A 63,073-nucleotide genomic window follows, 5' to 3' on the forward strand; every position below is an offset into this window, starting at 1 on the left:
TTAGATGGATGGGATAATCTCCCAATGCACAGTTCAGATAATGCAGCAGCAAAGATAAAAGCATAGGCCATTCTTCAAATGTGCTCGTCTTCAAACACTGCGAGGGGCAAGAGTTGAAAGAACAGATTAAAAGTCTCAAATAATTAAGATGTGTGCCATGGAATTATCAGGTTTCGGTCCCGTATTAGGGGTGGACCCCTGCCACTGTGTAAAACCCTAACAAGTTCTGGGGCAGCGTGCAGATTAAATGTCCCTCTACAACTGATGAGAGATTAGGGTATAATTTCTTGCAACACTCAGAGAATAGAGAAAGCATAATTCCTAAATTGAGGAAGGAACATGTTAAAGAACAAAAGATGATGCTAGTGTAATAAAAGCACTTAAGTACAGTGTGAAAAACCAAAGAATTATTATATATATATATATATATATAAAATTTTTTATGTAGTGTCAATATTATAGAGATACACCAATTAATTAATTAATTAATGCATATACTTTTTCTGCTAATGAAGTGTCTTCAGGAGAGTTTTAAAATCAGTAAGCTGCAGGTGGCTATTCCAGGAGCAGGCTGCTCATTTTCTTAGGGAAATCAACAAAAGCTGTACCAGTAGGGAATCACATATTCAAGAAAATTCTTAACATAACCAGAAAAACAATAGGCAAATATACTTCATTTTCTCTAATGGGCTCATTAAGCAGGATTTATTCTATTAAGATAGAATTTCCTTACAAAGAATATGGTAAATTACCTACAGAGCTAAGATTGTTATCAAAGGAATATGCAAGTATTTCAGGACTCAGGATCAGACCTGAATTTCTGGAGCAAACTGGGTAAAACCAAAATGCCCAATCTACCCGTGTGACAGAATTTGATTAAGTTTTACTAGCTTTTTACTACAATTTCCAATTTGATTGGCCCTACTGAAGCTAAAATTGAACTTCATATACAAAGCTTATGTGGTTATGTTTGTTATTAGCATTGTCTTCCCTGGAGATATTTTGATTTTGTTTAACTGAAGAATAAACAAGTTAAATGCCGAATTGCCTGGCTAAGACAGTTATATGATGTGGTCTTTTCCTTTCATTATAAAGATTGTGAGTTTTGGGATTCATGTTTAGGAGTTTGTGGTTACTTTACTTTAAATCTAATATCATGGACATATAATGGTTTTGTTCAATGTTCTGCTTTTTTCATATAAAGTTCTGTGTCCTGGCCAATTTATGGCCAGACTTATCCAATAAACAACTTTGTAGGAATGCATTTATAGATGGTTAGAAATATGTGTGGTGCCTGCATTTTTCTCAGCAATAATGTAATGATTTATTTTGACTGTTAATTTTAAGCTATATTATAACAAAAAAAGGAAAATATTTTACATACCTCAGAAGTTATTTTCCTAAAATTAGGAAAAAATAGGAAGGTGCAGAGGTCAAGATTTAAAAAATATTTAGCAAGTATGGATGAATTCTTCTGCCCTTGACATTTAAACCTCCTTGATTTTCAAAGGTTAGACAATTAGCACTTGCTGAAAATCAGATCCCTTGCAGTGTCCCACCTGAAGCCTTTCTGAAAGTATTTTTGGTAAATCAAAGAGCAAGCAAACAATTCAAACAGGAAAGCCTTTTATTTACCAAAGCATATATGAGAGAGGTATAATTTAGTACATTATAAAATAGGAGAGGGATAATTGTGCTATGGAAGTTCCCAGGAATCCTAGGATCTAATTTGCTCGCCATGGGTCATTTAAGCATAAAACAGAGACAGCACCAAGCTGCATAGAACTTATATGCAGGGAAAGAAACAAAAAGCATCCATAAAGAAGACATTAGTAAGACAATACCACTTAATTATCAATGTGCCAAATATTGCTATTTTTCACTGGTCTTCTCAGTGTACTGTGATGTTAGAACTCCTGTGAAAATGAAAGGAGCTTGTGATGATTTGAAGAACAAGTTGCTAAAACAGGCAGCTAACAATGAGAGCAACTAAGTTTTCATTGTACTTTAGGTTAATAGGTTTAAGATTAGCACCTATCTCTCTTAAAATGAAGATGATTAAAAGAATGTTTAAAACTACTATTCTTCATAAAGAATTTAAGTCACTGACAATCATAAAATATATTACACTATTTTTTCTGATTTTCTGGCATGAAAGAACCGATCTAGTATTGATAAATGTATATCACTTAATAAAATAATACAGATCTAACAAAAAAATATATTTTGCCCTAAAACAACAGTCTTAGACTTCACTACATGCTATTTGTATTTTCTAGTGACTCCCTTTATTCTCAACAGGACTCAAATAATGTGCTGCTTCTGGTGGAAAATCAGTCTTTTCTATTGCATTTTATTCTGGTTTACTTTGCCTAAACCCCTAAAGTTTTATTCCAAATTCTTCTCTTTCCTCACGCCTCATCTGCATTTTACCTTTTCTCATTTCACCTTTGTCGTTGGCCTTGCTTTTCATTGGTTCATTATGGGTCAGTTTGCAACTAGAACGTGGAGAGTACCCCAAAAATGTGCAATGAAACCCCAACACACATTGCTCCAAAATGCCAGTTCCCAAGTGTGTTTTTAAAACTCAAGACATGTTAATTTTATCTAAGCACCTCTCTGTAGCCAAAGAGGCTTGAAATGATTTTGAATACTCTCATTTGAAGTCATTGGAGTGATTACAGTAGAAGTTCTGCTTTTTGTCCTACTTCTAAATGCATTTAATGGAATAAATTCATTTTGAGAAAGGGAATATTTTGGACATCCTTCTAATATAATTAATTCAAGCTCTGTTTCAGACATTTATTAGTATGACATGCCATGAGAAAATAATTTTGCCTGGGAGTTTTGCACATGACAGCACTGTAATTTCAGATCTTAAATTATCTAAACTTGAAGCAGTAAAAATTGTAGCAAAGGGCACTCAGTAGCTGTAATGTGTTCAAAAATTCTGAACACTTGCAAATTTTCACATTCTTTGAAAAGTTATTTGAAAATCACATATGAAAAGACTAGCAGAGTTTATACCATTAAACATGAACACAAAGTAACTGTTCATTGTCCTGCAAGATATATATTTGCTTTCAAGGGGAGCCCTAATATTTGTCATCTTTAACTGAATGAAATCACAGATACTTTTACATGTGGATTTTATTATAAGAATTGGGTTATAAGCCTGCTATTTAACATGATTCTATGAATTACGAACTGTGATTTTATTTCTTTTATAATCTCTGTAGAGCTTGCCATTACTTTTACATGTCTGTGTCTGGCATTATGCACCTTTGAAATTGTGCCAGAAATATTTATTGTCCTATTTCTGGCATTCTGGGACTCTTGGTTCCGTTTGGTTTCCAACCAGAACAAGGCTTATTAGCAGATCCAGTTCTTCATACTTTACTGAAAACAATTTCATATGTAAATTTAATACTTCATTAAAGTAAGCTCTTGCAACAATCAGGAGTATGTATGAAATGCATTCAATGTAGGTAATGTTCTATCTACCATTTGAGCAGTTATCAAAAGCAAAATATATGTACTAATTAGAACTTTCCTTCTCATTGCCTGTCTCCTCCAGCTTGACTAATAAGAAAGCATTAAAATGCAGTCAGGTTGAGCAGAAATGGGACACCCTCTCTGCACTTGCCTGTGCTCTGCACACACAGGCAGTGCCCTGGAAGGAAGGCTTGCTGCAGTAACTACAGCACGTTCTCATTCACCCCTTGGATCACATTTACTTGGTTCCAAATTCCATTATTCTTAATCAAGTAAAAATCCTGTTAAGGTCAACAGAAGTTTCACTCAAATTACTTCATAATTTGGCCCTCATTTTGTTGGGGTAGTCTCAACTTTGCCCAGTAGGCAAAACCATATTAAAAAGGCTTTTGGAAAGCATTCTTTATTCCATTTAGCTTCAAGGAAATAGCTGTCAATAAAATTTAAGGATGTACTTACATGTTTATTAAATAGGAAGAACCTTGTTCGATCAGAACTCTAATCTGTTGAAAGAGCAAACTTCTCCAGGAAGCAAAAATGTAACTCACTCAGGTATTATACAGCTCAAATACTTTTATTGAGAATGATCATACTTTTATTTGGAGACTAGGTAAAATTGATTTAGTTTTTTTTTTTTTTTTTACAGAACATTGAGTTATTGTTTATATAGTCATTCTTATAACTATAAATATAAATTAATCACTATAGCCATTAAGGGTCAGAAGCTTGAAGCCATGCCTATCACAGAAGGGGTTAGTTATATATATATGTATATATAACAACTGCTTCTAAAATGTCATACATGATCTGAAGCATGACTTGTCTCAAACAGAGGCAAAACCATCTTTCTGCTTCTCATGTGACAATTTCACACTAGGCTTCTTATTTTTGTTTGTGAGATCTTAATGGCAGAACATATTCACTTCAGTATTTTATGAGAAATCACTTGCCATTTTATGAGAATTCATTGTGCCACAAAAATAATCCAAAGTTTAACCATATTCCTAAACACATTGTCAGAGATGTGTAGTCCTCAAATTAAGAAGAGCTTCTCGTTTCTACTTTATGCTTGGTTGCCTTCCAAGTATATAACAGGGTATCAACCAAGAGGTTTAAGACACAAAATATATTTCATTAATTAAAAGCTTTTAAATGTTTACATTTGTGACAGAGAAATATTCAGTAAAATAACCACAGAAAAAAATAACAGTAACAATTGTAATAATAACTAAATACATAGTTATTAAATGTTATGTAACAATACCAACAGTAACAGCAACAGTAACAATTGCCATGACAATAACAAAAGTAAGTAGTAGTAGTAATAGCAATTTTATTAACCAAAAGCCGAGACCTTAATCACAACAAGAATACTTTATGGAGTGGAAAAGTTGATCTTGGCTTTTTCTGATGACTGTATGCAACTGCTAAGAGATTTTTATATGAGCCTTTCACTTGATATTACACCTTTTGACCTGATGGATTATATACTCCTTTTCGAGGTAATAATTTTCTGGCAAGTCACAAGCAAAGGACTTAATGAAAGTGATGGAGCATCCAAATGCCTTATGTGATGAAATACCAAAAGGCTCAGGGAACTGTAAGAATACATCTGAGTACTCCAATTGCTACAGTTGGATCAGAACATCAAAAGAAGCATATACTATTACATATGAGAAATTAAATCAAAACTAGGATATCTTTGCCAGTGCTGTTGTTGTAGAAATTTTTTTAAAGCACATCTTGTCAAAATATGTCACTGAAGTCACTCCACCTTAGGAGTGCCACCTTTTTTGTATGCTCTGTAATTATTTGAATGTCAAAAATGAAGCACAATATATTCGGTTAATCCAATTTTAAGCTTTCTTGCAGCTACCAATTTATATTGGCCTTCAGGCCTCAACTCCTTCCAGCTCAGCAATTCCTTCTACTAGGGCTCCATCTGTTCTTTGTAATATAAGCAATTTTCTCTTGCCCTTTTCCCAGTCCCATTCCTAACTGGAATGTGCAACAAAACAAGACAAGAAAATAGTTTGGAATCATCATAATCAGTCACATCAGTTAAGAGCTAAGTAGAGGCTTTTTTTACTACAGATATGCCCACACGAAATTAATGAATTGCATACATATTTCCTTGTATTTCTAAAAAAGAATTTCTTCCTATATTTCTTTTCCAAATATAAGTAAAATATACATAAACATAATTACATTTTTCCCAAAGCTGAATTACATAGGACGTTCAAAACCGTATGTCAGTTACTATGTGTGTGTCATTTATGAAATACCAGCAAGTATCCCTTCTGCTCAAGATGCAGAGCAAACAGGTTCCAGGCCTCAAGACACGTAGTCCCTTGTTGACCAGATTAGATTTTGGTGCCCACTAACACCAGTGGCTGTGGTACCTCCCACTGGGAATGGCATGTCAGGATGCTGCAGCCACCAAACCCGGCACCACCTTCATTCCACCAGTGGTGGCAGAGTGGCTTTGCAGGTGGAGAGCAGAGCTGAGGAGAGCTTGGACTGTGTCCCTAACAGCCTGGGATTTTGTCCCTAACAGCTTGGGCTTACTGAGGTGCCCACAGGGCAGGTGGCACCTCAGGCCTGGAGTGAAGCTGTGCCCTTGAGGAGTCCCTGTGGTGCACAGCAGCGAGCCCAGAATGGCCAAGGCGCTCCAGGTAACTCCAGGTAACCCCAGTTTCAGCCTGAGCAATGCCATGTACAGCAGCACCTAATTCCCAATAATTGGGATGTGAAAGAAGTGGTGAGATGGCACAGAGTACAGCCACAGTGTGGGTAGTGAAGTTTGTGATCTTTAGGCTGTATACATAACTTCATCTGCTGCAATCCACTTGCAGTGTAAACAAAGGTTCTGTTTCCCCGTCTAAAACTCCCCAGCATCCATGTGGCCTCACCAGCCAGAGAAGACCAAAAGGATCTGTTTTAAATAAAAAACCTCAAGTAAACACAATTTGGCAACACTAAATTCCTCTTAACCAGACAGCATTTTCTACATGATGTACAGACCCATATACTTATTTAGAAAAATAAATTGGACTACTATGCTACATATATTGATAAAATACAGGAATGCTACAGATGTTACCATGGAAAAACTCTTCTCTATTGCAATTTTAGGGTGAGAGACCAAAATATTTTAAACTAAGCTCATTGTTTGATTTTTAAAATAAGTTGATTGCTCACTGTTCTGCATATAGAGGGACTGAAAGTGCTAAATGCTGCCTATGATGCTGGGGAAAATTCTGAAGATGTATTCTGCTGCTAAAGTGGTTCTACAAAGTCAGGTTAAACACTAATCCCACTGATAATGAAGGATTTTGAAGGGAGTCTATTTAAGAGTTTTAAATACTCTGTAGGGGGCAGTTTTGAACCAGATTAATGAAAATTTTAAGCTGGCTGATTCAAAATTATGTTTTTATACTCAGTTTTATTATCCTCAGCAGCTATATGGGCATAATTTATTTTTTTAGGTAGATCTTGGTGCTGAAGCAAACAGGGAGCTGCATGCTATTGTATAACATCACCCAGCTGAGAGCCTTATCTGCATGTAAGGTTCAGTAATGGTAGATAACAATGTTTTTTTTAAACTACCACTTACAGAGATCCACAACTGAATAGCAATGATTAGAACTTCATGGCAGAGGGCTGCATAAAAGCCAGCTCTGCAAAAGGCCCCGAGGACAGAAGTAGAGTTTGCGATCTCCTTCACAATTCTGGTTCAGCCCTGAACTAGGAATCAATTTTGTTGTGACTTGAAAGTATTTATGACATTTCTGGAAAAAAGAAAAAAAAAAAAAATGCAGCAGATTCTTGGAGACACTAGTATTCCCTGAAGCATTTCCAAACACGGTATCTTTGTTATTTGCATTTATTTTAAGTGGATATGATGCTAGACCATGGAAAAAGATGTCAGCGCACTTCAATGTGTTAGCTTAAAATGAAGACTTAAATCAGCAACTCTCAAGCGACACACCACTTTGAAGTATCAAAGTCAGAAGTGGACTCTTGATCTGAAACACAAAAGAAAGTTATCCTCTGAGCAAAGTGATTGTCATTGTTACAAGGATTTAAGTAGAAGTGGCTCTAGAGTGCAACCTCAAGAGTAGGAGAGGCTCAGTCACTGAGTCTTTTTCCACTGGAAAGGAAGGGACAGTCCAGGCCTCAATGAGAAACATGAAGTTGTATATGTAGGTGAGCTCTGTAATTGATAGCAGAGTATTTCCAGTAGAGTCAGTGGCTCTCCACTGATCCCCATGATTTTGAGGTGAATGAAGTGTACAGAAGCCAGTTCCAAACCATGACTCACGGCCAAAGTTGTTACTTATGTGATACTGTAACCATGTGAGCAGCCAGATTCATACTGAGCGCCGGTGGGAACTAAAGGGATCACCTTGCCAATTTATTCCAGGCTAGGAATGAATGCTTGCAGATGATCAGACTCACTTAAACCTTGAAGCTGATTGTGTTGCCTGGACAGCTGGTGGAACATCTTTTCTGTCCTTTCCTGGCCTAAAAATTTTTCCTATTCTTTTTGAGTTCATGTGCAGGGTCTGGTTGGGATGAAGCAATTTTCTTCACAGCAGCCCATATTCTGCTGTGTTTTGTATTCTTTGACTAGAACAGCACAGCAATGTTTTGGCCTTTGCTGAACAGGACTTGCACATCACTGAGGCTTTACCTTTTCTCATTCTCTGCTCCCTTAGGGAGTGGGCTGGGGGTAGGCAACAATTTTGGGAGGGGAAACAGCCAGGACAGCACACCCAAACTTGCCAAGAGGATATTCCATACCACATAATATCATTCTCAGCAATAAAACTGGGATTGCAGAATAAGAAGGTGGGAGGGCTGTTTGTCTTCCAGAATCATCAATTGCTGGGCATCAGTCTGCTTGTGGGAGGTGGTTAGTTATTTCCCTTGCACCATATTTTATTTTTCTTTCATTCACTTACTAAACTATCCTTTAACCCAACCCATGAACTCTCTGACTTTTCCTAGTCATCTTCCAGAGGTGGAAGGAGCAGGAAGTTGACCTTGTGACCAGGGTCAAACCTATCACAGCTGGGAAAACCCCAACATTTATAGGCTGTATTATGATGCACTGCTACATACAAGAATTTCAACAATGCAAGGTAAGCTGAAGATATACAGCTTCTGCATAGCAGTTTTTGCTACAAGGCACTTGGAAGGACTTTCTTCCACATTTATGTGCATGCACTTGTGTTACTGTAGTGCTAAAACTTCTGAACACGGCATTTCAGAAACAGTGCAAACCGAGCAAGTATTTATTCTCTGTTCCTGTGTCCTCTCGGCATGAGGCAAGGGATGGGAGCCAGCGACGTCAGAAAGCTGATGGAAGGGAGAGGGCATTGTGATTACAGTAATGGGATTTAAAGACATTCAGCGTTCAGCTTCTCTCCAAAGATATTGAACACATGGCGGCTGGAAGGAAGGGGTCGGTGAGAGCAGCCGTGCGCTGTGACCGTCAGAGGCTCTGCCCGCAGAGCACACCCGCAGCACGGCGGCTCTTTGTCAGCACGGCCTCCTTGGCTGAGCGCCGGGGCCGGGAGGCCTGCAAACCTCCACACGACACTTCGGCCCTCACGTTCTTGCGGTTTTGCCTTAAAACATCTTTATTTTCTGTAACAGAGATCAGCGAGAGCCGCAGGAAGATGGTGAGCGCCTTCCGACATCGCCCGCCTGAACTTGGCTGGGCAGAGCCGCCCGGGACACCGCCCGGGCCGGGCCGCGAAGCGCGGCGGGAGCGGCGCATCGGCATGTCACGGCCCGGTCGGGTACCATCCGGTACGGTCCGGAGCGGCACGGCCGGGTACAACACGGCACTGCACGGCCGGCTCCGCTAGCGTACGGAGCGGAGCGGGCAGCGTAGCGCAGCAGCACCGCCCAGCCCCGGCACAGCCGCCGCCCGCCCGGAGCGCGGCCCGGCCCCGCCCCGCCCCGCTCCAGCGCGCCCCGCGGCAGCGAGGCGCTGATTGGCTGCGGCGGCCGCGCGGGGCCTGGTGGGAGCAGCGCCCGGGCGCCGCGCTCCTCCTGCGGCGGCGTTGGCGGCGGGCGGGATGCGCGGCCCGGCCCGCGGCAGGTACGCGATGGCGGGGGATGCGCGGCCCGGCCCCGAGCGGCTCCGCGGTGGGACGGGGGCGCGGGGGGCGGGTGAGGGGCGCCCGGCGCTCCCCACAGGAGCACTCGGGTACCGGCCCGGGGCGCGAAGCGGAGCAGAGCGGCAGGTGCCTCCTCCCTCTCTCCCTCCGGGCAGCGGGGCGGGGCGGGCCGCGGTGCAGCCTCGGAGGGGGAAGCCCCCGGCTGCGGGAAGGGCGGCGGGCGCCGGGGCGGAAGCGGGGGGCGCTGCGGGTGTGGCGGCCGGGGAGCTGGGGCTCCGCTGACCTCCGGTTGTGCCCTCGAGGAGCCGGGGGCTCCGCTGACCTCTGTTAGCGCCCTCGGGAGCCGGGGGCTCCGCTGACCTCCGGCTGCGCCCTCCCGGCCCGCCGGGCCCGCACCGGCCGCCCCTCGCGCAGCCCGCTGGGGTTGGGTTTCAAAAAAGAGCGCCCGACCCACCCACTTCTCGCTCCGGCGCTGAGCAGTCCGTGTGGGAGCTAATTTGCGTTTTTAATTAAAGCTCTGCAAAGCATAGGACTTTTGGGGGATGTTTGCAGACGGAAACAGCCGAAAGTGAAGTTTGAATGGAAGAAAGTTTAGTGTTTTGTTGTAACTGAGGCGTCCTAGGACAGGCTGGCAGTAGGTGGTGGGTGATGCTCCTGGTTCGGTTTTGCTTGTTTCCTTGTCCGCGGCGCTCAGCTAGAGAAACTTTTTATGGTCACAGTGGAAGTTTCTGAGGTCAGTAAATTTTGAGCAAACTGTGAGCAGAACTAGAGATTCAATTTGAATGGTAGAATTTGTGTTCTTTGTAGTGGTAAATATCTAAAAATACTTACAGAAAGTGGAATGATTAAGTTTGCAAAAAAGGCCTATTTGAAAAGCATTGCCCATTTCTTAAGGGGAGAGGTCTGTATGACTCTATGCAAGGCCTTGATAACAAGTTTCTAACTTCCTTTTTTTTTCTTGTAGTATGTCTTCTCTTGATGTTATTCAGTCTTGAATTTCAGCATGTCAATTATTAAAATTTACTTGGGAGACTGAGATTTTGGGGAACTTTTAACCTGCAAAACATTAACAAGCCTGAAGAAATTTGAGACTGACTTGATAAAAGTGTAATGAGATCATGAAGCTATTTTCTCCACCTGGGTGGATGGGCGTGGATGTCTTAGTGGCTTTTTGCCTCATTCGAAGAAGATGCTTTTTCTGCTCTGGTCTCTTAGTCTGGCACTTCTGCTTTTTAATAAATAACTTAAATATTTTGGGAGTAGAGAAGCTGCTATGAATATTTTTTTGAGAGAGTCAGGTAATAAAATTGATAGTAGTGTTTTCTTAAGCTTGTCTGTTCGGTGTTTTTAGTGCTTATTTTGTCAGTTTTAAGCCTAGGACGTGTTGCAGTTATCTTATTTGTGTATTGCATCAGTGATAATGTGTGTGGAAATAAGTCCAACTGCTCTACTGCTTAGTCAGTGAAATGCACAGCTCAGTGCTAGAGTGCAGTCCTCAGGAGGGAAAAGTCCTGTGCAATAATTTGTTGTTCAGGGCATGGGAAGGAAGTAGCTTGTGGATGATCTCTTGCCGTGAGGAGTAGAATAGATATTAGTGGTAGGTATGTGGAGTGGCAGGTGAGGAGGGAGGAGGAGAGCTTGAAGCAATTGAAGGCAAATTGAAGACAATTTGTGTTGTCATGTCAAGAAGGAGAGAGGGGAAGAAGGAGAATGTCTGAGGCACTCCATAGTAATCATAGAAAATTTTCCACCTCCTCACTGAGGATTCAGTGGCTAAACTGTAAGTGTGGATCTAGTGGCCCTAATCCCTTAATACCTCTTTGGGGAAGGGTTTTGGTAGTATTGCAGACTTGCAGAGCAGCATCTGTGAAGCCTGTCATCATCACAGCTCCTGTAAAATCAGGTGCATAGTGACACTTGTCAAACCCGTTTCTCTTCCAAGTGTTTACCAGATATTTAAAAAAACCTTGTGTAGCAATAGCACTGTGAACGTGTTATTGCTATAAGTCAGAGTCACCAGTAGCTCATGGATAATTTGTTCCCAAAAGATCCTCTAACACTTCCAGCGGAGAGGTTCTCACACTGTGGTTTGAAGGAAAGTGGCACACACAAAGGCCATGTGAGCATCTCTGTGTCTCTGTGTGCACAGCTGAGAGCCACCGTTTCTCCTAAGGGCAGTGGCAATGCTAGGGAAACAAGCCAGATTTGGGAGCCTTGTGCTGGCTTTACAGGCTTCTCAATTGGCTATTTGACACAGTATCTCCATTGCAAAACAATGTAAAGGCTCTGTGTCTGTAGAAATAGCTGGGAAGAAAGTGTAGGCTCAGATCTACTGCAATACCCACCATGCAAAAGCTCACCTGTGTCTGTAGAGTCACAGTTGTGTAAAATTCTTGGTGTTAGATTGTGTGTTTAAAAGAAAAGACTGCAGTTTTACTGAGGTGAGTTGCTGCAGTAGTGATTATTTTGAGAATTTGTTCGAGTCCAAGGGGTAATTGCTTTTTCTGTATCTCAGCCCTTGGTGCTACTCATTTGGCAGCAGTAGAGCTGATTTGCCCATCTGTTCTAGCTTTGTTCTCGTGGCATTTCTGATATGGATTTCCTTATCTTTGAGGGATGGTTTCTGAAGCCAGTGGGGCCTGTAGTTCTGAAGTCCTTGGCTTTCTTAAAAGGCGGGGAGCTTACCAGACTACAGCAGTGTTTGTGCTAGTGAGCAGTGTGTATCCTATACATATGAAGTTGCTCTAGCAGCCTCAGAAAATTTTTTCCATCCAAATCAAATTTGGATTGAAATGTATCTTTCCATTTTTGGCCAAAGGAAACTTAATAAGCAAGATAATGATCACTTATATTTCTGTCTAGCTAGATCACGGCTTTGTTTTAATAAGTGTTAGCGTTTCATTCCAGAATGGAAAAGGTTTGAGTCCTGGCTGGGTTTGAGCATTAGTTTACTGTCAGGGTTGTTTTGAACTGATTACTTTTTTGTTAAATAGGTAAAAAAACTTGTATATTAAATGGATGGAGAGAAAGTCTGCATCCTAAGGTTCAATTGATTCAGCTATCTTCAAATGGGAAGTTGTTACAATTTTCTTTCAGGAGCTTAGACCCAGATCATCAAATTAGTGTTGTTCATGGGTTCCAGGCTTGTGTGGGGTGAGGTGAGCTGCTCTTGCCCCTTTGGAATTGTTTTAGAGTCATTTGATGTGCTGATGACTGACTTGTGAGTTGTGCAGGGAAGACCTGTCAATGTAGTGCTTTTGTACAGCAAATGAAATCTTTGAAACTGGTTCTTTGAACTTAAAACTGAGCACACAGCATATTCTTGTTGGTGAGAGCATGAAAAAGAAATAGATTTATTTGAGAAATTTTCTCATGAACAGGATGAGATGTTAATAGGGTGTTAATGCTGAATGCCTAGAGTTGCAACTAAAAAGGAATACTGAGTTATGCTTAGGGGCAGCAGACGAAATAACAGGAAATCAGTATCTTAAATAATTGTGCCCAATACTAAGTTTTCAAAATTGTTTTTCTGCTGGAGTGTTTTGGTTGCTCTTTTTGCAGTTCATTTGTGCCTGTGTTTTGAGAACTCCCTGCTAGTTTAGTATTTCCAAAATAAAAATAACTTTGGCCACATCTGAGCTGATCAACTGACTTACAGGGTGGCCTGTGAATCAGAAAAATGAATTTAAAGATAGCACATAGGTAGATAGCTAGACAATGGCTTTATACAATATTTTGATTTCTTAAGATGTTGGAATGAATTTGAGAATCTTTGGTCATGTTGTTAGATTACTCCTAAGTGCTTAATGCTTTATTTCTAGCTGTGAATTCTTGTAGAAGATTGATAGCTCTGCCAACATTTGTCCACAATAGAAGATGGGTGGATTAATTTCAAGATGGAGGGTAAGTAACATTGTGTAACAATGTAATAACCTTTAGTCCAGAAGATGGGAGTATCTAGGACATGTTGACTATTAATGCTGGCTGAATGCTAGTGCTGAACTTTTCCTGTGAGTATGTCATTAAAAGTCCAGTAGTGAGAGATATCATGACCAAAAGTATTCTTTGCTAAATCACTAAGCTGTGAAACTCTGCTGTTGTCTTTCATTTCCTTTGCAGTACCAGTCTGGCACTGGCTTGATTAACTTTAAAAAATACAGTTTTAACTCTTTCTGTAAATCTAAATACTTTTGTTGTGCATCATTGGGATAGAAACTGCAGCATCTGTGACTTGACAGGTTGGTGACCTAGATAAAAATGGGTATGTGCAGACACATTTCTGGCTGTTTTAAAAAATGGTTTGGTAGCTACTTAATCCTGTACAAGTCTGTCTTCCACTCTGCTGTATTGGTTGTTGAGTGGTGTACTGAGTTTATGAGGAAGAGGAGGCATGAGGTTTCTGACTACTCTCCTGGCAGGTGTGAGTTCCTTGAGTCTAGGTTTGCCTTTGCTTATTAGCAGTTGACTGCAGAGTCTTCCCTACAAAACTCCCTTAAAGGTGAAACTTCAGCTGGAATGTCAGTTTTGTGTAATAGAAACTCACTTTCAGGGGGATGCAGTGTGAGCTGTGGCTTTTGAATTTGTAGTGTGAAGGGAGGAGAAAGATTGTGGTGTGATAATTCTCAGAAATTAGGAAAGATTTCTAGAAGGTGGATTTCCAGGTGCTCCTATAGGGAATTTTACTGGTGATGGCAGCCCTTATTTGCAGCTGCTTATGATTTATTTACACCATGTGTCCTTATATGGGATGAATAGTAGTAAAAAGCTGGAGTACTCAGATTAGGGCTTCCTCTATATTCTCTGTGTTTTGCCTATTTCTGCCACTCATCAATTCTGTTCTTGTTTTGCTTTCCACCTACACATTCATTATTGCTGTAGAAGCATTATAGATTTTCATTTTTTGTGATGTAGGAGAGGAGCTTTCAGGTTAGAGTAATGCCAGCTGTAAAATAGTGATTCATTACAATCCTTTTTATTTGTCACACCAAAGTAGGAAACTTCTTACCTTTATGTAAAATGGATAATTTATTAATTTATTATGAGTATGTCTTTTGTTGGGAAACTGTTAATGTACAGTAATCTACAAAATACTGAGTTTTTAAAAGTGAGATTAATATCTTTGTTATTTCCCTTGTAAGCAGGCAAAGCCTTCCACTGTAGAAGTATTAGAGAAAATAGATAAGGTATGTGTTTGCTTTTTTGGTGTTTTCTTTGATTTTTTGTTTAGAAAATCCTTTTTGCTGTCATATATTTCTTTCTCATTAGGTAAAATACTCTCATGAAATTTAAAATTATTTTGGTAATTATTCCAGTAGTAGAGATTCTGCACATCAGAGAAATTGTTATAATTTTTCCCCTTACTGTTTAGTCATTTAAAAAATACCAATACTGTATAATAGATAGTGAGAAGCTGCAGGGCAAGTATTTATTTAGAGAGCCTGAAATGGGAATGAATATGAAGCCGCCTTGATTACACAATTCAGTTATAACTAATTGCTAAAGTCCCCTGTAAAGGAAAATGTCACTAATGCAAGTTCCATTCATCAGGTTGATTGGAAAAGCTTCAGTGTATGGTTTTATGTGTACAAGTTGTAACTGTAGTGGTAGTAAGTAAGGTCAGGGGCAGAATAACTGGATAGTAATCAATTGTTCAGTAATCAATTGTGATTTTTCACCAGCATTTGTGACAGATGTCCGTACTCTGTGGGGAAATTAACTGTTTTGAAATACATTGTTGATATTTTTGTTTTCCTTTTAATGAAGCTGTGAGTACTTCTGTTGTCACTTGAAATACAGTCAGAATGGTTAACATAGCTGAGCATTGCTCCATCATTTATTAATATACCATCCTACAGATGTTCATGATTGCACTCTTAATGTGAGACAAGTACTGAAAGGAAAACAAGTAAAATGGTGGAGAGGTTCCAGCAATTTGCCATGTTAGTAGAAAAATGTCAGAGATATTTAACATTCCACAGGTACCTGATGAAAGCTTTAGAATGCTGAGTATGCCTAGTAGTGACTTCTGTGATAGTAAAGACTGCCATGCATAAGATTCTGGTATTTTTCACTTCTCCCAAATATACTAATGCATTACAAATGTGAAAAAGTGCTGATTTTTAACTTTTCTTAGCAATTGCTAATAAGGTGCAAGTGGCCCATATCATAGCCTTATTAGTATGGAGTATTTAGGCTATGAAAATTATCTTTGGGCAAATATTGTCATTTATCAAAGAGCTGCTTGACTTTTCTAATCAAGTATCAGACTGATAGGGCTGATTTTAGCAAACATTTAAAGGCAGCTTAGTAAAACCTCTTACTAATTGCACTAATAAGGCTGAACCCTGTTTATTTGCAGGAAATACAGACATTAGAAGAATTTAGAGAAAAAAATCAGAGGCTACAGAAACTATGGGTTGGAAGGCTTCTTCTCTACTCCTCAGTTCTTTACCTTATTACTTGCTTAATTGTATATTTGTGGTGTCTTCCTGATGAATGGACAGCAAGGCTGACAATGACACTTCCATTTTTTGCATTTCCATTGATGTAAGTAAATATGCCTTTTTTTTATTTTCTAACTGCTGTCTCTTTGATAAAAGGAGATGGAAAATACATCTCAGCAGGGGTTTGAGTTTGCTTTGACAATCCTTGAGATGTCATAACTTGCTGAATTTTTTCTTCTAAAATAGATTCAAGTAGGTAGGCAGACACTTTCTTTGGGGGGAATGTGTCTTGTGGGTCTGGGTTTAGTATAGAGCTAGGTCTTATCATCAAAAGATAATAGCATCCAAAGTTACTTGGCTTATCAAAATTATGCTGGGGCTAGAGAGCTGTGTCTGAACAGCTGTAAGATAATGTAGTATATGTACAAGGGTTTTGTTTTTACTCTATTTCTTGGGTTTTGTTTTAATTGCCATTTGGGAAGTAACATTACTATACAGAAGTAACCAAAGGTATGTCATCTACACGTAAAATATAGTGTATAAACCTGGGAAAAATACAAGAATGAATGGAGAAACTTACTTTATGTGTTGGGTGACTTTTAACACAGAATGGACTTGAAAAGTTGTCACCCTAAGTGTGTTGAAAACTACTTTTACATAAATAGCTGTTTTTCTGGAAAATCACTGACTGTTTTCTTCAACAAGAAAATATACAAACTTTGTTGTATGTGAACTGGAGAAAGTATTGCTACATGTTTGTTCCACTGAGCTGATTGGCTGCTTGTCCTGATGAGTGGCTTTTGTTGTCTAAGAAATCCACTTTTCTAAAAGTAACAAAAAGAGCTCCCACCTCACTGAACAGCTGCTTTGCTGCCTTCCCTTCCTCCAGACCATCAGGGGGGGTGAGAGCAGCCTGCTGAGCATCTTCCCTAATGATGGGGAGCGTGGTGCATTTACTGATTTGCTGAAATGATCATAAGTACTTCCATTTTTACAGCACCTTTGTATGAAGGCATGGTTTGTACATGCCCTAGCTTTAGATGTGAAGGCAAAGTCAAAGTAAATATTTGAGACTTTGCAAGTTTGATGAGTATAGTGTAACACATGGAAAACCCCCAAGGTGAAGATGGTGTTTGTATGTCATTATTTGTAATATACTGATATATTGCAGTTGTGTACTCCTGTGGAGAAAATACATGGGCAGCAGGATCTTGACTGGAAAGGATTAATATAGAAATTAGAGCTCAAATTAATCTTTGGCAGCAATATGAATTAATTTTGTTCTTAAGGACAAGCATTTTAAAGTCTTTGTTGTTAGTGTGTGAGGCTTGTTCGTGCTGATAGGAAAGGCTTGTAAAAGGGGAAGTATTACCAGCCTCCTTTCACATAAGTGTGTTAGAATTAGTATAGAAATGAAAGCTTTTATTATTGAAGGTGATGGCTTCTTGTGCTGTGGTTTGAATTTACATGTTGGACTTTTATTCTCTAGTTTGTCCAGTTCTGCTTATTTTTCTCAAGATGGCTCTCTGTAAAATTCAGATTTAGATGTCAGCTTACTAGCACTTAGAATCAGTCTGTTGTTCTCTTATGACTTGCAACTGTTTATCAGATTTTTTTTTTTCCCTTAAGCTATTCCCCTTCAGCTTTTTTTGGCAGATATGAATGGCAAGCAGCTGCCAGCTTGTCTTTGTTCTCGGTCAAGAGGTGACTCCATGCTGAATGCCTGGTGCCACCCAGTAATAGCTCTAGAGATTTTTCAGACCTAATCAAACTGGAGTATGTCTGCCTTTTCCAGCTTGCAGTCAGTCACCAACTTATTTCTGCCTTAGGTCAGTCCCTCAGGGTCTCAGCAAGTTACGGATGTTGGAAGTGCAAGTTCAGTTTTAGGAATAGAACGTCATTAATTTTAAATGTGTACTGAAATACTTGAAAAGTTGAAGAAATATGTTAGCATTTTAGAAGGGTGCTCTTCTTGAGCTGATTTTTATTTGAAATAGTTTTAATTTGGATGTTCTGATTTTCAAAGAAATATGTTTTCTTTTTTGTAAAATTGGTTGAAATGATCCCCTATTAAACTTCTGTTTCAGATTTCTTACAGAGGAAATGCTTTTTTATTTAATGATGTCTGACTTACTTCATATTTAGAATACAGCTTTAGGTAGAAGACTATTAAGCATACATTTAAAAAGAAATAATGCTTTTGCCTTTGTAACAAGGTATTTAAGGCAATTTAAACCCTCTAAACATTTATATCTTCTGGTACTTTAGAAATACACATTTTGTGTTGTGTTAGTGGATAAATCCACCTGTATTGTTAGATCAGTTATTATAGCACACCTTTGAACATGGTATACTTAAACTTCTTTGTTTCTCTTACCTTGGATAGGCTGCTCTCAGATTCCAGATACCTCATCCAACTTGCCTGACTTGGGCTGTGTTGTTAATACTTGAAGGCATTTCTAACTGGGCAGCCATTGTATAAATACAGAAGATGTTCTTATGAATTAAGTCATTATGAAAGCTCTTAGAGCCTTTTGCCTGCTTTCTTATGCATGCTTTTAATCAGATAACTTTTCTAGCCTTTAAGATTGTTTTTTTTTCTTAAATGATGCATTGCTAGCTTAGGCTCTATTATTTAATTAACATTAGGAGGGTTTTGGATGCTTGGAATGGCTTGGTGGATGAGGTTTGCCACTTGGCTTAGACTGAATAACTTACCAGGAGAAGTGTCAGCTTAATATTAGAAGCAATTCTAAGCTTTTAAACAAATGAAGTCCTGATGATTGCAAAGAGACCTTTCAAATGTAAAAGGGTCATAGATCAGTTTAACTTCATCTTGGTGTAAACTGCTCCAGCTAAGTCAGCTGAAACCCTACAGAAACTGAGCAGACTGAGGCTTCTCTAAAATCACCAGGACTCAGGTCAGTTAATTCTGCTTGGGAGAGCATTTGTACAATAGCTCTATCACATGGTTTTCATTGGTATTAGAATTCTTCCCACAAATCTCTTGGGCCTTAATTTTGGGTCTGAACTGGTAAGTTTCTTTTTTTGGATAAAATGCCTTATTAATCTATCAAATAAGAAGTGATGACTAAGTAATTTTCAGCTGAACATTTTTTAGCAAGTGATGATATTGCTGCTGCTTTAGTATTTCTGCCTTAAGTAACAGTTAATTTCAATTGAAAAGATGCTTTATTTAGAGCAATATTGATAGCTTGTTGACAAGGTGCTAATTTATTTTTTACTTTTTATATGAATAGTGTTTGAAGGTTTTTGTCTGTATTTGTGAAATAAATCTGCTAAATGTTGTTTGCTAAATGACTTCAGAAATGGTTACTGTAATATATTTTAATTAATGTAATTCTTCTTTTTTTTCTAAAGAATCTGGTGTATAAGAACTCTGCTAATTTTTTTCTTTTCCAAACGGACAGAAAGAAATAGTAAGTACTTTTTTCTTGTGTTTTATTTATTTATTTTTAAATATGTAGCTAGTTGAGGATAATGCTTGCTGTGATAATAGAAATGCTTTGGATAATTTGGCTTCCAGGAGGACAAGGGTAGCCTTTTAGTTGATACTGAAATTAGTAGTATTAGCTAAATTTTTTCTACCACATAGTTCATGAAAGAGCAGGAAGGAAACTGCTTAATCTTTCACTTCACTTATAAAATGGTGCTAACTTTCTCCTGTCTTTGCATGTGTCAAATGTGGAATGGAATAAAATATGATGTAAAAGTAGGATCAAGGGGAAAGGAAGTATAAACAGTAGTAGTAGTTCCCTTGATACTTGCATCTCACAAGTATTCCAGCAGTCATCTGTTATCCTTATACAAAAAGGAAGAGATTTATAGCAGATGTGTCTAATTTATTTGTCAGGATATCTTTTCTCTCCCAAGTTCTCCAAAGCATACTTATGTTTTCCTGAGTGGGAAAGGTATAAGTGGGTTTTTCTGCTTTTTTGAGAGCTAAGGAAAATTGGAAGTGTAACAAAACTGAGAAGTAATGGAGGTTTTCAAATATATATAAAAAGTTGTTAAATTTTGCATTAGAATGAATCTGCATGCTATTTAAAAGCAGCATCTGTGGCACTTGTCTGCAGTAGTTAGAATTCATTTGAGACTTTCCTTGAAAGCAGTCCAGCCTGTAACAATATCTCATGGTGATGTGAGCAATAATACAGGCAAACCTCAGTGTTGCACTGTGTTTTATGACTTGCAGAGCAGCATGATGTATTTAATTTGTGACAGCTTACAAGTTAAACATCACTTTTAGAATTTTTCTTAAACTGAATGTTTGCATTTGATATGCAAGCACAGAACATACATTTTTATGTAGAAATAAAATTGTCCATATATTCTGTGGTGCTGTGTGATTCATTTCTAAGATGAAATGAATGATTTGCATTTCATGGCTGAATAAGAAAAAAAGTATATTTTTCTACTTTGCTTAAATGTGTTTATTGCTGTTTTGAGCATACTGGCAGGTCTGGTGCTTTTGTTGAACCTGTGTTTAAAGGGTTTAGTAGATGATAGAACATGCCAAAAGGGATTATTCCTGTGTGCTTCCAGAGACTGGATGAAAATGAAGTGTTTTACCTCAGAGATAAAAGTCCTATATTTGAAAAAGAAAAATCGAATGTAGGATTGAAGCAGTAAAGCAGGAGAAAGCATAGCTGAGAGAGCAAACTATCAACCAAGTTGCTCAAAACCAAATTTTTATTCTGGGATAAGTTAGTGTAACATACTGAGACACTGGAGGTTGTTATTGAATGCAGTAAAGCTCTGTGCTGGATAATCAGTGTACACCAGATTTGGGAAGGATGCTGTGAATGAAGAAAATTTGTGGCTAGACTCCAGGGAAGGTGATGCAGAGAGATGATGGAGTTTCAGTTTTTAGGACTGGTCAGGCAAACAACTGTTAAAGATTTAGGCTGATCTGTCCCAAAGCTGGAGAAAACAAATGAGGTATATTGCAGGTGTTCACTTCTCTAGTATGAATTATTTTTTTTCTGTATGTTTAATGGAGATGAGATATGTTGGTTTCTTGAGAGTACTTCGCAGTAATTGCCATTTGGCCATGCTTAAGGGGCGGGTGTTTCTTGAGGTTGTTCTTGAATACAGGAGGTGAAGTGATCAGAAGGAAACACCCACACTTGAAACTGATGGCATTGCTTTTAGAAGATGTTCTAGGCATTTCTGTACCAAAAGCACTTGCAGTTTCTTGAGCAACCATTGATAGCTGGCTGTATTCTGCTGCTTATTTGGTTTCATGGTACCACACTGCATTGCAATACATTTTAAGCTATTAATCTGTGGGGCAACATGTGAGGTTGTGTTTTAATATAAATGTAGCATTTGGTGAGAAGAGGTACCTTAGTAATTTGCAGATGCACACTTTCTGGAATTATCCATCTTCTGTGGTCCATCCCAGGATTAAATGTTGTCTTTTTCCTTGTCCTATTTACAAATGGGGATGGTTGTAGTTACCCTTTTATTGTATAAATAATATAATTTCAAATATGTGCATGTCAGTTTTAGTGTTTTGCACATTTAACAAAGAGGTGTATTTGATGGAAATGGATTTCTACATTCTGGAAAACTTCAAGTAATTATTTTTTTCCCTATTTTTTAAGTAGCAGTTTTCCTGAAGTAACTTTGAATGGTATGGAATATGTATTTATAAATAGTAAAAATACAAAAAAAAAGTGTGTTTAGTTTGGTTGAGTTTGTGTCTTGTAGTTCTGTGAAGCTTTTTCTGTCTTTAAAAATGGGTAAGAATAGGTATATTTTTACAGGAAGTAAGCTGCCAGTGTTCACTAGAGCTGAGAAAGGGTAAAAAGTTGTACAGTGTATTGTTAAAATCTCTTGCTGTGAACAGAGATAGTAGAAAGCTAATATGTTGAGAGAGCATCTTCTGCATTAGGTGATGGTTTATTACAGTGAGTTTTCTGTGAGTGTCAAGCTCCAAACATTGACTTTCAGGAAAATCCCATATGCATTTGGCCTTTCTTCTTTCTCTTCCTCTTACAGAGGTTAGCTGTTGTGCTAGACTGTTGCAACAGTCTCTTAACATCTAATAGAAAAATGACCTTCTGGTAGCTGTTCTTACAAAACTGGGGGCTTTGCTGTGGTCTGAGAATATGGAAAGGAGGAAATAGATTGAGCTTTGAAGCTTGGAATTGACCTGGCATTTGAAACTAGTATGTGTTAAGAGGTTTATGTGAAATACTGAAGCCAGTAAATCTGGTACTCAGATATGCTAATACTTAGACCTCAAGCTTTTCTCTGTATTTTGAGTCATGAGATTAAATGTATTTGGTCCATTGTTGTACCAGTTTTAATGTAGGTCAAAGCAGGGCACTGGCTAGAATTGGTTTGCTTAATGAGGAAATGGTACATAAAATTTTTTAATAGTTCTAACTGTAAAGTGATAACAGTGGACTATAATTTATAAGCAGTTTCAGCATTTTAAGTGATTTATTTTCACATAAAAACTCTAGTTATTTTATAACAAGTTTACTGATGTTTAGAGTTGGTAGTGGTCAATGCATAATTTTTCCTGATATCTCAAGGTGAAATCAATGTTTGGAGTGTGCTGAAATGAATTTATATTTGAAAACTAATGTATAATGTCCTTCTTTTAGATGATGCGCTGGAAGATTTAAAATCCCAAAAGAAAAAAATAGTAAGTAAAACTTCAAGAAAATATGGTTGCTATGGTTCACTACCACTGGTGTATGCCAGATATTTGCACCAACCTTGATCAACAGTTAATCTCAGTAAGAAAAATTTAGGATGGACAAAATTCCAAGTCTTGGATGACTTGCCCTCTTTGTGGCGTTTGTGGCACTGGAAGCTGTTTCCTCTCTGTTTATTACTCCATAAGGAAGCTTGTTGGGAGAGGAAGCTGTTTTCTTACATGGTTGGCTTCACCTGCCTTGTAAGGCAAAATTTCAAAGCAGCCACAACCCAAACACTCTCTGCCCCCCCAACTCTATCTTGCCAAAGCAGCTCCTCCTCCCTCCAGAAATGCCAAAAATTTTATTGTGAGGCTTTGTTATTAATGAATTTCCCAAAGTGTTCACCTCATACCTTCTGGATTTTGCCATGGTAGCTGAATTAATAAAAAACCTAGAACAAAGGTATCAAAAATGAGTTGGGTAAGAGTCTGGTATTATGTCATGATTTATGACTTATCACTTTTAAAATGTAGATGAAAGAAAGATAACCTGTAACCCAAGTATGTAATTGACCTTTGGTAAAGAGGATTTTGCTGGTATTTAAATGGATGTGTCCTTTGCTCGTAGTGGTGCTACAAAGGTGTTTGAGAGACTTACATTTTCTAGGGAGGAAAGACATGGGCATGACAACAATGTTAAGTTTATTTTATGAAAACTGCTTAACTGAAATCAGTTAATATTTCCAATTAACATAGTCATTTGGTAGCCTTAAAGCAAAAGTTCTTGAAGCAGAAAAGCACAGTGGAGAACGAAAGAGTTTTTGGAATCTTAAATGTAAAGTCTTCATTTCAGTTTAAGTTTAGTTTTTTGTAATCAGGAAGATTTTTTTTAATAGAACAACTAGTAACACTGGATTTTTGTGTGTGAGAAGCAATTAGGACAAAAGCCATCGAATAAAAGATTAGTCATGAAAAACCTAAATGTGTATTTTGCATATGGAAAACATCAAAACAACATACTGTAGAAGAACCAAGATGAAACACTGCACAATACAAAAATGAAACAACTGCATAAATACTTCATAGACAAGAATGAAATTATAGTGTAACTATGGAGAATTTAAGCCTGGAAGTATAAATTGCCATGAGTATATATGCAAGTCAAACTTTAATCATTAAAGACAAACTTATAAATGGGATCAGTGAAACTGAGTTCTGGGAACTCCCATAATGTGTAAGTCAGCTATTTTTTAGAGTCTGTGATTATCACATGATCTTGTGGGTACCTTGCTCCTAGCAAGGAACCAGAACCAGAGGACTTCTGCAACCTCTTGAATCAGTGCAGTGTTAGTATTTTTTACTCAGAAGGTGGACCCAGGAGGTTCATCATAATTTAAGATATTCAATTAAGCATTAAAATCAGATAATTATACACGAAACAGAACGTGTTGAAACAAGCTGGAAGGGGATGCAGGTAACAAGAGAGAATATAATTAGTGTTGTAAATAAAAACACTGAATCAATTGTATTCTATAAAACTTCATTTTGGTAATACTCAGATTTGATTTTGTTTTGTTTGATTAACTTCCTTAAGAGTGCCTTTGACTAATTTTTAGTAAAGCAAAAATCAAGTGAAATAATTGGGAGAGAGAGGATTTTTTTTCTTCTTGAATTCTGATTTGCTGGTGAGTTTGCAAATAGGATTAGTTACTAAGAAATTTACATTGTGGTTCTCAAAGTATTTAGGATAAGTAAATTATGTGTTTCCTGTTTATTTCTAATGCAAATTGTTGTCTAGGCGCTGAGCCTGCTGCAGCATCTGTGCTTTTTCACTTTGCAGCTCAGCTACCTAATTACTGGATAAATGTTACATTGAAGACAATTGTCCCTTTGAAAAATGTTACAGTAGGCTTGTGTTTTACAGTCATGTGGCCCACCTTCTCCCTGCAGACATTGCTTGTGTGCTGAAGGGAGATAAGGTGGTTACAGGGCTTACCTGTAAATGGTGTGAGCTCCTCATCTGCTACAATGCCCTGGTGCATTTGCAGTGACTACTCAGTAGAAATTAATTTCTGTCTAACTTATCTTCTGGCTTTGGTGACACAGTCATATGTATACTCATGTGGGTAAAATACTTGACAAATACAGATGCTTCATCTGGAAATTACCATTAGTTTTGTCTATCCTGTACTTTGACTCAAAGTTTGTATAATACTTCTCACAGAACTGACTATGCTGGTTTTCTCCTAGTGAATACTTTAAAGCTTGTTCAGTTATTAACTGGGGGTAGGGATGAAGTTAATCAGCTGTAATTAAGGCTCTGCTTCAAGATACAACTTTGTTCCCTCCTTGATCATAAGGAGGGATGCTGTGGTTGTGTTCGTGACTGTTTAGCTGTGATTTTGGCCTCAGAGTTTCTCAGTTAATGAGGATGTCAGTCCTTAAGCCTGAGCATGGGTAGATGAGCAAGTTCAGAGGGTTAAGCATATTAAAGCAAGGGCACAGGACATGTATTAAGCTGATGCAACTGGGAATTAGTGGAGAGTTTACCTGGATCCCATCTTAAAGATGGGATAATTCTTAGCCTGAGGACAAAGTTGTGAAGCTAGTATAGTAATTACCATGCTAATTTTAGAATTAAACTTTGCTGAAGCTTACTCAGCTACTCTGAATACTAGGCTAAGTGTAATATTAGACTTTGACAGACTTCCAGGCCATTTCAGGTAAGAGTTTAGAAACTGCATGTGTTAATATAGGAAAAAATACCCAGCTATTCTGATTTCAAGACTGTCTTGGAGGTACATTAGTAATGGGGAAAAAATGCAGAATATGAGTTCTGTTACTCAAATTAATTACTCTTCAATCAACTTTGTCTTCAGCCTTCTAGGTGTAGACAACCATTGATATTTTCATAACTTTAGTATGTGATAAAAGCTCTGCTAGGAGTTGGTTCTTGTATAAGCCAGTTTTGTCTAACTGGTTAGAGTACTGAAAATATGCAACTGGAAACTCAAAGTACAGTTTAAAATCATATTTACTGACAAAAGGTCAGTTACCTTAGTGGTTTTAATGTTGGCATGGATCTGTTCAGAGAATACTTAATTACTGTGACTTAAATGATGTATTTCCGATTTTAATGAAACTTTTGCTACATGTACTGGTATATTTTAAATGGTAAACTGAAATGAGTTTCATAGCTTTGTGTGAATATTAAGAAAGATCTCCTTGTAGCTGGAGGTAATTCCAACTACAATTCATAATTCCCAATTTATGAACTCATGTATGGTGAATAATGAGTGGTTTGCACCATGCCAGTACTTAAGTCTTTGGTTGCTAAATTGCCATTACAAGAAGCTTAAAATACATTACTCATACTATTCAGTTTAAGCAGCTGATGTCATTCCCACAGGAATTCTGTTTGGTTGCCTGTTGGGAAGGAGTTCATCCATACAATTGTTCATAGGAAGAGAATAGGGTAACATGCTTCTTTATTAAGATCTGATTAATTCCATGAAAAAAATAATGCTTAATCTGGTATTACCTGTCTTAGAGAGTTCACTCATGATTTGAGTTGCTCAGCATTATAATTTCATTGATAAGGATAGACTATGAGTTAGCCCTTGGCAGAAAGTAGAAAATTATTTTGTAGGAGAAGTTTTGGATCTCAGAGAAGCCTTTATTATGGAAAAAGAGTAAGATATTGAGCAATTTGCTGTGTTAGTGCTCAGCATCAAGTTAACTTTTCCAAGGTTATGCTTCAGGATGGTCAATGTTCCAGAAGTCGCTGTCTTGGTTTGTGTTCATCAATGAGCTTCCTGTGTTGGCAAAAAGCCAATTTTCTCTGCTATGCAAGCACAGAAATAATATTTAAATTTTACACAAGCTCTTACTTTCCTCTGGTACTTACACTGATTTGCTCATAGTAAGTAAACTTGGTCCTTTTTGATTCTTTATTTGGTATTGTCAGCCAAATTTCAATTTACTTCAGAAAAGTATACTCTATTAGTGAAAGCATGAGAAATGTGGATATGCCTGTAGAAATCCTGACAATTTCTATATATTTTCAATAAATTTGTAAAGAGTCAGTTGTGATACTGAATTCTTGTTCAAATTTAGCTTTACTAGAATTTTAAAGCTATATATGAATTTCAAAATATGAAGAGTAACTTGTTGAATTATCCGAAAACTATGTGATGTGGAGGATAACTTCAACATCTGAATCTCGTAGTGAGAATTGAATTATGTTTCAAAATAATGTTACTGTTTTTGCAAAACTTATGTATCCACAAATAGCTACTATACTATCTAATACTTCTGTGGCAAGAAGTGCTTTAGATAAAGAAAGTGTCAAGTGATGGTGGAGCATTCTGGTTTTTCTCTCCCCTAAAGGTCACTTTGTCCTGCAGAAAGTTATTACTCATTTTTCTTTTTGACCATACAGACAATAGTATACATTTTATGTTCATTGATGTGAAGTGAATTGGGTTTTTGAAATTTTGATTTGGCAGACAAATACTAGCACTGACTGTTAAAGCTTCCCCACTTTGCTGCTTCACCTCACTAGCCTTACCCCTTTGTATAAAAGTCTGTCTTACAGTTTTTACTTCTATAAGCAATAAATACTTTATTTTTCCTATTAGATCATTAATTCTGCTCTTATTGCACTGTGTGGTATTTGTTTTACAAAGCTAGTGGGTTAACTCCAAAGTGATGCTGAAATACAAGTCTAGGAAATTGATTTTTACTTCCTTCTTCACTCCCTTTTGTTTCAACAGTCCTTAATTAACAGCCTGGATAGTATTCCTTGCCTCAAACTTCAAGAAATGTGTGGAGGAGTGAGTGTTAAATGAATACACAGTAGCCATTAAATGGAGTGAATTTTTATTTAGCTTCTGAGGTCTATTTGTAATCCTGAGGTCTGTCTAAATGCAAAACTCCTGCACAGTCTGTGGATGCACAATGGCTGAACCTTTAGTTTCTCACTAGCTAAATAATGGCATAAAATTCATGTTAACCTGCATCATTTGTTATTTTAGCAGTGATAAATGAGTTTGAGAGAATTTAATTTTTTGACCACTGACCTTTTCAGTTTTGCAGTTTATGCCAACAGCAAACTTCAGAACAAACAAAGTCTCCAGTTTTAGCTGAACATGGCCATTAGTCAGCATATCTAGGAAGAAAGGTCTGCTTAAGATACTGTAAAATGTATTATTATTTCTATCCATGTTAGGTATTTGTCATAACTTCAGCTATTTCAGTTTCATAGTTAAGCTGCTTCTGATGTTGGCTGTTAACCACTAAAATGATACTTTACTAGTGATTACTTTTTTTAATTAAGCCCATGTATTAGCTATAAAGCCACTTGAGTGCATTGTAAATAAAACGCTGTAATAATGAAGTGCTTTAATTGCACTCCCTAAAGTATGCATAGTTCTCAGTAAATTTTTTATTTAAATTCTTAACGTGCTTCTTTTTTCTGAAAAGCAGTTTGAATTGCTGTAAAGATGTAGATCCAGCCTTTAAAGTCATTTGAGCAAATTCCATGGCTGTTCTCTAGTTAGTGAGTTTTCACAGCATTTGCAGCAAGCTAATTGCTTCTGCTAATAAATAATCTAAAATCGATGCTGACAGCAGTTAATTGGCACAGGGACTTTATTCTGTAAAGCACTTGGCTAACGACCTTCCTTAAATTAATAGCATTAAGTGCTATGAGGAAATAAATCTAAGGAATTGCCTGTCATTTGCTTGTCATGTCTAATAACTTCCAATAATGATGGCTGATAGATTTTTGCACATTCCATTATTGAAGTTGGTGCTTGTAATTATTCTCCTCATTATATGTAAACAATTAGCAATATTTGGTGTTTCCTTGCAATAAAGCTGTTAAGTACAAGTAGTCCATTAGAGTTTGGAAACTATTTTTGAAAGCAAAATTTATTTTCGATTGAATACAACAAATCCTCAGGTATCTGGAAATGCTACTGGTTCATGAATGGGCTTTGCCTTTTGGTAACGTTGATTAGATGCTTCTAAATGCGAGGCTATGGTGGGGGGAAATACTTTGAAAAATTATCTGTTGATGTGTGGAACCTTTCTGTTTCCAGCTTGAGGAAGTAATGGAAAAGGAAACCTACAAGAATGCTAAACTAATCCTTGAAAGGTTTGATCCAGAATCAAGTGCAAAGGTGAGTCTTGTTATTGATACTGATGTAATATGAAAGGTACTATGGAGCTGAGCATTCAGATAATGTTATTTATCATTAATTGGCAGGACACTGAACTACCATCTGCTGGAACATCTGCAACCCCAAGACCTGGACAAGGTAATAGCCCTGTAAAACTGGTGCTCTTTAGCATAGATACTCATCTTTCACAGCAATTTCTAGTCTAGAAGTCTGTCTATGATAAAATTTGTAGATCAATTGACCTCTATTTAGGGTTAATAGACTGTTCATTAGGCTATGCCCATTACTGTTCTGTATTTTTCAGGCAAGGGATCTATTACTAAAGCCTGATGTTCTAGACAGCAGGATATTTAATGCTGCTTGATGTTAAAGCTGAGAGAAAATGAACTTCTTGTGGCAAACTTGCAACTTTTCTAGAATACTAAGGTGTGTTCAACTCCTGTGTAAGGTTCATTGACTTAGTTTTTCAATTGTGTTTCTATTTATGGCTAGTTAGACCTTTCCTAATGCAGTGCTTAAGCTACATCTATTTGGTGCCCAGAGAGGAATAAGCTGGTGCATAGTTCAACTACTTTGTAGTTGCAAAGAGTGGACAGTTCTTTGCTGGTTTACATTGTTCCATTTAAAGGTGCCATTGAATAAAATAAAATAGAAAAGCTTGAATGTGTTTCAAGGAAGCCTTGTTTCTAGATTGCTCACACAGCTTTCAAAACTCAACAGATCTCACACACAGTAGAATACTTACATTAAAAATGTGGTATTTTTGCAAATATTTATGCAGACAGACAGCTGTTAATTTTTGTTAAGGTTGAGTGTGAAATATGCTGTAGTTAAACTGAAAATGCTCATATGAACACAGTATAAAGGCTGCCTGGTACTCTAATACTGAGGATTGTACTCACACTTTAAGGCCAATCTTTGTCACTAATTTGCTGTTATAACCTGAAAGGGCTGATGCTCAAAATAAACTGCAGATTGTGATATGCATATTTTTTCATGGAATACAGATTGGTTTAGTATTAGAATTGTCAACTTTGTGCTTAACTCTTCTGAGTTACCAAAATTCTATTTTTCCCATTTTTGACTTGAAGTACTTGTTTTGCTCAGTGCAGAGCACCTGGATTTACTAACAAAGGTGTTTATAAGCTGCATCATCAAATCCTCTGTTTTGTTCTTCTTGCTTAGCTTCAAATTGCCATGAAAATACTTTAGAACTATCCTTACTTGTTGACATTGACCATGAAGAGTTGCAGCGCAGTACCTCAGTAGTGAAGCTTTAATCTCTTCTGTTGTCTTAGACACAACAGCTTTTTTTCAAGTTTGCTCCTTACCTGTCTTTCCCATACTCCATTTCTGCAGCATTCATGGTTTTGTTCAGGCTGAAGGGCCATTCTGACACCCTGTTTTTTTCTCTGCCTTGATACAGCTCATGGGTGGTTGCCAAGAATTCTCTGCTATACCTGTAATATGTAGGTAGTCTGGTTTTAGCTCTTTTTAAACTTTGTAGAATTCATCCTTTCTTGAGCTATGTTAGAAGTCACTCCAGTAGTCCAGTAGAAGGGTGACAGATCTCTTAGCAGAATGCAAGTAACATTGACCAGGGGATGAAACTGCCTGGAAATGTGTTTCTATATAGAAATAAATTAAACAGTGATAAGTCTTTAGTCACTCTGGCTTTATGAAGAGAGAGCAGCACCAGTTTTGAAACTCCATAGGAAGTACATGACTGATCTCTTCCCCTCTACCTAGGCTGTGTAAGGAGCAGTGGTGAGAAGTGAGTTGGTCAGTGTCTGTTAATTAGTCTTGTGCATGTTTGGGTTTCCAAAGTGTAGTGCCCCTGCTTTTGATCCAGTCAGACAACAGCAGATCAGCTGGATCCAGCCTGTGCTGTGTTGTGTTGGTGGTGTCTTGACTGTTAATAGAAGGGCTGGGAGGGAGAGATTCTGGGAGAATTAGAGTTGTTTTTGAGAGCCAGTCACTATAGGCTGTGGTCTGTGTTAATAGGTGTGGTATGAACAGATATGTGAAAAACAGTTGTGGCTGAGGAGTTTGCCCACACTATCTGTGCTTAGAACTTTTTATTTAGAGCTAGCTGTAAATTGGTCTCATGAGCTTGGTGGAAGGAATCTTTTAGTACAGTTTCATTTGCAAAAAGTGCTCTCTGAGACTGTCATGGTGTGAACCAGTAACCTCTAAGTGGGGACACAAGTGAGAAAATGTACAATTCTCTTTCAAACAGATTCAACTTTTTGGGGTGCATGGACATTCTTGCTTGATCCTGAATAGAAGTGTAGTTTAACTTTGAAAGGGTTTTGGAAAATAAATTTTGTAAATTGTCATGGCTTATGGTAGGATTTTATGATCTTAAAGGTCTTTTCCAACCTAAGTGATTCTATGAGTCAATGTAAATTTGTTCATATGCAGCACAATTTTATTTTAATTTGTCTGATCTGTTCTCTAACACATTAAATTTGGAATTGGTGCAACTTTTTGTCTCCATTTAAGTAGTTAGTCAGACTATTGTGGTTTGGAGGTGCGTTATAGTTCAAGAGGGACAAGCTGTGCTTGCCTTTGGCTTGTGAAATTATGGGGACCTAATTTCCAAATAAAGTTTACTTACCAAATAATTCTTCCTATATGCAGTAATTATTTCAATTTTTAGCTATCAAAAAACCTACTAGCTTATGGCTGTTCACACTAAATATCTGCCAAAAATGAATATTAGCTTCTGTTCTGTGCAGTATATAACTTACTGTAACTAGATGACACCTTTATGTGGTTGTAGTATAATTTGGTGTATGTAGTATGTGGTAGAATTAGAGTGGTTTGGAATAATAAAATACCTGTTAATAAGTTAACATTAAAGCTTCCCTGATCTTCTCTTTGCTTGCTTTGGGTACAAGCTAGCCAAGCAACAGAGCTCATTTTCTTGCTCTGTAATGGAGTCTTTTTGAAAAGATGATAAACAGTAACTGATACATAATCAAGTTGGACAATGTTGTGTATGAGGCAGCTGATGAAAGGTTAGTTTGTTTGTATGGCTTTTACTTACTGGTTGAAATGAGTAAGCTTGCACATCATACTAATTGGTCCAAAGGTTCAATCAGTATTGCATAATAGTTGATTCTTAGAAAAACATCTGGTAGCAGCCCAATTTTCCTGTGTGTTTAGCACTTCTTGCAGTTTTTGTGATTTTGACATGCACTGCTGAAATAGGTAATGGTATTTTAACAGATTATTTAGGTTGATCTTGTGTTTGGTATAAAAACATCACAAAATCCAGAAGGAAAGGAATTTGAAAATTTAAATGCAATTGTATCTGTTCAGTCATGTTTTTTGAGTACAGTCAATGTATATATATACACTTTAGTACTTTGGCCATAGAGAAAAATAGGGTAAATATATATTTTCAGTGAAATATTCATCAGCAATATCCTGTTGTTGGTACCTGCTCTTTTCATTTTAATATGACTGTTTGCAGGGGTGTATTGTAAATGAGATCACTCTGTGACCTGAATTAAAAATAATGCAATAAAAGATGGTTGCAGGCTGTGGGATGGATATAGGCATGAGGAGGAAGGAAGAAAATGCTTGGTTGGTCTTCGGTACTAAAGCCAACAAGTTATGTAAACTGTATATTGACCTGCAGTGTAGTGTAGCTCTATGAAAATAATATATTATTCTCTACAAAAATCAAGGTGTTTTGAAGGCAGGAAAAAATAAAATAGTTATGCTTGTAAACATGAAACATGTCACTGCCTCACCACTGCAGTAGTGTAATAGTCTTTAAGAGCTCATACTGAATCATGAGTTGAGTAGATACCTCTTAAGTAATGTGTCTGCTTATGTCTGAAGTGTCCAATGCTGGTAACTGCAGAATTTGAACTGTAGTGTGTTTGGAGAATAAAAGTTTTATTTTTAAGATATTCATCTGTCTTCATGCTGTTGACTTTTGGATAGACAAATATCATTACTGAAGAAAATCCTTGGAAAATGTCAAAACTTCATTAAAACTACATCAGTAGTAACTGTAAATTGTGTTAGTGTTGAGGTCAGTGGACATGTTTCTTAGCAAAGCTGTGGAACTTGCAATTATGGAAATCAAGAACTTTGCAAAAGGCTCATTTTTAATACATTGCATGCTAAGGCAATTTGAGAAGTATATAGATAATATTCAGTTACTTCAGAAGAGTATTAAGGCTGTTATTGTGGAAATGGAGACGCAGAGCAGGAATTAGGGGAGTTCATGGGTAAAGGGTCTGTATGTGATACTAAAATGATGAGACAGGGCTGTACTCTCCTTGTCCATTTATGGATCCTGGGGATGGTATCAGTAATGTCAGCATCAGAAATTCAGGTTTGTGTGTTGTCACTGAATAACATCTGCAGCCACTCTATGAAGGACAATACTGGGATGGATGGGCTGTTGGTTGTGCCAAGAAGAGCATTTCTCACTTTCTCATAATGCAGATTCTGGTGACTTCTCTTACTTGGGGAGCAGCAGAGGGTTGGCAAATTCTCTTAAGTATGAATCACAGAATAGAATGAAAGCCAAGTGAACTTCTGAGTGAAGGGGGGGAAAAAGGCATTGTAAATAACCCAATATTTTGTGGAAACTAGCAATGAGTCTTGCATTCTTAACTCTGTAATGAAACTAAAACTACTGAAGCATATCTCTCTAATACTTACTGTAAAGTACTGGTTCAGCATCTTTATAGGAACAAAAATATGGGGAAAGGGTCATTAAAGTAGCAGTATCTTTTTAATTGAAAGTAGTTTAAAGAAGTCTTGCCAAAAATGACCCTTCAAAAGGAACAGGCAAAAGGGGCAAAGCTCTTGCAGGCAGCATGGAAATTGCTTAGAAATAATGTATTATGGGCTCAGAATAAATGTGAACATAGCCATGACCTATTGAAACAGACTCAGTACTCTTAAACAATTAATATGCTTAAACCACATGATCTAGAAAGACAGCCTTCAAAATGTGAAAGTAACATCCATATGTAGAGTTTACAGTAATGGTCTTGAACATTTTTCTATGTGAAACAATAATAAAGAGGGTTTTATAATGAAAAAAGAATGGACTAAGATGTCTTTACAGATGTTTAAAATGATCTTGGAATAAGTGGAATTAGGCTTTATATTTATCACTCATTTTTTGTTCATATGTGGACCTGAGAAGACTTGAGAAATTGCATGCCTTTTAGCTTAATTTTTGAAACTAACACGTGACTGGAAACTATAACGCACACTTGACTATAAATAATAGGTTTTAATCAGTATTTTGTATTTGGAGATGGGCCATGCCTGTTGGTCAGATGGCATAGAGAGAATGCAGTTATCCTAGTGTAGTAAGACTTGAAAAGTTACTGCTTATGGCTCTCACAAAAAAATCTTGAAGAATGTGAATGGGGAGGTTCATCATAAATGAATTCTTACTTCATATAAAACTCTCAATACAGGAGCAATTTTCAAACCAGAAGACAGCCACTAAGGAAGTGCTGATAGAATTTCTGCAACTACCTCATCATTTAATCTCAGTTGCCAGATTCTGAGCAGCTGAAATAGTGAGGGGGGCAAACACACTTGTTAAAATCAAGTTAAAATGCAGAACCTTCAGACTCATTGACTGGTGTAATTTTGCCGATGAAGTTGTGTGAAGTAATGCAGCCATGCACATGATGTAGCAGGGGAAAAGTAGTGATTTGTTCTGCTTTGTAGAAAACTTATCTAGATGGATTTTTAGTAAGACTGTAGTTTTTAAACTTGTAGTTTTAAAAGTAGCACCAAAGAATTTTTGTGGTTGTGTATTAACCCTATTTCTATGTACAGATAAGTAGTCAAGACCATAACCTATGCATGTAGCAACTTTCATGGCCTTGGATTGGCTGTATTCCCACAGAACTGTTACATTTGGCCTGGTGCTTCAGAGATAGCAGCTCTTTCTTAGCTGCTGCCAGCTGACATAGCATGCTCACCTCCTCTACCCACAGCAGGAGCTTAGCATGCTGGAATTGTACTTTTGGGGACAGGGATCATTCCTACAGACTCAGCACACCCATCTTCAGTGGCTGGTGGCCAGTGGACCTGGAAACTTGCCTGCTAAGCATTTAAACTCTTCCAACATGTCACAAAGTCAGCAGATAAAATCTCTCTAATCTTGAGACTCGTGGAAGTGATTTTAAAGTCCAAATGTAGTGTTAAATTCCATTTGTTGTAGAAGAAGACATGTAAGCTGTTTCAAAGTGGCATAGTGCTATACACTAACTCTGTGGGGTATTACAGCTTTAGGTGTGGGTGTTATTGGGGTTTCCCTGTAGAGACTAACCTGCTACTTGTTAACCATGTAAATAACAGCAGACTTTAAGCAATGGTTACATTTCTGTTTCATTTGTTGCAATAGCGTGTGAACCTCAGGCTTGCATGACTATTACAGAATTCAAACCATGGTATGTTACTCTGGTGATATTTGGCTTCATGTAAGAACAACTGAGGAAAAATATTAAGTTTTTCATGATTGTGATTTAATAGTAGTGGTGTGAGAAGAGGTAAAAGCAGGGTCGTGTTCTGGCAGAGCCCATTCTTGCTTTGTGAGAATCCATGCAGGTGGTTTGATAATGGGGTTACTGAAACAGGTCAGTGAAACTATATCACCAAAATGAAGCATTTCCTTCTGGTTTTAGAATGGTTTCATTTATCCAATCTGGTTTTTTTTTTTTTTTTTTTTTTTTTTTTTTTTTTTCATAACTCTGGGCATGCTGCCTGAGCATATTAGATACTGAATGAATAGTTTTGGTCCCATAGAAAGCTAAGTACTTGAAAGCATTTTTAAGCCATTGAGTAAAAAGTGTTCAATTCTATACATTGTGGTTTGAATGTAGCTGTTTGTATGTCCAATGTTCTGCCTTAGCAGATACTTTGTGATTCTGTTTTCTAATTTCCTTCTAGAGGAATTTTGCCTGAGGTATTTAACAGTTATGGTAATTGAAATATAGTATTCTATCTGGTGTTTTCTTCTGTGTGGTATTTACTTCTATGAGTTGAATGCTCAGCTGATGATGTTTAGTTTTAGACCCTCCTGATTTTGTTTGATTCTGTAATTTGCTAATTGGTATAACAATATTAATGCACTTTTACTAATATCTTGCTTATGCTAGATATTAAATTCAGTATGTACATATTCTTGTCAGAAATTCGTCAGAGGACTGCAGCTCAGAGAAATGCTTCTACACCCCCACCTGCAACTCCTAAGCAAGGCTCTCCCAAGTCCCCTGCTCCAGCATCTCCTACCCTGCAGAGAGAGGGCCCAGCTGTGGGCGGGCTCCCAGAAAGAGCTGCTGCGCCATCCTTGCAATCCAACGTTTTACCACGGCGCCCTGGATCCCCTGCTACTTCAGTGCCTGGAATGGGTAAACACAGCACTTAATGTTATTTACAGTTTATATTGTTTTCTCTGGTTACCAATAAAAGAGGCCATTTTCAGACAGTATGGAAATGGCATTTCATTTGGAAATAGCAGAGCAGTTATCTGATTAAGCAGGAGTTCCATATTCAATTAGCCATAACTCTTTACAGCTGGCACCTTTTGATGCTGAAACCTATTGCCTGAGCTCATTTAACTGTTATGGCTTCTTTGTTTAAATGGCAATAAAACTTTGCAGTATTCTGTAGTCAACAATATAGCATACCTTTTTATGTTCTTAGTTTAGAAGAGCTCTATGCTTATATAAATCAGGTGCAGAGGAGAACACTTTCAGAATACATTCATGCTTCTCACTAAACCCTGCACATATTTTTTTAAACATGGATCTTGACATTTATTTAAATTTTTACTCTAGAAGGTATAGTCATGCAGCCTATACTCCTAGATTAAAGTGTGGAATACCAAATACAACAGAAAAGTTGTCTGTGTTGTAGCTGAATACTAAAAGTTATTTTAGTACAAGAGTCCAAGGTTTAGCAACAGGTTGAAATCTGGTAGGAATGAGTAGTCCTTAAAATTTGCTTTCATAGTCTGAAAATGTTTTTCCCTTGATTTCCTATTTGGTGTTGAGTTGGGATGGGCTTTTAATAAATAGAATATGAACTAAAGTGCATTGGAAGGATTGCAAAATTTGAGAGTTTTGGGTGGGCAGCACCGTTCTCATTTTCCTTGCGGGTGGTAAAGCTGTGTGTGGGTTTGTGCCAGGCCTTTCATTCTGTGTGGGATGTTTGACAAGTTGGATCACAAGGCAAGAAAGGAGATAAAATGCTGTCTTGAAAATAGAAAGGGCACAACTTGCCAAGAATCTCATGAGCACCAGTTTAACGTGGAGTTGTCCTTTGCTCTATGTACAGGGATCAAGAATTTATTTCTCTGCCCTACGTTCCTGATTTTTACTTGAAACTACTTAAGTCTTACTGTTGTCCTTCCTTACTAACTTCCATGATACAATCAAAAAGCAGAGCTGTAGATAATATATTGACACCTGCTCTCTAAGCTCCTGGGAAGCTGAATGTTAAAATGCCTTTTCCTGTTGTTTAGTGTTGTGGAATAAAGTTGTCATGGAAAGTTGTGATCTCCCTTCTCTGTAGATTCCATTCAGCCTTATTTGATGTTAGTAATTCTTTACCTATGTTATGAAGCTGATAAATTTGTTTTTATCCCTGAAGTGAACTGTAAAGTCAAGTTATTAGTAAGTCTTGATTATCTTGAAGTACCAGAAATGAGATTCTTGCACCAGGAAATTGGTCATTTGGTTGCAAATCACATTTACTGATATCTGATTACCAAAAATTCCATAATGAGTTTAAAATTGCATGCTCCTTTTTAAGGAAGCTGACTGTAGAATAAAGTATTAGCTGTATAATGGCTTTATTCTTAGGGGAAGATTCAGGCACATTGAATAAGCTGGATGAAATTCAGCCTTTACTGCATAAATATTTTAGAGGAAGAAGGAAAATCAAGTAACTGACTTCTTTGAAAGGACAGTTGCCAATATTTGTGATTTAAAATTTTTAATGTAGTGTTTGTGATAATGCCTGACAGGCACTTTTTCCCCCACTAAATATCTGGAATTTTGACTTAACATTTTACTTTGCCATAGATAACAGTGGGAGCCCCTGCAATTGTCAGTTAATGTGGAAGCTCTCTCTTTTCTTGAATTTCCCCATACTTTCAAGGCATATAAGATCTCAGTCATGTAGCTGCAGTGAAAAGTTCATAAATTCAGTATCTATAAGAATAATATGGCATCTGAGTTTATGCTTGGCCTGCAACAAAATATGAATAGCCTTAATTATCTCTATTTTACAGAAGATTGATAATTAATTTTCGTTATACTGTATTTTGTAGGGGAGAATCAATTTAACCTGTATTACCACAGAGCTCCCATATGTTTGAAAATTAATAACCAGCAGGTAGTTGAGAGTTTGCCAAGCTTTGCAAAAGTGACCAGTCTTTCTACAATGATTGCTTTTGATGTTTGTATTAATTACTGGTGTCCATAACAGCATGAGAACCAAGATGGTTGGTTTGAGTTATTAGTAGGCAGGTAATTGAAGTTGTTGATGGAATGTGTTGTGATGTTTCATTCTACTTTATTTAATTTTTGCTTTGGTTATTGACTTTTAGAAACTTCATATATTGGTGATTTACAAGTTATATGAAAACTTGGCCTTCTGAATAAAGGCCTAAGTTAATATTTGAGTGTAAACTGGGTATTCATAAAATTATTCTAGGGCTTTAATTTTATTGCAGTATCAGCCTTTTTTTTGATGGAAGTATTGGATCTTTCAGGTTTTTGTAAAGTTCTAGGAAATGAATTTTGCCTGACCTCCACTTTGGACAGCTTTAGCAGAATGCAATTTATATTGCACTTAATTTATTCCATCTTGCTGCTGGGACAGTTTTCTTGGTCTAGGTTTCCACTTGTGGACAGAATACAGGGATAACTTGGAAATTCATTCACTGATTCTTATCTCCTGAATTTATTTTCTCTTCTTTGTGAAAGTACAGCGTATTTTAAAAACATTTGTGTTGAGTATGGATTTTTTTTTGTACTTAAGTGATGGGCTGTAAATTGCAGTATTATGTGAATGAGTTTTCTTGTTCTCCTAAAGATTAGGATCTCTTCATTCTGGTAGCCAGTGGCAGGGCCCAAAGAAATGGCACAAAGCTGAGCTGGGGAGGTTTAGGTTGGTATCAGGGAAAAGTTTTTCGCTCAGAGCCCTGGCATGGGCTCCCAGTGTAAGTTATCACAGCACCAAGCCTGATAGAGTTCAGGAAGTGTTAGGACTGTGCTCTCAGGTACATGATGTGATTTTTGGAGTGCCCTGTGCCAGGCCAGGAATTGACCTCAACGATCGAGATGGGTCCCTTCCTACTCAGCATATTCTGTGAGTTCTCTGCTTAGGAGGTACATGTTCCATGTTAATGCTTATCTACGTGCTGGAAGCTAGGACTGTGCATGTCCTGATCCTGTCCCTGGCTAAGTTGCTATAAAAAAATGAAATCTAGACAATCCTGAAAAGCTTGAAGTCAACTGTTTTTAACACATTATCTTTCAATTAAATGTCCTTCTGAATTAATTCAATGTACTAAAAGACTATACTCTCCTAGTTGTCCTTTGGATTTTTAAAAAATCCTATTTTGCATTTTTAGACAGTGTGTTTTTCTGTTTTACGTTTGTATATCGAGACAGTGATTTTAGTTTGTGTTACCCTTTAGCTTCCTCTTTGTTTATTGGTCATACCTGAAGAACACTGGAAACACACAGCAAATCGAAAAGAGAATCCTTGGCTGACTTCTGTAGTCACTAAAGGCTGTCTTTTAAGCCATGATGTTTCTCTATTTGTTTTTACTGGATAGAATGAGAAGAGTTATAAGCCAGAACTCTTCTCAGAGAAAACACTGGTTTCTTTTTGCACCTTCAGTATTTCATAAATTCATAAACTTAGTTCATACGGGTCTTCAGGTTGCCATATTCTCATTTCAGGATGAAACCTGCTAATACTCACTGATTTCTTTGTTTTGTCTAACCTTCTTAGCTATCTTGAGCTTGCATAGGACTTTTGCATTTTTAAAAGTAATTTTGTCAATGGTTTAAACCAAGTCTTATTTATAAGGGGTCACAATTTTGTCTCGGAGTGGCTTGAAGCTGAACTATTTTGTCCCAGTTGGAGAGTTCTGAAAGACTGGTTCATTGTCCTACTCAAACATTGTTTAATTGGTTTTGTGGACTTTCAATGTAATTCATAAAGGTCTTATGGGAATAGGTTTTTAGTGTTCCCTTCTCTTCCCCCAAGTGCTGCATTATCTTACACTCAGGACTGTTTGTTGGAAGTACTGTAACATAATACTTCCTGTGCTTAAATGTAAAATGTTTCCTCTCCATACTTGGTTGCTTGAATGATTGCATTGGAATGGCTCAGGCTGGAGTTTCTCACATTAGGCCTAACTTATTCTGTTTTAAGGCTGCAAGAGAAAGGAGACATAAAAACTCAAAGCTATAGAAATGGAAATTGGTAGTTTGCAGTGGTCTTGTACAATGGACTAGATGTTCTAAAACTTTGTGGAAAGAGAAACTTGTGCTGATGTTCTGGTTTAACTGCTGTTTGTAGAGGTGAAAAGGAATCAACCATGGCTCTTACCTGCTCTTTAAGGAGTTTTATTTTGATAGTAGTTTGTTAAATACATGGGAGAAGTAGTATCTTTATGGTGGCCTTCTGGCTTCTTTGATTAAGCATAAATCTGAAAGCATCCAGCTTGTCATTAAATGTGGGATTACCAACATGACAAACAGCTGGACAGGTTTAATGTATAGGCTCAATGCACACTGAGAGTATGCTCATGTGGTATAGTAATTACACAGAAACCAGGGGATATTTCTGTGGTGACATCTTCCTAAAACCATAGAATGGTTTGGATTTTAAGGGATCTTAAAGATAATCTCTTTGAAACCACCATGCCATGGACAGGACACCTTCCAGCACACCAGGTTGCCCTGATCTCTAGTTCTTCTACTGTTTCCATTGATTTTGGCAGATTTATTGGTGTAAACTACAATAAAGGGTAAACTACAATAAAGGTAAATTTGCAGAGTTGAGTGTACATGAAGATAACTTAGTTAATTTTTTTCTTATGTTCTTCTTAATGTTCTAGGTCTTCATCCTCCAGGCCCCCCTTTGGCAAGACCTGTTCTTCCTCGAGAAAGGGGAGTTGTGGATAGAGTTATTGAATATTTGGTTGGTGATGGTCCTCAGAACAGGTAAATGTTCTTTAAGAAATACCTAAGCACTTAGGGGAAAGGAAGCTTCTTAACCTTTTTGTTTGAGCCATGTCAGGGTTAAAAGAGTTGTAAGTGAACTTGTCCAAAATTTTCATAATTGAGAAATGGCTCTTTCTTAATGCTTCACTTGAAATATCTTTGCAGGGAAGCTGGTAATATTTGGGCAAACCTAACCTCTGTTCTGAGTATTATTAGCTGTGTGATACAAAGAAAGAGCTGTGCTCAAGTGGGTGAATGGCTTATATTTTGAACTAAAAAAAGAGAAAACATTTGCCTCAGCACTTTAGCTTTATATCTGTTATAAATGTCTTTCAGGTTGCCTTCAGAATTCTCCAAACATATCTGAACTTAACATGTTTACTATGTTACTTTTCATATTAACTGTATTCTAATGAAATAAAGGCTTAATTTGGATGTTATTTTCTGGCACTGATGATACTAAAAAGATGTTGAACTGTAGTTTAAAGTGTAGCTGAGACTATTTCACTGTGATTAAAGCAACTTCACAAAGTATTATTTAATCTACAGATTTAGTTTGCTTTCAAGGTTAATAATTTCATTGTGGAAATGACTTTTTGGAAGAAAAGGTCTAAGATATTAGCCAATATGTGAGGTAAAATCTCCCTTAAGCATGCTATTGCTTCAAGGTATGTTACTATATATTATTCATGTTTTCTAGGTATGCCCTTATATGTCAGCAATGTTTTTCTCACAATGGTATGGCTTTGAAGGAGGAGTTTGAATACATAGGTAAGAGCTAATCTTTTTTTAGACTGTATTACTTGGCTAATGTTTCATAACAAACATGCATCATACTTCATTTTGGCTGCAGCTGAGTACTTACCTGACATTGTGAAGTACCACTTCATGTGGGAACATTTTTTGTTAACTCATTACTCTGTTTTTTAAGATTTACTTCAAGGCTTGGAGAAGTACTTTATTGCAACCTTCAGGTCATGGATTTTATGTGTAGAAAACTATTCAGTAGAAATAAGCTTCCTCCAATACATCCCTGAACATTGCTACTGGCTATGAATGGTTCTCAGAAGGGTTTTATGTTGAGAAACTATCTGACATTAAAGTGTGCCTCTTTTACCAGAACTTTAAACTAAATTTTCCTTTGGCAAGAAGATCTTGGGGACGTATTGGAAAAAGAGTGGGAACAAGCCCTAGGGGCCTATATGTGAATTTATGGCTGACAATAACTTAATACAGACACAGCTCTTTATTGAACACAGATGTTGTATATTGCCTGCTTTCTACCACAAGTGTAAGCCTGATACTTAAGAAACTAGGGATTCCTAGATAAATCTTCTATTTCATTTTGTTTTGTTTACTCTTATGAGTAAATATACTGCATTGTAACAATAAGCTAAGTGTTTCCTATGAAACCAAAGATAAGTAGTCTATATGTTATCTTAGTTCTTATGAGTTCTCAACTCAACTGTACCAGAAACTGCCACTTCCCCCCTTGTCTTGATGGGAGTGGGGGAGGACAAAAAGAGTTATTTAAAAGAGTTATTTAAAGTATTAAATGATATCCAGTACTTCTGCAAAACAAAACTGCGTTTTCTTAATTAAGCACCACTGGGGCAGAATGCTCCTCAGAAAGCAGAGTGAAACATACCCTATGGAATTCCTAACATCTCCTAACACTTCCTAACATCAGAGTGTGAGGAAAGTGGTGTCTTAAGGGTAGGGGAAAAATAATCTGCCAACTTAATTATTTTGTAGGAAAGAATAGAACAACACCATGTGGCAACATCTGGCACTACCAAATTGCATTATTTTGTTCATTGTGGTTGAATCTTTCGCAGTGTTGGGCAGTACTCAGTTCAGCAGAGCTGAAAGCAAGCAGGTTTCTGAAAACCAACTGTCTGCTGAATTTAAAAAAGGGCTTATGTAGACCAACTTATGTAAATTTGGTGGAGGTGCTGTCTGGTACTCATAGTCACTTAGTTAACTGTTTTTAGTATTTTAAACCATCAGAATGTAGTGTAGGAATAAAGGTGAAATGTGAAGCTAATTAGTGAGGCTGCTTACTGGGTGTGCTTTGTGGTGTAGCATTTAGATGTGCCTACTGCTTCTTCCTGAATCCTGCAAGAAAAACTAGACCTCGAGCTCCACGACTTCCAGACTTCAGTTTTGAAAAAAGGCCAACTACAGAATTGCGATCGGAAACGGAGCCTCTAGAACCCAGAGAGAGAAGGCCCCAGGAGACTGAACAGGCAAAAGGTAAGTACTGATCTCATGAAGTCTGCTCTTTTCCAAATGTCTAATGAAATTCACTGTCATCTAGCTCTCTATTGAGCTAAGTTTTCTGGTAAGAATGACAACAGCTGAAGTACTCAAACACTGCTCCAAACAGGGTTCCTGGTGAGGTGATCAGTGACCAAAGTCTGTCAGTGTTAAAGGCATTTGGTCAATGCCCTTAACATGCTTTAGCTTTTGATCAACGCTCAGTTGGGTAGGCAGTTGATCTAGACGATTGTTGTTGGTCCATTCTAATTGAAATAGTACAGTTTATTCTGATTTCATAACAAGTGCAGTTTGTATTTTTTTTTCCGTTCTTGTCTCTGGTCCTAGCTTAGGTTGTTGATAGTAGTGTCTTCTTTCCTGTACCCTAAAGTGTCTTCATATTTGTCATTATTTTGTGCAAATGATGGCATAACAATTTTTTTCACTCTAGTGTTACTGACAAACGGATAGAAAAGGCTGTAAATTACAGAAATAGTTAAGGAGGGAGCATGTCCCAAAGTAGTTAACTTTCACTGTGTTTGGCAGATCATTTGATTGAGGTGTGTTGGAATTTCTGCCTTTGTTCCTTTTGCTCTTTTCCTCAGGGCAGGAAAATCTAGTAAAACTGCCTTGTTTAATTTCAGGTAGTTCAAAGACAAATTGTCAATTTTAATTTAACATAGTTCCTTTTGAGACGTTTTATAGTCTACAGATACAGTAGGCATCTGGTGTACAGCCAACAGGAAGATGCAGTGTTTTAAAAGACTCCAGAAATCATAATTTCAGACCAGAGGATCTCCAGTTAGATGTACTGTTGAGTGCTTGATGGGACTTTGTTAGTTTAAGCAGGGGTCCTGGAGGAAAACTAACAGATAGTGTGCAGCCCTGAGGTTCAGGCTGGAAACACCCATCTGTGGGAAACTGTCAGAGTGTAATAGAGTGCTTCTGCTTGATCATTTTTAACAGGGAGTGCAAAATAACATTGGGTGTTACTTTCTGGCATGAGAAGGCTACACAAAACCAGTAGGGAAGTCATATTTAGTGGTGGCAGTCTCTGGGTATGGCCTCATGAGGGTGCATTGTAGTGAAAACTTGCTTTCTTTTCCTGTACCATAGGACACTCTTACCTCAGTAAAAGTGCTGTTACTGGCATGAAAGTAAGCCTGAAATCAAATGGATGAAACGGAGACAATGAAAATATCTCATTTGCCCTTAAATTCTGGTGTTATTTTTTTAGCAAGGGGAGGGTAGCTTCTACTTTTGAACTTAGAAGATTCTTACAGAAAAAGGCATACTTTGTTACTGGAATCTTTAAATGTGCTTGTTTTCTTCTGTCTGACTCAAGTAGAGAGGTCCTTCAAGAGGGCTATTCAACTCTTGGAGGCATGTGCCTCACGGGTTTTTAAATATTATCCATTACTGCAGGTTTTTAAAGAGAGATAAGGAGATGTGCTTGCTAATTAATCTGGTATTATCATTGAAAGAAATTATTATGAACCTATGCCTATAAAGGTCTGAGCTGCTGAGTCTGTCTACAGTTGTTGTAAAGAATGTAAAATCTGAAGAATTACTGTGAGATTGCAATTAACCAGTTCAGATGTAGGAATGAAAACTGAGATAAGTTGCTTTTTAGGGAAGCAGAATTTTATCAAACATTTCAGCAGAAAAATAGGATGGATTTATTGCAGTAAATATGATTTTTACCAGTTTACCTTTAACAATGAAAATTACTTTTTTTTTTTTTTTTCTGATGTGGTCTTGTATTAATGTGTTGCTTTATTTAAAAACAGCAGGAAAAGAAACTGCTGGGAGCTTCACTGTCCAGTTGTCTTTTTCTGATAGGAAGTAGATGGTAAGATTTTGCTCAAGAAGTGTAAGAAGTAAGTGAGTGGTATACAGACTTTTGGTTTGCAATGTTAAATAGCAGATATTTTCTGAATATTTATTCTCCAAGATGACACAAACCATTCTGTTTTGATAATTACTAAGCAGCCAGAAATAGAGTATATCTTAGTACTTTACATAGCTCTGAGAAATGTTGTGTTGATTTAGAGAAGGCCAGTGCCTGCCTGTGGCTTGTCACAAAGGAATCTCTTCTCAATGAGAAAATATTTTCACTAAATCACTTTTTCCACTGGAACTGTAATGTGGAACATAACTGCTTACATGCAGTTGGGGTTTATTAATAAATGAACACATTCCTTGACTGTAAGTTTTAAGGTATGAAGCTGTCATTAAGGTACAGCTCTGGGGAAAGTTTTTGTTCACCACAGTAAAATAGCTGCTGTCATAGCAAGAATAGAGAATATATCTTCACTTACAGATGTAGACAAACATTAACATCAGGAAACCAACTTCACCACAATACTGGCAACACAGGGGACTACAACTCTTATCTGTAATTCATTTATACCATAGCTGTGTAGCTCAAGGAAACGGCAAAATAATGTGATCAAGAAATGCTATAAATATTTTTTACCAGTCAGCTACTTTAGCTAATGGGTAGAGCATGAAGCTGAATCTTTTTTCCAGTTGTGTGCTCATGTAGTGACAGGCATGTTACATGCAACTCCTGTGGGTAAGAGATCTGAAGAAGAAGCTTATGGAGAGTGCCATTGGCACTGAACTTGGGAATTTTGTTTTAAACCTCTGGAAAATGGAGTCATCAGCTGTCAGTCTGGTGCAGATTACTGGCACAAGCATCATGCTTCCTTATTCAGCAGATTAATTTAGGAAATTTAAGTACCAGAGTGAAGCAATAAACTTCAGCTCTTTTCTTACCTTTCCCATAAATGGTTTGGTTTTGATCCCCTCCTCCTCCCATCAAAGGCTGGTTGGTTCTCTCATGTTCTTATCTTAAATGTATCAATGTTTGGATCATATTGAAAGAGCCAACAGGAAACACTTTTAGCCTCTGGATTAATTTTGTCTTGCCTTTATTTAGTACTGTTATGCTGTTTTTGGTTCAGGTTTAGCATTTCACAGTATTTTGAAAAAAAATTACTGCATCAGTCTTTTGTGTTGAATGTCTGGTGCTGATATTTAGAGGTCTTCATTAGATGAAGATTTGAACTTCAGACTTCACCACAGTGGTGAAACACTTCATGGACTACTTTATGTGATATCTCTAGATTTGTATGGAATTCCTTGGTCATCTTGCTCAAATATTTTTATGATTACTTAATACTGTCACTTGTAAGGATTCTTGGAATACAGCAACTGCTAGTATGTTTGAAAGGGTTTCCATTATAAAGGCAGGTGCAGAAACTTTGCTTGTTCAACTGAAGGGGTCACAATAATGATCTGTGCCAGAAATAATGACATTTCAAGTGTGTGCTCATCGTGAGTTCTACCATAAATGGAGCTTGGCTTTGGGCAAGTGTTGCAGAAACCTTTTCTAGCAATAAAACTGATGGAAGACAAAGGACTAATATGTCTAGAACTCGATTTCTCAAGCAGACTTAAATCAGCTCACCTTGACTTTAATAACTTGTAAACAAATTCTTTTGATTTAAAAATGTATTATGTTTCCAGTCAACCATAGCTCAGTTTTGCTGAACAACAGAAGTTGCCTTTTTGGTAGGATGTATTCTCTGACTTGTTTCAAAGGCTTCACAATAGCTTTCTGTGACACCACAGCCACTAACAGATTACTGTGAGACACGTGTTCTTTAAAAGTGCTCAGACATGTAGCACTATGTAGAAATCTATCTTAAAGGGGAGCTGTAGTAGTGAAGAATACTTGTCCCAAAGCTGCTTGAAAGCACAAGCAGCTTTATTTTAGAGCTCTTACGCTATTTTTATGAATTCCCACTTAATAGGCATTTTCTAGTTAATTTAATAGTGATTCAGTATTATGATTTCACTGGTTACTCATTGAAATACTCTCTGCAACAAGAGCAGGGGTGGCTGACTTCTTACAGTGTGATGTGCATGTGCTTTCTGAGTACTAAGCACTAAGCAGGAGTGTTGGGAGTAAAAGCTGCTGTAGCCAGAAGCAGGTTTTTAAGGTTGCATTGTTGCAGCTCTTAAATATGCAGCAAGTGTAGGGCTGTGTTTTCTGTTAAGATCATGTGGGTGAAGCTACATTCTGTGGTTAAATGATTAAGTATTCCTCATCAAGAACACTTAAATTTTCTTTTGTCATCTTTTAAAGTTTATTGTCAGAACTTTCACTTGTTGGCTGCTGCTCTTACAAAGATTTTATTCATGCACTATTTAAATCAGGTTGACTTTAGGCAAGCTTTCCAGTAATTGGTGTATTTAAAATGGAATCACTATATATTTTTAATGAGACTGATCATGTTTGTGGTTGGAGTTAGCATCACTTACTCTGAATGCCCTGGCTGCTCATTTAAGGGACCTGCTCTTTAGTTTCTTGTAACTTTCTCAGACTGCATTATAAGACCAAAAATTTTCATGCAAATTTGTATTACTATAAATTCTGTAGAGTTTCAAGAGTTTCAATTAGTTTGCCCAAGAACATACTGAAAGGAAAATTCATACAATACCTGACAATTTTTGTTTAAATAAGCAGTGTCTCCATACCTTTTAGTAGAATATAAAAATGAGAGCACTTTCATGTTCTTTTGATTATAGTTAGAATATGCATTTCTTCAGGTTTTCTCCTTTCCATTAGAAGCTTTGCTGATAGCTGTGATTGTCCCTGGGTTTTACATCAAAGATGTTATAAATGCTTAGCATCCTTCTGATCAGACTGAGCAAACAATCTCTTTACTTTTTTTGACTCAAGCCTGAAGACCAGCAATAAAGGAATGTAACTCAAGTGTGGAGGGATTGGAGCAGGAAAATGCACAAACTTATTCATAGAATTCGAGGCAGAAGAAAAAATGCAGAGATGAGACAGAAAGAAAACTGACAGTTGGGAGATAAAGATTGAGTACAGACAGAGATGGGATCAAGATGGAAATTAAGGAGCAGGAGAAGAGAGTGGGATGGCTTGGAAAATAACTGGGAACATTAATTTGCTTGGGCAGAAATAGGAGGGTTGAAAAATTTTGTAAGAAGAAGCCAGGGCAGGTGTTTAGCAGCCTGTGGTTGAGACAGCAGGGAAAGAATCAGGAGGTGAGTCAGCTACAGACTTGCTAAAATGAAAGATCCAGTCTGAGAAAACGATGGAGAAGCTGGGCTGCTCTGAGCAGTCTGAAATGAAGCCTGGAACTAGCTAGGTCGAGGTTTGTGTGGAAAGAGAGGTCTTCAGTTCTTGGTGACAGATGGCTTTTGTACAAGGTCTGCTGGACAGGGGTGTGCAACAGCTCTTCTTCTCAGTCATGGGCCAAGAAGCCAGAGCAATAGTTCTAAAACTTTCAGCTCTGCTTGAATTCTGTATCAGCCTGAGGCAGTCTGATTACTTTCAGACTTCTACCCTACATGTTCTGATCAACATGAACATGTGGCATTTGACTGACACTTGTTTTCCTGAGAAGTTGGTATTGGGACCAGTGCTGCTTGATGTCTTTGTCAGGAACATGGACAGTGGGCTTAGCACACTTCAGCAGATTTGCTGATGATGCTGAGCTGTGTGGTGCAGGCAGGGATTCCATCCAAAAGGACCTTGAGAGGCTGGGGAGGTGGGACTGTGAACCTCATGAAGTTCAACAAGGCCATGTCTAAGGTGCTGTATCTGGATCAAGGCAATCCCAAGCCCAAGTACAGGCTGAGCAGAGAATGGAGAGCAGCCCTGAGGAGAAGGATGTGAGGATGTTGGTTGGCAAGAATCCCAGCATGACCTGGCAATGTGTGATTGCAGCCCAGAAAGCCAGCTGTGTCCTGCCATTGTATTTGGCATCACATATGTTTAATTTTTTTCCCTTTCTCTTCATTATTAGGCTATTCTGATTTTAACCTAGGGGTTTAACTTCTACTGTTATTCTCCTTCCCATCCCACCAGGGTGGCAGGAGGGTGGGTGGGGAGTAAGCAAGTGTCCGGTCTGCAACCCAGTTGCAGGCTGGCTTAAACCACAACAGGCCCCTGGCATAAGAAGGACATTCTCCTTTTGGAGCAAGTCTGGAGGAGGGCCACAAACAGGGTCAGAGGGCTGGAGCACCTGTCCTGTGATGACAGGCTGAGAGGGTTGGAGCTGTGCAGCCTGGAGAAGAGAAGGCTTTGGGGAGACCTTAGAGCACCTTCCAGGATCTAGAGGGGCCTCAAGAAAGCTGGAGAGGGACATGATCCAAGGGCATGTAGTGATAGGACAAGGCAGAAGGGATAGGAACTGAAAGAGTAGCTTTAGATGAGGTATTGGGAAGGAATTTTTCACTTGGAAGAGGGATGAGACCCTGTAACAGGCTGCCCAGAGAAGCTGTGGCTGCCCCATCCCTGGAAGGATGGGGCTTTGAGCAACTTGGTCTAGGGGAAGGTTGGAATCAGATTGATCTTTAAGGCTGCTTCTAACCCAAACCACTCTATGGAATTAGAAACATTTGATAAGGCTAACATTTTTGAGCTGTAACTTTCAATTTTGCACACTGTTCCCCTTCACAGTATGTATTGGTACTGCATAGTACTGAGTAATACTGGTCAATAAATCAACTGCCATCAGCAATACCATTCCACAGTGCCTTTGTGTCATTCAGTGCAACACTACATTCAGTTTTTCAGTGCTTAAGCTTATTTCAAAATATGACTCTTTTCTTATGCTACTGAAGTCTTGCTGGGAAGCTAGAACATACTTCTTTAGAGGCAGTACTTAGAATAAATGTTTTTGATTTTAAAAATATGCTGGTTATCAAAGAAATTCCCACCCTAGATGAAGAGTAAGTATACTCACTCCTGTGCAACCATCCTATGCTACCCCAGGGAAGACAGAATATGCAATAATTTTCATTTGCTGGTTTGATATATTTGGTTTTTTTCGCCCGGATTATCAGACTCCTTATGTTTAAAGTAATTTCAATCAAGAAGAATGTTTTAGTTTGTGTACAGATTGAACTATTATAAAAAAAAGTTCAACAGCTGGTGAAATACATTAGCAAAGACAAAGAAACTGAATTGCCATAGTTTTTTTAACATCTCACTTTAGTAAACAAGTTTAGAAGGCTTCTATTGAGGATGAACATATGCAAGTAATACCTTAGTGACAGCTAAGCTCTTTTCCATAGTATTTTTTCCCTTAAATTTTAATTGTTTTACATGTGACCATCTTAGAAAAACCAAAGCTTTTATGGCTTGAGAATGTCATGCAGTTACTAGTCAAAACCTGTATGCAATTGCAGAATGTTTAATTTCTTTTTAATAATATTAGCTGCCTCTTAATTTCTGCAAATGGCTATTTTGTCATTTTTCTTTTCACAGACTCTGAAGATGATGGGGCCCAGCTCGTTGAGACAAATGACACAGATGATAAAGCACCAAGTTCTGAGCATCTAAATGATAAGCTAGCTGAAGAAGTCAAAAAAGAAGCAGAAAACATTTCAACAACTGAAGAGGCTATTTCAGAGTATACTTCAGCTGAACAAAGTGAAGAATCTTTAATAAAAGCAGAATAAAATACTCAAGTGCCTTCTCTAGCTAGTTTTTAGCTTTGTTCATGCCTGTTGTTACTATTCAGGTGAGCTTTTTTTAATGGTACAACTTAAAAATCTTGCTTGGGCTTAAACTGCCTCAACTGCCACAGTGTGTCAAAGCTACGTGTAGAGTGGGTATTGTAAATTCAGCATGTCTCTTTAAGTTAACACATAGAATGTGTAGTTGGTTGAAGTCTAACAGTTGTAGCCCTTGTTCAGTTTGCATATTTAAAAACTTCAAAGTACAAACTTGCTAAGGGTGACTTACAATTTGACATCTCTTTAACTGTCACACATTAAGAGCAATTAATGATGGCAATTGACCTACTAGGTTTGGTCTAGTGAACTTAAGATGCTTTTTAATGCTGCCCTGTTCAAATGGATTGAGTACACGTTTAATACACAGATGTTTACAAGCTACAGTGTCATCCAACATTTGACTTAAGTATATGGAAGTGTCAATGCAGTGGTGTTAATATTATTCATTGTCTAACTTCTTGACAGAATTCAGTTAAATGGCACTTGGATAAATGGCATCTCCTTTGGTGTTTGCGTTGCAGATGAACCAGAGGCACCTACGTGCAAAACTGTTTTGTGTTTACATGAAATATAAGAAGTCTCTGCACTTGATTGTACTTGAATACAAAGCACTATTTATACCTGTACTATAATGACAAGATATAAGTGAATTTTGTGCCTTTGTGTATTTTGTTAAAGGAAAATAAAGACATCTAGCAGCAATACTTGCTTTGTGATTCCTAAAACTGAATAGAATTAATGTTCTGCTGTATGCAGCTAATCTACAGTTACTTTGTGCAAGTTCAGAAGGAATGTGCCACCTTAAAAGGAGCATGTCTATTTGTAGCTGAGGTGGCTTTGACAGGATAGAAATAGATCCCTGATGAAAAGGGGAAGTGCATGTGCATTTGCCAAAAGGCTTTTCTAACTGTACCTAGAGATAGTTGATGCTATTTAATGTTACAGTTGCAATGAATATTTGCTGCTGGATTACTGAAAATGTAATTTTTTAAATTGCATTGCTTTTTAAGATAAGGACATTTGTTACACATTTCCTGTTAAATGTAACAGCTGGGATCCTGGATTGGAAGTTTTCTGGTGTCTGTGAGGTACCTAAGTCAATCAGATTTTTTTAGAAATAAATGCTGAACATATGTGACTTGGTCGATTTAGTAATATTTTCGATAAAAGTTTTATTTTGTACAATGTTGTGTACCTCGCTACAGGGAGAGGCAAATTTCAAAACCATTTTTAATCCAATGCCTTGGTTCCAAAGAGAAATGGTTTTTACACTGTAAAGATAATAAAACCCCTCAATCTTAGTAGTTTGAGAGTCCTCTACAAGAAAAGCATGTTTCTCAATGTGACCTTAGTATCCATGTCTTTATACAAGACATAATTATTACATGAACAACAGCAATTAATTTTCTTTCTCAACTGCATGCTTTATGTTCTGATTCTTTGGGGATAGTTTAGAAGCTCAGCCTCTCATCAGTCAGAAGCAAGTGTGGTCTGTGCTTAGATTAAGGAAGAATTTTTTTCTGTTTCACTATATTAATTACAGTTAATATTTTATTTAGCAGTCTTAATAGACAGAATGTAGGCATGTAATTAAAGGAGTACTCATAGGTGTTTGTCTCTATTTACATGAACAATTAGCAAATAGACATTTTATGTGTGACTGTCTTAGTTGGGAATACAAATAAAACAGTCCCTTTTCAGGACATGTCTTACAGTATGAGAAAAGTACGGGGCACGAAGTGATAGGGGAATTAATGTTTTAATACCTTGAGAGAATATATTTTAGATAACACAATTTATTTTAAATGGAAACAATTTTGCCTGAAAGGTGGCAAAGCTTACTTATTTTTTTGTAAGTTGCTAATCTCTACACTGCATTTTGTGCCTCGCTGATTTATCTGCTTAAAGGCTTATTTCTTTGGAGAGAAAACAAATCACAGACCATGTGAGTAATTCAGCACAGTAAATTGTTTGGTATACTTACATTATGAGTGCTAAAAAGAAGTAAAATTTGATATCCTGTTCCATCATATGGGAGATGAAGGCATGAATTACTGTCAGTTCAGAACTTAAGGTTACTCTAGGCACAGATATTACTTCCTTTTAAAAATGTGCATCTGAAGTGTCTGATCTTTTGTAGAGTAATTTCAGCTCCTTTCCACTGACAAGCAGTGGCTGAGCTATAATGCATGTAAATCTCTATAGAATTGACTGAGAAAGCTTCATATTGGACCTACATATTAAAAATGTTTTAGCCTGGAACACGTATATTTTCACATGTCCTGCTTTTGCCAAAGAAACTGATGTTTTTAGAATTTTGGGAATATGAACTTTTTTTGTGAAAAAGGAGCCCTAGTATTTGGAGAGGTTGGGATGGGGAATTATTTCTCCCAAGATTCTTAAATGTGACATGAGAAACTTTCCACAGAAGTGATTGGTACTTTTTGTTTAATATATGACTGAATATATTAAATATATCAAGTAGAGACAGTCAACCTGTTGTGAAAACAAGTACTTTTTAGAGTGTGGAAAACCTGCTTTGTGACCTAAAAATACCTACAACCTTTGAACACAGGAAGATTTAGCTCTGTTTTAAGTGCATGATAGAATTGTCCTAAAATACTTTCATACTTTAAAAAAAGTGTATGAGCAGTCATTTCCATTACCTGCTTCAGAAGGCTTGAAGATTATGTAAAGGATGTCCTAGAATTTTGGTAGAGAAAAAAATCTATTTTTAACTTTCTAATTTTTCAGGGATTTAAAGCCCTCTAGTAAATGAGGGCACAGGGTTAATCAGTGGGTGAATTCAGGCTCATGATACATATGACCATTATGGACTGAGCTGTTCTCATTTTACAGTAAGCATTCACATGTTACTCCTGCCAAGTGTGGGTGCCCAGTCCTGATACCAATAAGGGAAGAGGATTCTGTTTCTGCAGCAGTTGCTTCTTGGCTTCTGTGTACTGTAACTGTGGCAATAGTAAAAGGCACCTGTCCAAGAGGAATTGAATCAAAAAATAGCTGTAAATGAACAGCAGTAACCACACTTAGTCGTGTCTCTGTAACACCAAAAAAACCTTGCAAGTAGGAGTGTGTAGTCAAAAAAAATACAGCAATTGTTGTATTTAATCCAGCTGCAGTTTGACTCTTAAGCATGAGGAAATGTAAGAAAGTAGAGGGAAATAAATTAAAGAAATACTGTGGTTCCATATTTTGTTGTCTTCTGACTTCTTGGCATGTACTCATACCTCAATTTTTTCAGAAGTACTGAGATTTCTCACACGACTAGGCTTCTACAATGTCATAGGAGCCCCCTTCTGTGGCGAGGATGAAAAGCAAAATTGTGAGTGGGCTAGTGAAGTAATACTTAGCAAACTTGTTGCTGTAGTGTTTTTATTGACTGGAATATTGTGAATAACTGTAGAAATATCCTTTATTCACTTATAGTTTATAAACTGGGGAGGAGTTATCTTGGCTGTGTAAAAACCGTCACAAAAGACAAATGAGTGTTCTATTTCAAAATAAATTGAAATGAGGCAGTCAGATTTACATTTTACTTTAGAAGTGAGTTAAAAAAGGCAATAGTATTTTGAATTCTAATACTTTTTCTAAAGGAGAACACAATTGATTTTCCTTGGACAATTTGAATTAAAACATTAGGTGGATTCTTGGTATGGTGATTTCTCAAGAAATCTGTTTAGCCTCCATGCAGGAAAGAGACGCTCCCAAGGAATGGAAAATGAAGGTAATGCAAAAGTTGATGGTTTAGGAATGGAATAGATAATATCAAAAGCAAGTAACTAAGGGTGGGTATGGTTGCCTTGAGGTTAAGAAGATTGAACCCCATGTGTTGCATGAGTAGAAGCCAATGGAAGGACTTAATAATGGAGTGAAACGGGGGAGAGAAGGGATAGTGTTTTTTTTTCTTTTAGAACCAAGTCTTAATCAAGAGATAAGAAAGATGAGCTTAAAGAGATTTTTTTCAGAAAATGTGGTAGGATTTAGCTGTTACCACATGGCAATACACAACTCAGGTTACTATCGTGTTCTTATGTCAGAAATAATAAGGATGGAATTGACAAGGAATCTTATTAGAGAATTTTGTTTGCTTTTTAGAATTAATTCCAGAATAAGCATATGACAATAACTTGGTAGAAAAAAGCTGTCTAGCTATTATGAGAGACTTAGGAATTTTTTAAACCTTCAAAGGCTAGGGAGAAACACTTCTTTGTTGGTATATGGTTCTGAACTGAATATTTGTGCGCTTGTGGTTTTGTGGTGCTGGAGGAGTGAGAAGACTTGGGGAAACTTTCATTATTCAGTAGCTAAGTCTGCTATTAAAAAACTTTACAAAAATTAAAGGCTTTTTAAGTCTAAACACGTTCAGTACAGGAGTACTGAATGTAAAGAAAGTTTTAAATAAGCTTACTTCTCCTTAGTAAATAAGTTACTTCTCCTTATTTACTTTGCTACTGGAATGAGATTTTGTTAGGTATTCTACAATGAGGAAAACTGTTGGTGGGGTAAGGAATGTCCTGTCTGTGAATGTTGCACTAGAACAAAAACCTTGAAGATTAATTTTGTTTCTTTGGCAAATAATAATTTGACCAGTTCCCTGAGCGTTCTCAAGCAAAATCTTTAGGCCTTCATTTCCTTCCATGTCTAACAGACTGTTTTTGGTTTAGTTTGTTTTTTTTTTCCCTTAATCTCTCTTAAGAGGTTCTTTCCTGTCCAGTCATGTGGTTGAAAGTTAATTCCTCAGATGTCAGCATCTCATGTTTCAGTTCCCTTCTAGAATTGGTAAAATGCAACCCTGTCCAGAATTCTGGTCTAGTGAGCCTCTGAAGGAGACTGTACAGAAATCATATCCTTAATACTGGCTAATTTAAAAAAAGGCTGCAGATACATCAAGTGCATAGACATTAGGAGGAGAGTAAGTTTTCCAGGAATAAACACTGGAAGTTTGAAAGTTCCTAATAATTTGGGCAAATAGCCTTGCAGGAGGGATTAGATTTAAAATGAGAGGGCAATAAAAGATTGCTCCATGACTAGTGGATTGTGTTTGATTGATGGCATTTGATTTCTTATAATTGCTTAAGAATGTGTATAATGGCAGTATATGGGTGACAGAGATTTTTGGTGGCTGTCAGAAAGTTTTGATTCACTGACAGGAAAATGTTTGTGAAATGATTACTGGTCTTTGGCAGTGCTCCTCTCTTCCATGGTGTGGTCTTTAGGTGGAATTCATATGTCTCAGGTTTGTGGAAGGTGTTGAAGGCAAGGAATTATAGCTGGTGGGGTTGACTGGCTCCAGATCCTGGTGTATAGTCATGCACCAATGTTTCTGTCAGAGGACAGACTGTAAACTTCCATCAGAAATGTGTCCTAGTTGAGCTTGTCTGGTAGTCTGAAATTCAGTGCACTTCCTGCTTTGGATTCTTGGCCTTTGTATAGAAGGATGGCATCCTGAGTAGATGGGAATTCTAGCGTTGGGTTTTTACTAGAGATTTGTTTACAAAACATTATCTAAATAGGATAAGTTCCAATGGTGTTTAACAATGGCAACTGCTACCCCCCAGCTTTTAAAAAAATAAGAAATGGAGTTGTCCCTTAAGATTGCGAGTCTCAAGGAATTTGACTTCACCATTGCTTTTGATTTGTGGGCCTCTCTGGGGTCTCGTCAGGTCACATTCAATCTTTTCTCTGCAAGAATAACGATTCTGTGATTCTATGAAGAATAAGACCTAGAGAGGTATATGATAGGCAGGATAGTGAGAAGAGCTTTAAAATGAAATGTATTGATTATACAATAATTTGTTCCCAAACCATGGGGTTTTGAGATTAAAGCAAACACTTGGAAGATTGTCAGTAGATTATTTAACTTTGCAACAGTGAAAAATCTAAAGCACTGTATCATAATATGACTTTCAAGGTTGCATAAAATCAATTTGATCATGACTTAAATTTTTGGGTAGAAGGGGATGTCGTGACCAAGTCTTGTAATAGTGGTTATTTCTCACGGTAGTCACTGTGGGAATAAATCCATTTCAGGACTGCCACTGTAGGTACCTAGGACTGTACTGCCAGGATTTTCAGTGAACAATTACTAATGTTTTTCAGGAGCACCTGAAAGCCTTCATAAGCCTTTGCCACTGTGAAATCATGTATTCTCCTTCTGTTGTGTGACAAAAATAATTTGCAAAAGGGAGATTGCAACCGCCAGAGAAGAATACATGCAGCAAAATCCCAAGATAATCAGATATAGGAGAAAATAAGGGGTGCAGATACTGGAGAGCTGACAATTTTGGGTGTTCAATTTGTAAATTCAAAGTCATCTCTAAATTTGTAAACTTATATTGAAATAATCATTCTTTCTCTCTTTCTCTCTCCATTTTGCTGCCGCAATGAAAATGGAGAAGCTGGATTTGTAGAAAACTCAAGCAACAAAGACCTTCCAGCTCTTCTCAAGTGGTCTGCTCTCTAATTCCTTGCATCACTTCAAGGAGTTCTGCTCAGTTGATGAAACTTAATTTTTGACTTGTTCAACACTCAAAAACATTTTACAAAATCACCAAGAAAATTCCTTTTTAAGAAAACTGTTTTGAATTGTGTTTTAAAGAAAATGTGAAAGTTATTTCTTTAGGAATGTTTGTACTTGCATTTTTTGTATAGTGAGCTTTTATTTAAACAGGAGTACCTGTATATTTATAGATGCTATTGTTGTGATAGCCTTGTTGCATTAGTAAAGGGTATGCTTGTTTATGTACTATAAATATTATCTTTAATCAGAAATATTATCTTTAATCATTCTAATCCTAGATGTAGCCTTGACTATACATCACCTGCAGCTGAAATTCCATTAAAATCAATGGCAAAAACATTAATTAGTGTGAATTCTTAGGCTCTAAGAGACTTCCTGAAATGTCTGTCTTAGCTTTTCTGCTTGTAATTGAGAAAATATTTGAACTTGTGCTCCCCTTTTGAAACTTACTGTTTTACCAAATGAAGCAAATTTTAAAGCATATCAAATGAAATTGCAGTTTGTTATTTGAACATATGCTGTCTTTGCTGTGTATCTAACTTCTTGAGGAAAAAACTGATCATGAAAAAGCTATTTATTTGCCTGAGCTTAATTGATGATTTGAGGTGATAATTCTGTTTAATAGTTCCTTCTGTGCTGTCTGTACTTAATCAACTTGAGTTTTGTAGTTACCTGGATATTTTTGAGGACATCATATGTTACCAAACAAGGATGAGGGAGCCCCTGCCTCTTTAATGCAGCCTCTGTCCCCCGGTTGGACTGGCATATGTAGGAGAAGAAAGTTGTTCAAGGTTGAGTAGTTTCTGATAGGACCCATTTGTCTGTGCTACAGCCAATTGTGAGAACTCCTGGCTCATGGCATGAGCAGCCAGCTCTCCACCCTCAAAGGTCAGCATGGCACAGGGCTGCAAAATTTTGTGTGTGCTGAGGTAGAGGCAGGAAAACCTGCCTTGACTCAGGATTGAAAATATGTGGCAGCTTCAGAGAGAATTGTGGAGTTGTGAAGGTGCTGACTTTGGCCCACGATTCCATAGACGTTTCAGGGTGGGTATTGCAGCTTTTATTGTATCTAAATGGTGATTTATGTCCTTATTCCTCCATTATTGTCCACAAGGTACTGCCCTGTGTCACAGGCCTGTATTACCTAGTTTTTTCAGACTGTTTCATTTTCATTAGCACAGCTGCTTTAGCTTGTGATCAGTGTACTGCACCTCATTGATAATCTAAGAGGGTATTAGAGGCACAGAAGTGACATGTAACCCTGTCAGTCTGGCTTGATTGACCCCTTCCAAAACATGGGTTCATTTTTTTTTTTAAATCCAAGTTAACCTGCATCCATTTTCACACAGATTCCAGGCAGTTTAAAGGTTGGTCAGATTCGAATATTGCTCTTTCAAATTTGATAATGTATGAGTACAGAACTGTGACCTTTGATACGTAGTAATACATCAACATGACACGAGCAGTAAGTGCAGCAATTACCTTTACTACACTTCAGATTGTGTTTTAGTTCTCATCTTGCATGCAATTATTTCAGGAGAAAAGGAATGCCTTTAAGTTAAATATTTTTTGCAAATAGCATAAGTGCAGAAATTAATCTCTGGGGACTTTCTGATTTACAGGTAAATGTTTTCAAATGAATCTTGGCTTTTAAATTATCATTGTTTTAGTGGTAGAAAGAAGCCTGGTGCCATTGGCTTTTAAAATACTTTTATTTTCTGAAAGAGTTTCTTTAAACATTTTTGTTGTGTTCTAATGTAATCTAAATTTCATATTCTAATTTATGGCCAAAGCCTGATCCTGCAGGCAGTTGACATGTCACTGTGTTCATGTTGCTCCCATGATAATGCTCACGAGTTGGTTATGTGCATGGTAATAATGCAAGTTTACATGCTTTTAGGTGCCTTTCAGAACATCAGAGCATCTCAGACGTGCATCACATACTGATTTAAGAGGCTGTTTTTAGGTGCCCCAGCAATGTTTCATCTTTTTTTCTGAGCAGATCAGGATGCGTTTGGTTTATTTCCAGATGTTCTTTCTCACTTGTTGTTATAAATTATTTGGATAATGATAGTGCACAAGCACTACCTGGTAGTGCTATAAAAACACAAATCATTACTCCTTGCCAAAGAGCATAAGGCCTTGAGAGGACTGATAGCAGTTGTGGCTTCTGTTCTGTGAGCTAAGAATCAGAATAAAATTACTGTGTCATTCTGGGCAAGCAATTGAATAACCATTGGATGGTGACTGTCAGTTTGTCTGTCACAACCTAAACTCAAAGGGATAATTTGAAGTAGGACTTCATGTTCTTGTAAAATACCTGTCTCCTCAGCAGCCAAGCACTGAGGGGTGTTGGCATGCTGAAGTTAGGCACTGAACTTTAATTCAGGAGCTGGGGAAGTGCTTATTTTGTTCTATATTGAGGTGATATCAACACCTTTTGGAATGGCATTCTTTAAACTGTCAAAAATGTACACCCCTAGTCCCCAAAACCAGTTGGTCATTCTGGGGCACAGGAGGCAGGCTGATGTGGAATAGGGACTGAAAGGAGCCACTCCCTTCCAAACCTACCATGAGCAGAGGGGGCTTTTGCTAGGCTGGCTTTGTCTTTTAATTCCTGCCTGTGGAGGCTGCTCACTTGCTGCACGTGTGTACTGTTATAGATTGGTAAAACTGAAAGCTTTTCTAATGCAATGGAAGGAAGGGTGTCTTTTTTTTGCTCACTATTTTCTAGCAAGTAGCTATTGTGGTGTTGTTTGTCCCCAGGGAGTAAAATCAAAACAAATTTATTAGATCACCATATAACTTGCTCCTAAGCAAGCTCTTGACCATACAAATTGTTTTGCAAAGCCACAAGGAAGGTGCTACCTGGGGGCAATGTGCAACCGTGGTTTTGCTTTGTTTCTTGTTGCCTTTGCCCTGTGCCAAGGGCACTTGGGCCCTTAATTCCTTTAAAATATGCAAAAATGTAGAGTTGTTTTTTTACTGCCATTAAATTTTAAATGTTAACAGCCAGTAGTAACTTACTTTGGGAAAAAACCACCCAGTCCACTTTTCTGCAGTGTTTTCCATTAAAAATGTAAATACTGTGTATATATGGAATCTTGGGTCTATGCTGTTGACTTAGCAGGTGATGACAGCTCAGTGGGGAAGTTTGTTTTGTAGCTGGGGCTCCATGTTTGTAGAAAGTCCCTTAGGCTGAAAGGCTGCCCTTGTGCAGGTAGGTGACTCTGGGTAGAGAAGTGAATTTGTTACTTGACTACAAGTAATAAGGGGATAACAATGGCAACTACTCTTTGCATGTTGTTATTTGTTGATTGTTATTTGCTCATTCTGAGTTTATTATTTCTGGTAACAACTCTGGCTTCTTTAGTTTTCTATATTGTATATTATTAACCACTTTTTAAAAAAGAGCTGACAACACTGGTATTGCCCAACAGTAGGATCTTTTTGGTAGTATCTATAAAATATTTCCTTTCATATTTTAGAGAAAGGGGTGAAGGTAATATTTTTTCCATGTTTCATACTATAGCAGTATGACTAGGAGTATTTATTTTTCAGAAATGCTAGGATTTTTGTTTGTTTCAGCTATTTGCCTAGATGCATGTGATTTTGGAGCTTTTTAAAAATGGTGAATGATAGCCTGGTTGCAGAATGTATTTTCTTTTTAAGGCTTATCTTAAAAGAAAAGACCTAGCAGGTTGCAATGGTAAAATCCCCCTGGAAGGAATTGGTTGAATTATTGAAGAAATGGTAGGCAGCTGAAATTATGGACACTTAATGGAAAGTACTTGGCTAAGACTGTGCACAACATCTTGTGAATACTCCTGATACATCATAATAAGGCATTATGTTTGTCTAGTCATGAAGTCTGATCTATTTGATTTTAAATCTCAGATTGTGAGATTAATCTCTGATTCTGAGTAAGTGTAATGATTCTGAGAGCTGGAATATTGTTTGCCATTGTGAACCGTGCTGAAGGAGTCTCAGAATGTATAACGTAATAGATGCAATTTTGTTTGATTTTTTTTTCCCTAGGCCAATTTAATTTTGATTTATTTGCCTCATTAACCCAGGAATTCAGAAAATTGAATGCTACCTGAGTGAGGTATTATTAACACTAGTGAAATATCTTCAAATTCACTTCATGCTTATAAATTAGTCTTTTGAAAGCATTTTAAAGGCATAATGATGCTGTAGTGAAAATGTACAGCATCATTTAAAAATTGCAAAATGCTTATTTGATTTCAGAAATAAGACTTGGTCACCTGACTTAAATATATACTGATCTATTATTTATGCTTTGAAAATAGAGCTGATAAAAAGCATAAGTGTTCTTGATATTATATTTTGTCATATCTAGCTAAAAAGATTGAAATCCAGAGAAACAATTTTCTGAAGAAATGAAATAGTATGCCCTCCTGAACCCCTGGGGAAAATAGCCTCTCTGTTTGCTCAGAATACGAAGCAGTAAAACAGTATAAGTAAAACAGACAGCCCATGTCACATTCCTATTTGTACAGTCTGGAATGATGTTTTAAAAACATTTTCTAGTTATTTTTGATAAATAAATGGCACAAATAACATCTGCAAACCAACCCTGCTGATGTAAGATTTTTCAGATCAGATTTGTTTGTCAGTGAAAGTTGAGAAAATTGCCTTGCAGAACTTAAGTTGTATAACTCCCAAAAATATGCACACCAAATGTGTAAGAACATATTTTGTTGTCTTTTGCCCTTCCTTGGAGAAAATAATGCTGATTCTCCATTATCTTTGCTTTTGGGCTTAGAAGGTAGCTTGATAAAAATACAGGAAATCAAATAGGATATAAAATTGCATGTTTATGAAGTGTTAAATAGCTCTAAGTTCATATTCACAGTGGAGCATCCAGCTATGTATTTGGAATAGTGTATTCTGGTTAGAGCTCTGAGATTTCCCCCTGAGCCAGTACTGCTGCACTGCAAACTTGGCTTAGTGCTTGTAAGATCCTGGCACAGGTGCTGCTCCCACCCCTGGTCAGGTGTGTCCAGGACAGATGTGCGGTGTCTGGCTGTTGCTCTCTTCAGGTGCTGCCACACCAGGGCTAAAGGGAAGGTCCTCCAGGTATTGTGGCTTTCAGAAACGTACTCTTCAGTTCAAGGATGCTGCTGCCACTCTAATTTCCACCAGTGGCATAATAGCTGAGATGGAAAAACGTTGCTTGGGCAGCAGGCTTGAGAAACCTTATGTCATGGCTCTACCAATGCCTGGTTACCCAGGACTGGCTAAGGAAGGTGTGTCTGTACATCTTCCAAAACATGGTTTGTTGGGGTAATGTCCTTTCAGCTGCATTTGAGTAATAAATGTCTTATGACTGTTGGTGTGCTTTGGACTTTAATTTTCTGAAGAGCTGGCTAAAATCAGCTTTAATTTTATTTTTGAAAATGGACTCCATCTCAGGCCAAATTCTGTGATATGTCCACAGATAAAAGAGGCATGTATTTTTCATTATGTATGTGTTTAATAGTGAACAACACCCCCCTACCC

The 63,073-nt window shown here is 37.5% G+C and overlaps 1 protein-coding gene across 4 annotated transcripts; it reads left to right on the forward strand.

The window, feature by feature from the left end:
* Positions 1 to 9,525: 9,525 nt before the first annotated feature.
* LNPK (lunapark, ER junction formation factor) lies at positions 9,526 to 58,120 on the forward strand. 4 transcript variants are annotated; one of them, XR_009114638.1, is made up of 14 exons: positions 9,526 to 9,610; positions 13,451 to 13,532; positions 14,768 to 14,812; positions 15,988 to 16,175; positions 19,454 to 19,512; positions 22,714 to 22,754; positions 28,853 to 28,933; positions 29,020 to 29,071; positions 36,124 to 36,342; positions 41,076 to 41,181; positions 41,882 to 41,952; positions 43,267 to 43,437; positions 50,756 to 51,011; positions 57,423 to 58,120. XR_009114638.1 is itself a non-coding variant. In XM_058027666.1 (13 exons), the coding sequence occupies exons 2-13, from the start codon at positions 13,506 to 13,508 to the stop codon at positions 50,947 to 50,949; spliced, it is 1,254 nt and encodes a 417-aa protein (XP_057883649.1). In that variant the 5' UTR covers positions 9,526 to 9,610; positions 13,451 to 13,505; the 3' UTR covers positions 50,950 to 51,708. The 4 variants fall into 4 exon arrangements, 2 of the variants coding, with proteins under 2 accessions (XP_057883649.1, XP_057883650.1); XR_009114639.1 differs by having other exon boundaries at positions 57,426 to 58,120; XM_058027666.1 differs by lacking the exon at positions 57,423 to 58,120 and having other exon boundaries at positions 50,756 to 51,708.
* The last annotated feature ends 4,953 nt before the right edge of the window (positions 58,121 to 63,073 follow it).

This window comes from Melospiza georgiana, chromosome 7, assembly GCF_028018845.1.
Source record: "Melospiza georgiana isolate bMelGeo1 chromosome 7, bMelGeo1.pri, whole genome shotgun sequence".
Taxonomy (NCBI): domain Eukaryota; kingdom Metazoa; phylum Chordata; class Aves; order Passeriformes; family Passerellidae; genus Melospiza; species Melospiza georgiana.

Coding starts and splice junctions, on each gene's coding strand:
- LNPK (XM_058027666.1), top strand. CDS start 13,506: ATGGGTGGATTAATTTCAAGATGGAGG. Junction 19,513..22,713: donor CAAACGGACAGAAAGAAATA/GTAAGTACTTTT, acceptor TCCTTCTTTTAG/ATGATGCGCTGGAAGATTTA. Junction 36,343..41,075: donor TACTTCAGTGCCTGGAATGG/GTAAACACAGCA, acceptor TTAATGTTCTAG/GTCTTCATCCTCCAGGCCCC.